This window comes from Chiloscyllium plagiosum, unplaced genomic scaffold, assembly GCF_037043375.1.
Source record: "Chiloscyllium plagiosum isolate Xiang-an unplaced genomic scaffold, Cpla_swu_hap1 HiC_scaffold_4, whole genome shotgun sequence".
NCBI classification, from domain to species: domain Eukaryota; kingdom Metazoa; phylum Chordata; class Chondrichthyes; order Orectolobiformes; family Hemiscylliidae; genus Chiloscyllium; species Chiloscyllium plagiosum.
The window spans coordinates 50,322,700-50,394,788 of NW_028270142.1; the positions used below are offsets into that span (position 1 = coordinate 50,322,700).

The window sequence follows — 72,089 nt, forward strand, 5'->3', positions numbered from 1 at the left end:
AATGTCCTTCAATTGCTCTCTCGTTAAATCTTGTTGCCCAACATTTTTGACATTATTTGTCCTTCTTTGTGAAGACAGAACCAAAATATGAATATTAGTATGCCATGTGTTTGTTTCCTATTGTTGCCTCTCCCATTTCTGATGTACATTTGTCTTCACTAATCTTTTTCTCTACATATACCGGTATAAACTTTTACAATCAACTTGTATATTCCCTACAAACTCACCCTCATATTTTCCCCTTCATAATCAATTCTTTTGTCCTCCTTTGCTGAATCAAAATTGTTCTCAATTCTTTGGTTAGTTACTTTTGCTTTCAACTTGTTTGCCCCTTCTTTGAATCCAATATCTCCTAATATCTCATGTTAGCCATTGTCAGACCACTTCTCCCATTTTACTTTTGTGACAGACAAGACTGAACAATTGTTGCAGTTCCTCCATGGACTCAGTTTGTCATTACTTAAAGAGAAGATGGTGGAGAAGCAATGTTTCCCAATTTATCATAGCCAGCTCACGCCTCATATCATTGAAGTTTCTTTTGTTTGCATTCAGGACCCTAGTCTCCAAATCAATGATGCCAACTTCCATTTTAATGGGGAATTCTATCATACTATGGCTCTCTTCCCAAGTTGCCTCATACAGCTAGATTGCCAATTTTTTTTCATATTACACAATACCCAGTCTTGGATGGCCTATCTCCATTTGGATCCTCAACATATTGATCCAAAAACCATCTTGCACACACTCCAGGAATTCCTTCTCTCAGGCATTGTTTATTGATTTGATTTGTCCAATCTTTATGTAGACTAAAGTCACCCATAATTACAGCTGTACCTCTTTACATACTTAATTTGAACAGAAGGAAATTGTTATTCCAGCCCATAATTTAAGTAGCAAAGACATAAATTTTTTAAAAATTACAAAGAGTCTACTGTGCACAGTTCCAAATGTTTATTCTTCTTTAGGTTTCAGTTTAATATACAGATGTACATGACAGACCAGTGTATGTCTTTACATATTTAACACATGTAATCTTGTGCCGACTTCTTTTGACTCTCTCATTTTGCCTCCAACCATGATGTTGAATGGCAGCGCATACTTAAAACTCTGAGTGAAGGCTGGATATAGGATTGTAGAACATTCCTTTTGCTGGTTAAGTGCGCTCACCTGCCTTCATTTGGCAATTGAGTCTTTTAGTTTTTTTGGTAGAGTTGACAGAAGAATACAAATTAACAGTAATCTTCAATACTTTTAAATAAGCGTTCACAAATGTAAATCTGAATAAAAAAAATTGTAAACAAACATTTCCTACATTTCCAAGTAATCCTTGAAATAAAGCACTGCCAACAAGTTGCAAGACAAGCTGTGAAGTATGAAATTCCAACGTAACCAATATATTCCCATAGCATATGCTTCTGAAGCCAATTTACTGAACACCAAATGGACAAAACAAAATTATACAAACATTATAAAACCAAACATTACACACCCATGGATTGATAAGTCAGCACAATGGGATTCTCTAATTTTTGCTTGCTAATTAAGCACAGCAGGTAACATAACTTATCGCTGCCTTCTAATGCCATAGTATAAATGGCCCACAGCCTGTGCAAAACACACTTGAATAGGCTCAATTCAGTTTTAAAATGAAGATGTGTTGCAGGGTTTGGATTAGTAAGGTACACAAGGTTTGACCAAATCACCAAATGACAGACTTACTCACCAGAGTGGAAGCGATAGCTAGTTTATTCCTAGAGCTTTATACTTCAGTCAACTACTGTGTAATAATTCATAATTCTTGACTTTGAATAGTATATTCTTAGAAACTATTTAAGAAAATTGAGCTTTCTTGATAATCAAAGTAAAAAGATCAGCATTCAGCAACTCCCTATACAGATATTTTGCTGAATATAAAAACATCAGATAATGGCTCACATTTAAATACCATAGACTTAACTTTAAGGTCACTTCGGCCCAAAGCAAAATATAGCAATCAGCTGTGGATCAGAAAGATCAAATTTGCAGTCAAACAGTTATCATTCAATGACAAAAATATTTCACAGCGATCAACTAATAACTCCTGAGCGAATAGGGAGAATTATAGTTGTAAACTAGGTAGATCTATTTACCTCACTAGGTATACTTCTTTGGAGCCAAAGTCTCATCATCAACCTAATGGTTGGCTTAATATTCCACTGTAGCTATATTAAACTTATTACTTATAGGTTTCAATTAAATTTCTCTCAGCCACTGTAAGTTAGTTATGATGCTGCTTCATTGACTTCAGTGTGATAAATATAGTTTCAGATTGCTGGCTGTCTACAAATGTGAAATGAACAGCCAACTTAACAATATACATGTAAACAAAAAAGGTTCAGATAAATACAATTGTACAATGATCAGAAGTCACATCACATCACATCAACAATTTATATGTAAAAACCAGTAAACTAAAGGAGCTTGGTTATAGTCCAAAACATAGGGCAAGGACTTGTCACTTACTTGGGTTTGACAACGTAAGCAGGTTTAGAGATGGATTTACTGGACACAGATAAAAAACACTGCTTTTAAAGGCAAAAGGAAAGCAATTCAATGTGATCTGGATTAACAGCACTGAATTTTATTCTAGTTAATAGATCAGACTATTAAAATAAATTCAGGTTGGTAACAACCCTTCTACTTCATCTTAATACACAATATGCAGCTCCAATGAGCATCATCCCATACAGACCAACCGTAATCAAATTAAACAGGCTTTCCCTGCCTCCCAGTCCTCTCTGCGTAGTTGCTGTGGGTATCAAAGCAATTTTTGAGCGTTTGTTTTAAATGCATGCCCATTTTATTACTGACTCAATTGACTTGAAGGAAGTAGGAACTCATCACTCAGTGATCCACAGATGAGCAAGAATTAAATCAGATTTGTGTCTTTTAATTTGTTACCTAATGTATAAATTTTTTCTTGAAACAATGCTAATTATATAAGCATGACAACTGTAAATTAAACGTGGGCAATTTCAATCAGACTAATTCAAATGGTTGGGAGTGGGACGGGAATGCTGTACGAGCAAAATGTGAACTCTTTAACCTGTGATTTAAAATGGTGCAGACATCATTTTACTAAATTATTGAGTAATAAAATAAAAACCATGAAGGAACAAGTAAAAAAGTGTCAGCATCATTGTGTATTTTCAGCATGCACTTTTGCACTAAAAGTCAGATCTCACTTTACTTTGCAATGGACCATAATTTATTTTCTGGCTAAGGATAATCTTATGTCATTTAAAAATAAAACCTTCTCTTCGTAACATTCAAAACTGAACAGATATAACCTGCTCTGAAACTCGTATTGATATTACTCTGAAGTTGCTTGTTCTGAAGAGATTGTGGCAATTCCTCCTGCCTCTGATGCTTTCTTCTTGTGGAGAAGCATCTGGTTTCAGCACAGTTGTCAACAGGAGCCTCGCAAGTTTAGATCTCACCACTCTTCTCCATCTGAATACAATACACAACACCGAGGTCCAGTGTGTATAATCACTAGAGCAACGAGAAGTCAAATTAAATTTACGTTCCCCAATTCCCAAACCTTCTCCACTCAGTTGTTGCAGGTTCACATATAACTTTTGTGAATTTGTTTTAAATGAATGGTGATGACATTAACTCAAGTTATGTGAGCACTCAAGTCTGAGTGTTACATCATCTCCTTCTTTGTGTGGAATAAAGCTTTTTCAAAGTTAAGTAAATTCCATTAGAAATTTTGGCAATTTTTGAAATGGTTCTTGAAGACATTATTCTCCTTGGATATACTGCAACAATTTAACTTCAAACTCTTAATACTGCCATGAAACAAAACTACATCAGAGTGATACAGCAGGTGGCATTGAAAAAAAGGAATAAACATTAGGAAGAGAAACAAACAGTCTAGAAACAGTAACATGTAAGGCATTTATGTAAACGTGTCCAAAAACATTGGTCTGAGTTATGCAAATAGAAAAATATATAAATTACCATAAACATTCCACCAAAAGTTCAAATGTTTCAAACCCCTTTACCAGAAAGCGACTTTGAAATCTTTCCAGCTTGCAGTGAACCAAGATTAAAGTTATTGGCTATAGTTCAAGAACATGGCTTCATCTTCTTTCCAGGAATTCATCATTTGGTGCACTTGTTGAATATAGCCATAGTTAAAGTGCCTTGGTGCTCGTGGAAGGAACAGTGTGGGAAGACGGTTTTTGAGGGTAACGATCATAATAGTAAGCTTGAAAGAGAATTGTGATATCAACACACACTTGCAGCAATCCACATATCCAAAACTGGAAAGGAGCTTGGTTCAGGATGAAGTAAGCAGTCTTGAAAGTGTCACCACTTGCCCACATCAGCACCATAGTAATACTTTATTGAGGAGGAAAGATTCCAAAATTAGTAAAAAAAACTAATTTAAATCAACTAATAAATGTCTAACATAGCACCATATGTAACATTACTGTAATAGACAGTACTCACCGCAAGAAACCTTCACACTGCTGGATTAAGATCTGTAACATTATCATTTCTCTCTCCCTACCATTTGCATTGTTACTAGAACTTTACAAGTGTGGATTTAATTGCACGTGGGTAACATCCTCTTCGTCTGATCAGCAATGATCAGTTGACGATAATTCATAAGGCAATTGGCTACACTTCAACTGCAGGAAACTGAAAGCCAGCCTGTTACACCACCAAAGGTGTATCCCCTTTCATTAGATTATAAGGTGGGTCTTGTGTCTTCTGACAGTAGGACCTTCATTCAGTGGACCCAAAATCATGCAAGGTCTTGCTCAAAGAATACAAGGTTGGTAACTCAGCTCATGGACAAATACAGCAAGGATTTACACTGTACATAGAAACAAGAGATAGGTTGTTCACTCCATATGGTCGAATGGTTGCCCAAGAAACCACTACTTGGCTTATGCCCGAAATGTCGATTCTCCTGTTCCCTGGATGCTGCCTGACCTGCTGCGCTTTTCCAGCAACACATTTTCAGCTCTGATCTCCAGCATCTGCAGACCTCACTTGCTCCTCCAAGAAACCACTACAGAAAGGAACAATGGCTAGGATTCTATACTGCTAATAAATTGCAAACTATCACAAAGGTAATGGTTAAGACATGAACAGTGGTCTATATCCTTCCTCAAATTGCACTGAAGACCAATGAATCTTCAAGTCTTGTTCAATTCAAAGTAACTTAGCTGGTAATGGCATGGTAAGTTAATTACTACTGCAGAATCTTTCTGGACCCAAAAATGAACTTTACAAGTGCAGAACAAAACAAAAATGAATGTTGCACATTTTTAATTCATTATATTTGAAGTTTTTTAAAAAATGTATCCATTTAAATTTTTCCCCTCAATCAGTAAGTCACAATCTCATTTTTTACAAAATGACTTAACTGTAATTTATATTTTATGTCTATAACTTTCTGCTTTGCTGTCTGTGAGGACTCTTCACCATGACTGGTTTATCAGCCTTCTTACAACTTGTCCCATTCACACTAACCACATTTCCTCTGCCATAGAAACTTAAATCATTGAGTCAAACACAATGCTGGAAAAACTCAGCATATTTGGTAGCAACTGTGAAGAAAGAAACAATATTTCAAGTCCAATATGAATCTCCTTCAGAAATGAAAGATGACGACAAATGAGTTCTTCTACATTCACACTTTTTTTAACCTGACTCAAAGCAGGTACTCTGTTTCTCTCTCCATGGATGCTGCTTGACCTGCTGACATTTTTCCAGCACTCTCTGCATTTGTTTCAGATTTAAGAGCAACCACAATATTTTGCTTTTATTAGTGAAATCACTGAAACTGTCAAAGAAATCTGAGATCTACAGGTCTCCTCAATCTTTTTTCTCCCCTCCCTCAAGAACAATGACGCCCATAATCAATCAAGCTTGCAATCAATAAAGATGGGCATCAAGAGCTTTAAATGTAAGAAAGAGAGAAGTCAAAGTGAGCATAGACACCTTAGAGAATGAAGCTGGGGAAATAATAATGACGAACCAGGAAATGGCAGAGGAGCTAAATAAATACTTTGCCTCAGTCTTCACAGTAGGTGACACTATAACATTCCAAAATTATTAAGTGCCCAGAGGGCAAAAGGAAGAGAGAAAATAAACACAATAATCTTGATCAGATGGGCTGAGGAGTGGTAGATAGATTTGGATAAATGTGAGGTGTTGCATTTTGGATAGGCAATTCAGGGCAGGACTTATACACTTAATGGTAAGGTGGAAGTCTGTATCGCAGACGCTGCAGATTAGAGTCAAGATTAGAGTGGTGCTGGAAAAGCACAGCAGGTCAAGTAACATCTGAGAAGCAGGATAATCGACATTTTGGGCAAAGACACTCCATCAGGCTTTTGCCCGAAATGTTGATTTTCCTACTCCTCGGACGCTGCCTGAGTGTTTCCAACACTCTAATCTTGACTTAATGGTAAGGTCCTGGGGAGTGTTACTGAACAAAGAAACCTTGGAGTGCAGGTTCACAGTTCCTTGAAAGTGGAGTCACAGGTAGATAGGATAATGAAGAAAACGTTTGGTATATTTGCCTTCATTGTATATAGGATTTGCGAGGTCACGTTGCAGCTATACAGGACATTGGTTAGGCTACTATTGGAAAACTGTGTGTAATTCTCGTCGCCACGTTATCAGAAGGATGTTGTGAAACCTGAAAGGGGTCAGAAAAGATTTACAAGAATGTTGCCAGGGTTGGAGGGTTTGAGCAAAAGAGAGAAGCAGAATAGACTGGGGCTATTCTCCCTGGAACATTGGAGGCTGAGGGGTGAGCTCATAGAGATATATAAAATCATGAGGGGCATGGATGGAGTTAATAGACAAGATCCTTTCCCTGGGGTGGGGGAATCCAAAACTAGACGGCATAGGTTTAGATTGAGAGGGGAAAGATTTAAAAGGGACCCAAGGGGCAACCTTTTTACAAAAAGGGTGGTGTGTGCATGGAATGAGCTGCCCGAGAAGGTGGAGGAGACTGGTATAATTACAACATTTAAAAAGCATCTGGATGAATATATGAATAGGAAGGGTTTGGAGGGATGTGGGCCAAATGCTTGCAAATGGGACTAGATTTATTTCAGATATCTGGTCAGCATGGATAAGTTGGATCAAGGGGTCTGTTTCTGTGCTGTATATCTCTATGACTCTATAACTATTATTGGAGCAAAGTGCTAGGGCAATTAATGGGGCTAAAAACCAATAAGTATTCTGGTCTTAATGAGATGTATCATAGGATATTAAAGAAAGTTGCTACAGAGATAGTGGATACAATGGTACAATCTTTCAGGAATCCTTAGATTCTAGAAGTCACAGAAAATAGGAAAAGTGGCAACGCAACATCCATATTATTTTAAAAAAGGGGAGGAGACAAAAAAGGTACTTAGGCCAGTTAGCTTGACATCTATTATTTGGAAAACATTAGAGTATTATAAAGGATGTAGCAGCAGAACATTTAGCAATATATATGATCCAAGAAAGTAAGCATGGTTTCATGAAGGGAAATCATGCCAGACAAATTTCCTAGAATTCTTTGAAGAGGTAACAAGCAGAATAAAGGGAAACAGTGGGTGTATAATATTTGTACTTCAGAAGGTATTTGATAATGTACTACACATTAGGCTACTTAATAACAGTCCATGGTATTGGAGACAGCATATAGCATGGATAGAGGATTGTTAACTAACAGAAGACAGAGGTTAGGATAACAGTAACATTTTCAGGATGGCAACTTGTAACTAGCGGTGTGCCTTGAGGCTCAGAGATGGGACCATAATTATTTACTATCCATATTTTAATGATTCGGATGAGAAAAGTAACTGTACTATTGCCACACTCTTGGATGATACAAAAATACATGGGAAGGCAAGTGGTGAGGATGACACAAACAGTCAGCAGAGGGATGTCAGCATGTTAAATGAGCAGACAAAAAAACTTGGTAGATGGAATAGAATGGGGCAAAATGTGAAGTTATGGATTTTGGCAGAAAAAAATCAAAAAGCTGAATATTATTTAAATAGAGAAAGACTGCATAGCGCTACCGGATGGACACCTCACCCATGAATCACAAAACATTAGCAGGTAATAAGGGAGGCAAATGGAATGTTGGCCTTTATTTCAAAGGACATGGAGTATAAAAGTGGGAGATTTTGCTAAAACTATAGAAGGCATTAGTCAGTTCACATCTGGAAGACTGTGAATAGTTTGGGCCACTTACTGGCATTGGAGGCACACCAAGAAAGGTTCACTAGGCTGATACCGGCTATGGAGGGATGTCTTATAAGGAAAGATCAAATAGATTGCTTTTGTACTTATTGGAATAAGGGAGATTGCTCCTAAACTAAAGTTTAGGAGCAGAGAGGAGAAAATAGTTGACAGAAATGAGGAGGAACTTTTTCTCTTAGAGGGTTGCGAATCTGTGGAATCCTTCAATGCAGAGAACTGTCAAGGCTGTGCCATTAAGCATATTCGATGCTGAGAAAGAGTTTTCTTTTAAAATCAGTAAGAATCAAGCATTATGAGGAAATGACAGAAAAGTTGAGTTCAGAACTATCAGATAAGCCATGAATGGCAGAGCTGATTCATTCAGCTGAATAGTCTACTTGTGCTCCATCTTATGTTCTTATTCAGTTATTGTTGACCACAAAACCTGACCAGTGTTAGACTCGAGGATTACATTTTTCCAGTTAACTTCTGTTTAAATAGAAAGTGCCACTAACATGAGGCAGAAAATCAATAGTCTTCATTTCAACTGACTGGAACCCAAAGTACAACAGTAAATGACTCATGACAGTCAACTATTGAACAAATGTACAACTTCCATGGCAAAAGTGCACAGCTTGAAATACTGAGGCAGAATGTCCACGAGTGCTTTTGACCTACTGTGATCCCTTCCAAAATATAGCAGATAGAATTACTTTACATATTGGGGTCCCACTGTGGAGCAGAAGAATCCTGCCCCTCTTCCCACTACAATGTCAGAGGCTTTGCCGACGCAAAGAAAGCACAAGTATAGAAAAAGCATGCTGTTTAAAATTTTCTAATCTTAAAAATCAGTTGGTAAAGTTATATCATTTGGAGTTGAAATTCTTTTAAAGAAACTTATGCACATCATAATGAGTTATTTTCCTTCGAGTTCTCCATTAATAGTGTGGGCTTGTACAGCTGTTGTCTCATTGGAACCAGCCAAGCATCTTTTATTTGATCCAATGGCTATCTTTGTGCATGTGCAGTAACTGTCAAATGGCTATCAGATCAAACACAGCCTTATCCACCAACATTTTCCCACTACCAGCAAAGCTTCTTCTTTCTTAAACGTTTAACCAATTCTCGTTTGAAAGTTAGCATCGACATTGGTTCCATTTAATTACAGTAATTACATACTTGATTACTGTTGCAGGGTTGATGGGCCGAAAGGCCTTTGTCCATGCTGTAATATGCTCCAACTATGACAACTAATCAGTCTGCCCCTTCAGGTTATAACTCAGTGAGGTAACACAAACCTCAAACTCCCTTGGGTTCTTTTTCTGATGTTTGTAAATTTACCCTATAAAATCCCTCAATTCTGAAAACCTCCCAATCATCTATTAACCATGTCTGTGCTGATAAGAACAATTCCAGCTACTTAAGATCTCTCCAGATAACCAAGGTCCTTCATTGTTGGCATCATCGTGGTTGATAACGTCTCTTTTCCTTATGTCCTTCATGATCTTTTTTTTACACTTCTCTACGCTAAATCTGCCTTCTTTCTACCCATATCACTAGTCTCAGTCCTCCTGAAGGAACTATCTACAATACTTAACAAAAAAACTAAAAATACCTTTAAATAAAAAAAAGTCACTGAATCTGAAACTCTAACTCTGCTTCCTTTCCTCAAATGCTGCCAGACTTGCTGAATTTCTCCAATTTCATTTTTTTTATCTTCACTATGTTGCAAGCTTTCTCATATCTACAAAGTCTGAAATTATGTTCCCTATACCCAAGTCCAGGGCAATAATATATATCCTGTCCCCATGCTTTGATGTACCTTGTCTTAGAGATTCCTATAGCCTCAACTGATTTGATTTTTTTCCCCCCAAAGTAAATGCTATAAGAGTCCATGGTATTGGAGATAACATATTAGCATGGATAGAGGATTGTTAACTAACACAGGACAGAGGTTGGGTTAAAAGTAACATTTTCAGGATGGCAACTCATAACTAGCAGTGTGCCACGGGACTCAGAGACAGGTTCTCTGATTCTCCTCTGAATCCATGTTTACTAGGTTATTAATCCTCAAATTATATTTTAAATATGTTTTATATTAAATGTATACTTAAAATTTAGTGTTGACAAAGTTTGGGTTTCATTCTTGAATCTTCAAGGATTTGGAGTGGTCTTAAAATAGCTGCTGTTGTGGTGTTCGTTTCCAAGTTGTGTAACTTGCTGGTAAAGAATTCTTTTAGTGAACTGGTAAGAAAACACCTCTTGCTTGCATTCTCCTGACCAAGCATAGTTGTCAGCTCAGCAATATTTGAAACTTTTCAGTTGAGGCTCCAAAATCAACGGCTGTTTACATGTGGAACCATGTGATGCTGGATTTGTCTGCAAGAACCTAAGGTTAAGATGTAATAATGTAAACTCAAAATCAGGTGATGGTTGTGAGTTTAAAGGAGAAAAATAAGGGGATATATTGCTAAATATTCAAATGAACAAGTTTGTGGCTTTTTTTTTAAATGCAATGCCAGTTCTTTTAGTAAGAAACAATAACTATGGTTGGAAGAACCAATTCACTTGACAACTGAGAGTACTGTGATGGTCTCTTCAGTCAGACCTTTCAATAAATCATTTGGATTTAAAAACATATTTCAATGCCTTTCAGCATTAGAAAAAGGCAGCTACATTCTGTCTCATTGTTTTTGACTGTAAATTTCTTTCTTACCTTACGTTAACAGCTCTGGACATGATAGTTGGTGAACCTGAAGGGGATCCAGTGTTGGTCCTGATCAATTAATGAAAATGTCAGAACTAGAATCTGCTCAAGTTATTTTTACTCATGACGTCTCTCATTACTCACTCAACTTAGTTCAGTCATGAATTCCAAAGACTTTATGTATAAACTAAACACAACAAAAGTAAGTAAGTTCTAGCACTTCACTTACTTCCCTTTTGGCATTCTTCCTCATTCACTAGGCATAATACTGAAAAGCAAAGAGAATATTTTCTCAATGATGTGATACTAGGGGGCTATGAAGGAACAAAGGAATTTAGGTGCTAGTGTACAGAAATAACTGGAAACTAATGCAAGGGTACAAAGGCGATGAAAAAACCTAAAAGAATATTAGGTTTAATTTCCTGCAAGATTGCAATAAAAGTAAAGTGATACTTCAATTACACAGACCTTTGATCAGTCCCCATCCAGAGAACTGTGTTCAGTTTTGGATACAGAGCCTTAAGAAGTATATTGCCCTTGAAATTTATTCATCAGAATATCAGGGCTTAAAAGAATTAAACTATGAGGACAACTTACTAAATGTGATTTGTATTCCATTAAGTGTAGAAAGTTGACAGCGGCATTTAATTGAGGTGTTGAACATGTTAAAGCAGCTTGATTGGGTAGATACAGAGAAACTATTCCCTCTGGTGGGAGAATCCTGCATTAAGACATTAAAGACTATACTATCTGTGACGATCATCTACAGTCTTCCATTTCTAAGTGGTACTTTGCACCAGCTCAACAAGAAATTCAAACTTTAGTGTTAAATTTCTCACCGTGGCAGTTCAATAACACACCAGAAGTGAGGGCTGGGCAGACAAGCAGAGCCGAGAGAAACAGTATGAGCATGCTAGCAAAACCAAGCACAAGAGTGAAACTTTAAGACAAATAGAGAAAGATAGGGAGAAAGACTCACACAAGGTCTTGGCTTGGTACACAAGTATTTTTTGCATTCCAATAAAGCAGCTATAAATACAGTTTTTTTCAAAAAGGCTGCTTCTGTATATTGTCAACGGATTCACAATGAGGCACAAATGTCTTACTCAATTCCAGTTAGCATTCAATCCAAGCACCACTTTTATTGTGTCTTAATGTGACATTTCAAGGATGGCAAAAGGGATAAATATGCAGCATACATGAAGCACTGTTGTTAGTAACTTAATATTAAATAAATCGGTCTGGTAGATGCAAGAATTACCAGGGCCGGGGATGGTGCTGGGAGATTGTGGTAAGGTTGCTTATCAGGTTTATAAACTGACAAATACACTCAGATTATGGTGTGGCAACATATATTCCAATAAACCAGTATACAGTGAAAACAAAAATCATAGTTTGCTTTATCAAACTTGCTAATTTACTGTTGGACAGATAAAAGCATACTCTGATTCACAGAGATGAAATCTGTTCATGAAGTTGTCATTGACAACCCCTGAACCCAAAGTAGTAGGAATGTAAAATCCCAAAATAGAACCACAGCCTTGATTCACGTCGGAGTCAATTCACCCAATTACAACCCAATGATACTCCAATGCCTCCTACCATAGACAATTTAAACATTTGCTAAATTTGTTCATGAATGCGTTGTGAGAACAGTGTTCTACGCATATGCGAACACATCAGAAAAGAGCACACAGAATGTAATATGCAGAAAATATATCATAAAAAATTGAGATATTCCAGCTTTATAATATAGAAGAAATAACTTAAAAGGTTACATTATTGAAGCATATCAATTATGAAATAGTATAAACAACACAAATAGAACTTTAAGATAAATCAGTGGAGTAAAAAAAATGAAAACTCATCAAAAATAAATCAAAGAGCGATACCTATTTGGAATAATTTGCAAAGCATAACAGTAGAAAGAAACACATGAAGTAATTTATAAAATATAAAGAATGGCAAGGAAATAGCATTCTGATAAAGGGGGTAGGGGGTGGATTCTGGTGGGTTGAATCTCCTTTTACCATCCTTAATTTTTTTCTTGTGTACTTAAAATTGGTTTCAGAATGCAGATGTTAGGGAGATAATCCTCATAATAAAGGAAAGATTATGACGAGCATTGGGATCTGATAGGTCAATTGATGCATTAGCAATTGACCCATTAACTGTAAGGTTGTACTTACTGTTTTGAATTCTTTTATGAGCTAAAATTTTAATTTTGCTTTGTTCTGTTGGCTTGTGAATACCATGCCTTCAAATCTACTTTAGGATTTGAACTATATAATCTAGGTTGATACTTCCAACAGTGTTCTACTCTTAGAGCTGCCAATTTCCATACATGATGATAAATTAAGATCTCCTCTGTTGGTGAGCTTGATGTACAAGAGGATCAGAGAATCCTTTGGTGTCCTGTCCCCAACATGGATAGAACTAATAAAAAAAATTGTCAGTATTGTTTACTGAGATTCATTACTTGTAAATTGGCTGCTGCTTTAGCCTATAGTGGCTGCACTTGAAATAGTAAAATGCCTGAGCACTTGATGGATACAAGTTATTTTTTTTCTCTATCAAGATCCTATAACAGTGTGATATGGGCCCTCTTACCTCATTCCTTCTGTTGATTTGTTCTCGTAGTTGCGGTACAGTTGTGGTGTGCCAAGCATTGCCTCGGTAAAGACAGCGAAGAAGCCAAGTGTTTCCACGAAGAGTAAAGAATCAATAAGGAGGTAGGTTATGTATGCAGCAACAACAGTGAAAGCCAAGACACACTGTATGTAATCAATAAATCTGCTCCACAGCCAGAAGTACTGCAAGTCAAAGTCTAAAAACAGAAACAAATTATTAAAGTATCTAAGCAAATTATTTGAATTTTACCAGTTACACTCATTTATTTTAAATTTATGACCAAAAAACAAATTTGCCACAAGCCAATTTTTAAAAGACAAATACAAGCATCAAAATTTCAAATGTGCACCTCCCTTTATTTTTCCAGTTTACTTGAATGATGCCATCTCTGTTTCTGTGGCAAATGTTTCCTACTCATAGTTCTTCTTCCGGTCCTCTTCCTGACTATATGAAGATCACCAAACATGCTAACAATTTTGTTAGCTTTTCTAAAGGGAGTCCAGACACAAATCTATCTTCTAACCGAACTTCTACATATGAACTATTCTCTCAGCACTGAATTTGCACCCTTGGCAACAACTTGCAGTTTAATGGCATTTTTAACATTGAACCAAAATCATTCACAGAAGCACAATCTAGCAATAATTGATGCTCAGCCAAAGGAAGTGGTATTAAAACAGCTGCCGTAAATCTTGAATCATGGGACAGGCTCTCCTAAAAAGATAGAACGATGAAAAGGCAGAGAAAAATTTAGAATAAACACCTGAAGTCAACGCTACGAATAATGGTGCAAAGCTGAAGGATCCATGAGATGCCAGTTTTGGAAAATTTAAGGAAGGTTTTACAGCTGGAGGAGGTTAGAGCAAAGGGAAAATGTAGTGGGATTTGAACAAAGCCATTAATATTTTAAAATTTGACACCTTTTAGAGACTGAGGACTAATGTAGTTCAGAAAACACTGGTTAATTTGGCAGTTCAGCTTGGTGTACAATTGAACACAAATGGTGCATTTTTAGGATATGCTTATCCAACCAAACAAAAAACTGACAGCTTTGGAAGTGGAGAGCTTGTTTAACTGGGCAGGAGAGTGTAGCAAGGCGACACTGCCATTTCACCTGGATGAAATCTGTGTGAGAAAGCTCAACAATGTCCTTCTTGCCCAATCGATAATTGAGGCCCTCAAGAGCAATTAATGTGATTAGTATTTAAGGGCTTCAACTGTCGCTACTGGTTATTCAATGCGCAGGAGGCAGGATTAACCATGTGAGGACACTGACAAGCAAACTCTGGTGGGCAGGTAGGGAGGCTTCCATATTCAATGACTGATCAAGGCACCCACAAGGAGTCTGCTGAGGTCATGCTACACCTTTCTCCAAAAATCCCCTTCCAGTGTCCACCAATTACCTGTGTCCAGGAATTCACTGATAATTCCGAGTGAACCCTGAAGCATATTACTAGAACATAGCCAATAGTCCCAGTGCAGTTCTTTGTACATGAGACATGAATCCTCTGAGGGGCTGACAGACCTGAAGGGGCAGGAGTTACTCTCTATTGATGAAAGTCCTGAAGTAAATTCTTCCCCACTGTGCAGCATTTAGGGCCTTCATGCCTCAAGTTCTAGAGATCAAGTTGACAGGATGCCAGTGTCCAGCCTTCTGCCATGCTCAATAAATTCTGCGCTGAAAATGTGTTGCTGGAAAAGCGCAGCAGGTCAGGCAGCATCCAGGGAACAGGAGAATCCACGTTTCGGGCATAAGCCCTTCTTCAGGAATGAGGAAAGTTTGTCCATAAGGCTAAGATAAAAGGTAGGGAGGAGGGACTTGGGGGAGGGGCGTCGGAAATGTGATAGGTGGAAAGAGGTCAAGGTGAGGGTGATAGGTCAGACTGGGGTGGGGGTGGAGAGGTCGGGAAGATGATTGCAGGTTAGGAAGGCGGTGCTGAATTCGATGGATTAGACTGAGACAAGGTGGGGGGAGGGGAAATGAGGAAACTGGTGAAATCCGAGTTCATCCCTTGTGGTTGGAGGGTTCCTAGGCGGAAGATGAGGCGCTTTTCCTCCAACCGTCGTTTTGTTGTGGTCTGGCGATGGAGGAGTCCAAAGACCTGCATATACTTGGTGGAGTGGGAGGGGGAATTGAAATGTTGAGCCACAGGGTGGTTGGGTTGGTTGGTCCGGGTGTCCCAGGGGTGTTCTCTGAAACGCTCCGCAAGTAGCCGGCCTGTCTCCCCAATATAGAGGAGACCACATCGGGTGCAGAGGATGCAATAGATGATGTGCGTGGAGGTGCAGGTGAATCTGTGGTGGATATAGAAGTTTCCTTTGGGGCCTTGGAGGGAGGTGAGGGGGGAGGTGTGGGCGCAAGTCTTGCACCTCCTGCGGTTGCAGGGGAAGGTGCCGGGAGTGGAGGTTGGGTTGGTGGGGGGTGTGGACCTGACGAGGGAGTCACGGAGGGAGTGGTCTTTACGGAATGCTGATAGGGGAGGGGAGGGAAATATATCTTTGGTGATGGGGTCCGTTTGGAGGTGGCGGAAATGATGGCGGATGATGCACTGAACATGGAAATTGGCGGGGTGGTAGGTGAGGACCAGTGGGGTTCTGTCCTGGTGGTGGTTGGAGGGGCGGAGCTCAAGGGCGGAGGAGCGGGAAGTGGAAGAGATGCAGTGGACGGCATCGTCGACCACGTTGGGGGGGAAATTGCGGTCCTTGAAGAAGGAGGCCATCTGGGTTGTGCGTTTTTGGAACTGGTCCTCCTGGGAGCAGATGCGGCGGAGTCGAAGGAATTGGGAGAATGGGATGGCGTTTTTACAGGGGGCAGGATGGGAGGAGGTGTAGTCCAGGTAGCTGTGGGAGTCGGTCGGTTTGTAGTAGATGTCCGTGTTGATTCGGTCGCCTGAGATAGAAATAGAAAGGTCGAGGAAGGGGAGGGAGGAATCTGAGACTGTCCAGATGAATTTGAGGTCGGGGTGGAAGGTGTTGGTGAAGTGGATGAACTGTTCAACCTCCTCGTGGGAGCACGAGGCAGCGCCGATACAGTCATCGATGTAGCGGAGGAAAAGGTGGGGGGTGGGGCCAGTGTAGTTGCGGAAGATGGATTGTTCCACATATCCTACGAAGAGGCAGGCATAGCTGGGGCCCATGCGGGTGCCCATGGCTACTCCTTTCGTTTGGAGGAAGTGGGAGGATTGGAAAGAGAAGTTGTTCAGGGTGAGGACCAGTTCAGTCAGTCGAAGGAGGGTGTCAGTGGAAGGGTACTGGTCGGTACGGCGGGAAAGAAAGAAGCGGAGGGCTTTGAGTCCTTCGTGATGGGGGATGGAGGTGTACAGGGACTGGATGTCCATGGTGAAAATAAGGCGCTGGGGACTGGGGAAGCGAAAATCATGGAGCAGGTGGAGGGCATGGGTGGTGTCCCGAACGTAGGTGGGGAGTTCTTGGACTAAGGGGGACAGGACGGTGTCAAGGTATGCGGAGATGAGTTCGGTGGGGCAGGAGCAGGCGGAGACAATGGGTCAGCCGGGGCAGTCAGGTTTGTGGATTTTGGGCAGGAGGTAGAAGCGGGCGGTGCGGGGTTGTGGGACTATGAGGTTGGAGGCGGTGGATGGGAGATCCCCCGTGGTGATGAGGTTATGGACGGTCTGGGAGATGATGGTTTGGTGGTGGGGGGTGGGGTCATGGTCAAGAGGGCAGTAGGAGGAGGTATCTGAGAGCTGGCGTTTGGCCTCAGCGGTGTCGACGATGCCCTCCACTGCATCTCTTCCACTTCCCGCTCCTCCGCCCTTGAGCCCCGCCCCTCCAACCGCCAGCAGGACAGAACCCCACTGGTCCTCACCTACCACCCCACCAATCTCCATGTTCAGCGCATCATCCGCCATCATTTCTGCCACCTCCAAACGGACCCCACCACCAAGGATATATTTCCCTCCCCTCCCCTATCAGCATTCCGAAAAGACCACTCCCTCCGTGACTCCCTCGTCAGGTCCACACCCCCCACCAACCCAACCTCCACTCCCGGCACCTTCCCCTGCAACCGCAGGAGGTGCAAGACTTCCGCCCACACCTCCCCCCAAGGCCCCAAAGGAAACTTCCATATCCGCCACAGATTCACCTGCACCTCCACACACATCATTTATTGCATCCTCTGCACCCGATGTGGCCTCCTCTATATTGGGGAGACAGGCCGGCTACTTGCGGAGCGTTTCAGAGAACACCTCTGGGACACCCGGACCAACCAACCCAACCACCCTGTGGCTCAACATTTCAATTCCCCCTCCCACTCCACCAAGGATATGCAGGTCTTTGGACTCCTCCATCGCCAGACCACAACAAAACGACGGTTGGAGGAAGAGCGCCTCATCTTCCGCCTAGGAACCCTCCAACCACAAGGGATGAACTCGGATTTCACCAGTTTCCTCATTTCCCCTCCCCCCACCTTGTCTCAGTCTAATCCATCGAATTCAGCACCGCCTTCCTAACCTGCAATCTTCTTCCCGACCTCTCCGTCCCCACCCCAGTCTGACCTATCACCCTCACCTTGACCTCTTTCCACCTATCACATTTCCGACGCTCCTCCCCCAAGTCCCTCCTCCCTACCTTTTATCTTAGCCTGCTGGACAAACTTTCCTCATTCCTGAAGAAGGGCTTATGCCCGAAACGTCGATTCTCCTGTTCCCTGGATGCTGCCTGACCTGCTGCGCTTTTCCAGCAACACATTTTCAGCTCTGATCTCCAGCATCTGCAGACCTCACTTTCTCCTCAATAAATTCTGCCCCAAATTTCCCACTTCGGATGCTTTAGATTATTGTAGGATAGTCTCTTCAATTACATTTATTAACCATGAGTGCTTCATCCTTCTCAGAAGGTCCTTTTTTGATCAGAATTTTTTTTTTGCTGATAGTGAAATATCTGCTCAAATGTCTGCAATATCTCATCCACTCACTTCCCTCGTGGTCTATTTTCCCCAACTCACTTGAGGCACCTTTTGGCGACACCCAAATTTTTGTGCTCCTCTATTCTTGGGGAGTTCTGCTTAAGAAAATATTTTGATTTATCTTTCTCAGACCTCGCTCACTGTACTATGACTACAACTGATTTGTCCACTCAATTTGTGTTGTTTTCCAACCTCCTGTTTAAACCAAATTACAAACTTCAGTGTCATCTTCACACTCAGATATACACGTCTCTCATCCTTTGATCCGGACATGAATATGGTGAAAAGCTGAAGTCCCAGGAGAGGCCTTGAACACTTTTTTAGTGCACTCCAATTGGGTGCACTTTCATTAATGTTAAAAGTCTCATTTGAAATCTTATTAAATATTTAGAAACATCCATAGGCACTTTTCCATTTGCCATTTCTCAAACAAAATCAACTGGGTTAGCCAGGCTGGACCTATTACTCACCCCGACCCCACTCCTGTCCAAGTGCTCAGTCATTCATTTGTAAACATTAGTTGTGGGTAGCACTAGAAGCAATGTTATACTGACAGCTTATAGTTACTTGGTTTCTTCTTCATTCAATAATAATGTTATCTGTAATTTTCTAATCCACAGGCACAAATTCCTGAATCTAGAGGGGAAAACATTATGACTAACACATTTGCTATTTCCTGCAGTTTGTGGAGTTTTGTCAAATTAAAGCACAATTACTTTTTCAACCAGTATATTTTACTTAAATTAAATCAAAGTTCTTCTATTTCATATGTAGATTACCTTCTATGAGTATTTTATCCTCCTTCGCTACTGTGAAAATGGATCCAAAGCACTTATTTCACAAGCTTATGATTTCCTCAATTATACTCTCACCCACATCTAACTTAATGGGCCCACATTTCCATTTACCACTTTGTTAACTTCTATGTATGGGTATGGATAAGGTGATTAGCAAAGGTCTTTTCCATAGGCCAGGGGAGTTCAAAATTAGGGGGCATATTTTTAAGGAGAGAGGAGAAAGATTTAAAAGGAACCAGAGAGGCAACTTGTTCAGAGGGTGGTTCATATGTGGAATGAACCAGATGAAGTAGTAGATGCAGGTACAGTTACAACATTTAAAAGATATTTGGATAGGCACATGAATAGAAAGGTGTAGAGGGATATGGGCCAAATGCAGGCAAGTGGGACTAGTTTTGATTGGCAAATTTGGTTGGCATGGACGAGTTCGACCAAAGGGTCTGTTTCCATGATGTATGACTCTATTAACAGCATGAGTTGTGGAAGGAACCAAAGTCGATGCCTTTTGACTTTTCAAATGCTTAACTAAGAATTTGCAATTTATCAAGAACCGGATGTCAGATAAGAAGGGCAGAATTTGAACTGTGGTATGCCATTTCTGATGGCAGAACAAATATTTGGTCCCAGTTCCACTCTCTTGCTGTTTGACATTTCCTATGTGACTACAATCAAAGTTACATGTGTTGGCTACATATACAGGTGGCATATAATCACAAGGTGAGATTGCTGTTCAGGGGTGAAATCTGCTGACAATACGGCAAGTACGGGTGGACTATGAAAAAGCCTCCTGGATAAATCGGGGAGACTGTCCATGACTGCCACAATTTTCCTGCCCAATTCCATCACCATTAACAAAATATCTATGAAGAGCACAAAAATGGCATAGGTGTTCTTCAAATGTAAATTTTACTTGTAAATATTTCACGACATTGGTTTCACCTTATTCATCCATACATCATTATTTATTGATATTAGCATAGTTAGAGGTAAAAGCACTTGTATGACTAATGGTTGCCAAACACTCATGGTTACAGGGAGTTAGGGACACTCCTTTATTGTTTTCTCCGAAATATTTTGTGCTTGCTTCATTCTTTTTATTGAATGTTCATTTAAATTTCCAGTGCTATACGCGCCGTTTAATAGAACGTGGCTAAACCGCCAGGCTAAGCTGGCTCTCTATTCCATGTATTGAAAAAAACATTATCTCAGATTATATTCTGTAAATGTAAGTGAAACATGTAGGGCCCTGTAAGGATTCTGCCAGCCAACAGCTTGAAATCAATCTATATGTGGACTGTACAGATGTGGGAGCATAACCCTGACCGGGGATGAAAACTCAGGAGGTAGGCAGGCAAGTGGAAGACATTATTTCAAGCAGAAACTGATTAGTGCAGGGAGAGGGCCAAAGGATCTTTCCTGAATCTGGCTTTGATGTGAAAACACAATTATTTTCTTAATCTCCAGCTCAAACTAGAAGAGAGATCGATGGCCCATTCCACCTTGTACAGGAAAAGCGGTATTTTATACACTTCTGTATTACAATGATCACATACAACATGGTTACAATCCTTTCCTCCTAATCCATACACCCTATCAATGATGGGCATCCCTATGGACAGTCCCAGGTTCCCATGTTCTCGTGGTTTTTAACAGACACTATAATCTCTAGTCCTTCGGATCTTTTTATGCATCCTATTCATTCACATTGCAAAGTTAATGGACACAGGCCCTCAGACTTACCTCAGGCCAGTTTATCTCTAAGGATGGCTTGAATCCTGCATTATTCACTGTATTCCATTCAATTACTCCCCTTATATTTCCCACTGTCCTAATTATATATGTGAAAATACAAATGAGAGTTAATTTTTTTAACTAATTGTTATAAGATTTGTAATATTTATTTTTGTTATGAAGCTTGTTATAACATTTAAAGTTAGATACAGCCATTTCTACTCTTAGTACTTTGTGATTAATGGGCTGTGAACAATCTATTTTGTTCAGGGCAGAGTGAAGACATTTTCTAAAGCTTATTAACTTTCACAAATAGGCATAAATGTTTCGGTTAGATGTAACTATATTGCAGAGTAATTAATTTCAAAGAAACAATTATTCACTAAAAAGTAACTTTAACTGTTGTTCTGGTAGACTATTAGGGAGTTAATAGGCTGCATCTTGCACTTGGGTGTTCTTTCATTTACTGGGACAATTATTCTTTCATTTAATGTGGCTGGAGTTAAGCATTTATCGGACCTTAGGTCTCCTTATCAGAACTGTTTCAAATGGGAACATGTTGGGTCGTTTTTACTGTGGCTTACTCAATGGTATCATTACATTTTACTGTGTATGAGCAGGCAATTTTGCTTAGTTTCTGTCTGCTATTTTGTTTTAAGTCCTGCTTTTAATTCTACTTTCCACTTATCGATCATTTTGTGTTAACAGACATGTGCCACTCTACTCTGGCCAGGTACAAACCACCCCTACATTGCACTTTAGGACTATAATGCTATAATTTTTCCTAAATCTTGACTCGTTGTTCCCACTGGCCCCAGCATAGCAGACACTTCCCATTTTACTCCTCCATGCTTCCAACCCTATCTGCTGTTAATTTGAGGATTCATTGTAATATTTAACCAGTATTTAAAATAGTGCTTTACTTCTACAAATTTTCCTGGGAGACTGTTACACTTTTTATCTGAATTAGAACCTTTGAAAATACCCCTTCCAGTTGGAAAATTCAGAGTGTTCCTGATTCAAAGGAATTGCTCAACAGAAGTTTCAATTCCCTGGCTGACTCCTATGGAGTCTGCTGTAGCATGGATGCAGTGTGGTCCCATTCATTTTGACTACTGACATTCAACAGACAGGAGGGTTCCCTCCCAGTTGGGGAACACTTCAGTGGTCCAGGACATTCAGCCTCGGACCTTCGGGTGACCATCCTCCAAGGTGGACTTCGGGACAGGCAGCAGAGGAAAGTGGCTGAGCAGAGGCTGATAGCTAAGATCGGTACCCATAGGGAGGGCCTCAACCGGGACCTTGGGTTCACGTCACATTACAGCACTTTGAGTGCGAGCAGCAGCTAAGGTAAGACAGTTTGTTTTAAAATTACTTACCGGTAGCGGGCAGCGGTGGTTTTTTTCTCTCTTCACAGAAAGAGCGGGAGCAGCAGGGGGAAGTGACGAAGACCAGAGGGGCAGCCGGGTAGGTTTTTGTTTCCCTTTAAAAGCGCGCAGGAGAAGAACCTGAGGCACTACAGAGGTAGTGCCTCCCACCCGCCCTCCTCCTCTAACCTAAATAATAAGACCCATTGTGGTAAGTAGGTAAGTGCTGCATTTTGCTTGTTGTATTCTTTAGACCCTTTTTTTTTTATAAAAGGTTACTTTCAGAGGGATGGCAGTGAAGGGAGTGCAATGTTCCTCTTGCAACATGTTTGAGGTGAGGGATGCCATGGACATCCCTGCTGATTACACTTGCAGGAAGTGCACCAATCTCCAGCTCCTCCAAGACCGTGTTAGGGAACTGGAGCTGGAGTTGGATGAACTTAGGATCATTCGGGAGGCGGAGGGGGTCATAGATCGGAGCTTTAGGGAAGTAGTAACTCCAAAGATGGCAGATAGATGGGTGACAGTGAGGGGGACTGGGAGGAAGCAGCCAGTGCAGGGACCCCCTGCGGCCGTTCCCCTCAAGAACAAGTATACCGTTTTGGATACTTGTGGGGGGGGAAACGACTTACCAGGGTAAGTAACGGGGCTCAGGCCTCTGGCACGGAGCCTGTCCCCGTTACTCAGAAGGGAAGGGTGGAGAAGAGCAGAGCAATATTAATTGGGGACTCGATAGTTCGGGGCACAGATAGGCGGTTTTGTGGGAACGAGAGAGACACGTTTGATATGTTGCCTCCCAGGTGCAAGGGTACGTGATGTCTCTGATCGTGTTTTCCGGGTCCTTAAGGGGGAGGGAGAGCGCCTGAAGTCGTGGTCCACATTGGCACCAATGACATAGGTAGGAGGAGCGCTGAGGATGTTAGGCAGGCTTTTAGGGAGCTAGGTTGGAAGCTCAAAGTTAGAACGAACAGAGTTGTTGTCTCTGGTTTGTTACCCGTGCCATGTGATAGAGAGTCGAGGAATAGGGAGAGAGAACAGTTAAATGCGTGGCTACAGGGATGGTGCAGGAGGGAGGGATTCCGGTATTTGGATAACTGGGGTTCTTTCTGGGGAAGGTGGGACCTCAAAAACAGGATGGTCTGCACCTGAACCTGAGGGGCACCAGTATCCTTGGTGGGAGGTTTGCTAGTGCTCTTGGGGGTGGTTTAAACTAACTCTGCAGGGGCATGGGAACCCAGACTGTAGCTTTAGGGTGCAGGACCTGGAGTGTAGGGAGGTTAGGAACATGGCATCAATTTCAAAGGAGGGTGCCTGTAAACAGGAAAGTGGCTTAAGTGTGTATACTTCAATGCAAGAAGTATACGAAATAAGGTAGGTGAACTTGCAGCGTGGGTTGGTACCTGGGACTTCGATGTTGTGGCTATTACGGAGACATGGGTAGAACAGGGACAGGATTGGCTGTTGCAGGTTCCAGGGTTTAAATGTTTTAGTAGGGTCAGAGGTGGGGGTAAAAGAGGGGGAGGTGTGGCATTGCTTGTCAAAGATAGTATTACAGCTGTGGAAAGGACGATGGATGAAGACTCGCCATCTGAGGTAGTTTGGGCTGAGGTTAGGAATAGGAAAGGTGAGCTCACCCTGTTAGGAGTTTTTTACAGGCCTCCTAATAGTCCTAGAAACGTAGAAGAAAGGATTGCGAGGATGATTCAAGAGAAGAGTGAAAGTAATAGGGTGGTTGTTATGGGGGACTTTAACTTTCCTGATATTGATTGGGAAAGCTATAGCTCAAGTTCGTTAGATGGGTCAGTGTTTGTCCAATGTGTGCAGGAGGGTTTCCTGACACAATATGTAGATAGGCCAACAAGAGGTGAGGCCATACTGGATTTGGTTCTGGGTAATGAACCAGGCCAGGTGTTAGAATTAGAGGTAGGTGAGCACTTTGGGGACAGTGACCACAATTCGGTGACTTTTACTCTAGTGATGGAGAGGGATAAGTGTGCACTACAGGGCAAGAGTTATAGCTGGGGGCAGGGAAATTATGATGCGGTGAGGCATGACTTAGGATGTGTGGCTTGGAAAAGTAAGTTTCAAGGCAAGAGCGTAATTGATATGTGGAGCTTGTTCAAGGAGCAACTATTGAGTGTCCTTGATAAGTATGTACCCGTCAGGCAGGGAGGAAAGGGTCGTGTGAGGGAGCCGTGGTTTAATAAGGAATTGGAATCCCTTGTTAAAGGGAAGAGGGCGGCCTATGTAAAGATGAGGCGTGAAGGTTCAATTGGGGCGATTGAGAGTTATAAGGTAGCCAGGAAGGACCTGAAGAGAGAGCTAAGAGCAGCAAGGAGGGGACATGAAAGGTCCTTAGTTGGTAGGATTAGGGAAAACCCTAAGGCTTTCTATAGGTATGTCAGGAATAAAAGAATGACTAGGGTAGGAATAGGTCCAGTCAAGGATAGTAATGGGAAGTTGCGTGTGGAGGCTGAAGAGATTGGGGAGACACTGAATGAATACTTTTCGTCAGTATTCAATTAGGAACAGGACATTGTTGTCAATGTGAATACTGAGTCACAATTAAGTAGAATGGATGGCTTTGAGGTATGTAGAGAAGAGGTGTTGGAAATTCTGGAAAGGGTGAAAATAGATAAGTCCCCTGGGCCTGATGGCATTTATCCTAGGATTCTCTGGGAAGCAAGGGAGGAGATTGCAGAGCCATTGGCCTTGATTTTTATGTCCTTGTTGTCTACAGGAGTAGTGCCAGAAGATTGGAGGCTAGCAAATGTGGTTCCCTTGTTCAAGAAGGGGAGTAGGGATAACCCTAGTAACTATAGGCTGGTGAGTCTCACTTCTGTTGTGGGCAAAATCTTAGAGAGAATTGTAAGGGATAGGATTTATGAACATCTGGATAGGAATAATGTGATCAAGGATAGTCAGCATGGTTTTGTGAAGGGCAGGTCGTGCCTCACAAACCTTATTGAATTCTTTGAGAAGGTGACTAAGGACGTGGACGAGGGGAAAGCGGTAGATGTGGTGTATATGGATTTTAGTAAGGCGTTTGATAAGGTTCCCCATGGTAGACTACTGCAAAAAATACGGAGGTATGGCATTGAGGGTGAGTTGGAGGTTTGGATTAGGAGTTGGCTGGCTGGAAGAAGACAGAGGGTAGTAGTTGATGGCAAAGGTTCATCTTGGAGTGCCGTCACTAGCGGTGTTCCGCAAGGATCTGTTTTGGGACCATTGCTGTTTGTCATTTTTATAAATGACCTGGAGGAGGGGTTAGAAGGTTGGGTGAGCATGTTTGCGGATGATACGAAAGTCGGAGGAGTTGTAGACAGTGAGGAAGGATGTGGCAGGTTACAGCGGGATATAGATAAGCTGCAGAACTGGGCAGAAAGGTGGCAAATGGAGTTCAATGTAGCTAAGTGTGAGGTGATTCACTTTGGTAAGAGTAATAAAAAGATGGGGTACTGGGCTAATGGTCGGATACTTGGTAGTGTGGATGAGCAGAGGGATCTTGGTGTCCATGTACACAGATCTTTGAAAGTTGCCACCCAGGTAAATAGTGCGGTGAAGAAGGCATATGGCGTACTGGCTTTTATTGGTAGAGGAATTGAGTTCCGGAGTACTGAGGTCATGTTGCAGTTGTATAAGACTCTGGTGCGGCCGCATCTGGAGTATTGAGTGCAGTTTTGGTTGCCATACTATAGGAAGGATGTGGAGGCACTGGAACGGGTGCAGAGGAGGTTTACCAGGATGGTGCCTGGCATGGTAGAAAGATCATATGAGGAAAGGCTGAGGCACTTGGGGTTGTTTTCATTGGAGAAAAGAAGGTTTAGGGGTGACTTGATAGAGGTGTACAAGATGATTAGGGGTTTAGATAGGGTCGACAGTGAGAATCTTTTTCCACGTATGGAGTCAGCTATTACAAGGGGGCATAGCTTTAAATTAAGGGGGGTAGGTATAGGACAGATGTTAGGGGTAGGTTCTTTACTCAGCGAGTCGTGAGTTCATGGAATGCCCTGCCAGTAGCAGTGGTGGACTCTCCCTCATTATGGGCATTTAAGCGGGCATTGGATAGGCATATGGAGGATAGTGGGCTAGTGTAGGTTAGGTGGGCTTGGATCGGCGCAACATCGAGGGCCGAAGGGCCTGTACTGTGCTGTATTCTTCTATGTTCTATACAGGTGACCATTGCACTACACACACACACACTTCTATACACACAGACACGCACACAGACACACACACACACACACACAGGCACTCCTATACTCACGGACACACACACTCCCACACGCACCCCCTCACAGACTTAAGACACTCTGCACTCACTACATGCACACATACACTTTCTCACACTCACAACCCCCAACACAGACAGACAGACAGAGACACACACACACACACACAGACAGACAAAGACCCACATGCACACATATTTTGAGAGGTGAATTTGTACTTGCAGGGTTACATTGTACTATGCTCAAAAACTGCATGCATTCATGTAGGACTCTGAGCTCAAAAACTGCATGAATTTATGTAAAACTCCATTATCTCACTTTTTAGATTAGATCTAAACATCATGGCATAGACAGAGAACACAGGGGGCCAACAGCTTCAACATATTGTCTAGCTATCACCATCGTTAACAGCTAACCCGAGAATGCAACGTTTTAAAAAAAAAGGTTTTGTGATTTACACATGAAAGAAGTGAAACTATCACTGTATTCTAACAGATGAAAAGTTTAACAGACAATCAATTTTTCAATGTATAATTTCAGTTACATCACACTGTAAATTTTTGCTATAAATTGTGTGTTAGGATTGAGCCCTCCACTATCACCTGATGAAGGAGCGTCGCTCTGAAAGCTAGTGTGCTTCCAACTAAACCTGTTGGACTATAACCTGGTGTTGTGTGATTTTTAATTTTGACTACTAGTTAACAAATCCTCTATTCATGCTAAATTACCCTCAACAGCATGAGCTCATCTTGAGCACTAATCCTTCACATGACACTTACTGAATACCTCTGGATCTACCACACCTGTTATATCCGCAAAAGAATTTTAATATAAAGTTGTCAAACATAATTCCCTTTTACAGAACCATGCAGACTCTCCCTGAATGTACTGCAATTTCCTAAAGGTTCTACTAGGACCACCTTAACAACAGATTCTAGAAGTCTTCCAGTGATAGTGTTAACTGACATATATAGTCAATACGCTGGGATAATTCTAGAATCTAGGGAATTTTGAAGAATACAATAAATACATCCATTACGCTACAATGCTAGGCAAGGAAGCATGCAAAGTTGATGTGGGTTCTAAAATGGCAAGCTCTTAACTTACTTGAACGATACCAGCCTGTATCATAATTAAGAGCAAAGAGGTTGGTAAAGTTACACATTTCCAGGATAGGACCATAGATTCGTACTCTCATGCACAAAACCAGCCCATGCAAATAGCACCTTTTTTAGAAAGATGCTGTTCTTGAAAACAGAAACCAAATATTAATCATTTTTCTATAAACAAGGGTATGGGTAACTGTAGGCATGCTTTCTGATGTAAGCCAGAGCAGGAAGGACACTCTGCATCCCTTTCATTAATATTGCAAGCACCCACATAGATATATTTCTACTTGTAGATGTAGACAATGAATTAACTGAACATTCTATGCTTAGTGATGCATCACTGAGAACAGGCATTTGGCAAATTCTACCAGAGATTCATTTTTACTAGCTTCGAAAACTGAAGCAGCACAAAAGTTCAAATGTACAAGTCAACTTTTGTATCCATAATAATACTAATTCAATGGCACAGATTGAAAGCAGCTACCTTTGCAGCAAATAGCACAACTGTGCATCGGTCACCTTGCTGACCTACAGTCACTTCTGCTAATCAACAGGTAGCTGGTTCCAGGTCATGAAGATTTGACTGACTTTGTTATAGCCACTTGATCTTCTTGTCATGTCTTTTGTCATCTTAAATCATTGAAAGAGTGCAATAGCATAGTAATTTGTCTGAAGAATCATCCCGTACTGCAGAACCTTTGGAAAATGTTTCTGTACACAGCTTTTGTCAAATTTGTTAGTAGTGATTTTGCTGCTTATCTTAATATTTTAAAAATTATGTAGAGATTCAAATCATGAAACACAACAATTCAGGATACTCATACCCTCAACAGCTGCAAACGAAAGATGTATAAATTTGCAAAACAAGAATTTAAACATTTGTAAAATAAATAATTAAAATACATCTAACATTTGTGATATATAAAACTACATACTAAACGAAGTGTTGCTTGTCTATTGCATCTGCGAGATTTTAAACAGTTCTCATTTAATGCCTGGCATTTATCAGCTGGAACACCATTTGGAGGAATTTGGAGTGACTACGAGCTCCCTGCTATACCATGTTTAATTAGACTGACAATAAAATCAAGTGGGAGTGAATTAGGGGAATGGCACTGCTGAGAAGAATTTTTTTTTCCTCCCCTGAATAAATTGTTATTTTTTGCATTTTCAGTGGTGATCAGGTGGAACCATCAGCCATCCAGTTTCACATAGAACCTAACAGTTTTAAGAAAATACTTAAATCCATGGGACCTTCTCTATATGCACGTGCATTCATCTTCTACATATTTCACTATTTTGCAGCTCAAACTTAATTTTGAGTAGACAAGCAAGAGCCTGGAAGAACACAGCAAGCCAGGCAGCATCAGAAGGCAGAAAAGTCAACATTTTGGGTGTGACCTGAAACTTTAACTTCTCCACCTCCTGATGTTGCTTGGCTTGCTGTGTTCTTCCAATCTCCTGCTGGTCTACCTTGAATTCCAACATCTGCAGTTTTTTTGTCTCAAACTTAATTTTGACCTCCAATAGTTCTAGATAATTCAATGTTGTAGTAAGAAACACTTCTCGTCTGTGCCGAGTTAGATAATATAAGTGAAAGTTGTCCTTAATATTCCTCAGCTGGGGAATAAACTAGGTTTCAGGCTCTGTATTATTATTTAGTATTGTGCAAATCTATGTGCTGACAGGACAGAACTGAGCGTGATACCTTGGTCAAAAAGGCAGTTGGTTGTGATGTTGATAAAAATAATAAATTTAGGCAAGAAAATCATCTCAGTTCTGCAGTTAACATGTTATTATGTTTTACATTGTTGCTTTAAGGCTTTATTTTAGAGTTGAAAGTGGGAAAGATACAGCTGCTCCTGACCAATAAAATTTTATTATGTATGTTTAATGTGTATGCTCAGACACGTTGTACTAATTCAATCTGTAAACTGCATTTTACAGCTCAGTTTCAGATCCATTTATAAGATGAAACAGTTTGTCAGAAGTGCTAAAAAGAACTGAAGGTTAGATTAATAGAGACAAAGGGATATTCCAACAATATGAAGTATTTAATAATTCTTTACTTGTGCAATGTTGAGGGTTGGTATTCCTCAGTACTAGTTACCTCGGGGCAAATCAATATTGCAGTTGGTCCTCTGACATCCTTTGGCCCCTTATTTGTTTACGCAAAGGAGCCAACTCCGGCTTCAACTGTGGATAATGAACATTTCACGGATGCCCTTAGCCAAGATGGTGAGTTGTTTTATTTCCTTCCTTTCATTTGAGACCTTGGGAGGCCACACAATGCTTGAAAAATAGATGCTGCACAGGTCAATTTAAATCTCACTGTCTTTACTGTATAATTGATTTTTTTAAAATTAGCACAAGTTGTTTATCTTTAAACCACCTTACAGTTTTGCTAGTACTTGGAAGGGCAGATTTCAATTAAAGGTTTTCCAGGCTGGTGATTCAAAAATCAGGGCATATAATCTGAGGATATGTGGCAGGCTATTCAAGACTGAGAATAAGGAGGAATTAGTGGAATTCTCTACCCCACATGGCTGTCAAAGCTCAATCATTGAGCTTTCTGGACAGTAATGTCATCAAGGAACAGAAATACAGTATGTACAAGCGGCATCGAGGGCAGATGATTAGCCATGGTCTAACTGAATAGTGGAGCAGGCTTAACAGGCTAAATGACCTAGTCATGTTCCTAGAGTAGTTGGACTTGCTGTCAAGTCCACTTAGCCATTTGCCACTGATTTGGTGGTTTGGGGAATTAAATGGTAAAAGTTAAGTAGCTGGCAATGACTGAAATTTCCTATTTAAAAAAACTAATAGTATGAACAAAATATTTGAAACTTCTAAAATTGTTCAACTTACTACTAGTACTAGTTCAACTTCTCCACACTCAACATCAAGTCAAAGGATGGTATTCACATCAAAGCATGGTTTAGGTGCAAGCTGAGTTATTACCATGTACAGAATTATAAAAATCATTTTAAAGTTAAAACTTGAAATAGAATTAAAATGGTTAGCAATTCCTTTAAGCAATACTGGATCCATATTTTGATAAAATAGGCCAAGTCATGAAAAATCAAACTTTTAGATACAACATCTACAATGAAAATGCATTCACGTCCATATCATCTGCTTGCATAAAGATAAAACAAGTGTCCTACAATTATACCAATCATTATCAAATACTGACTCCTACAGGATCAAGACTGCATTACATATTTTTTTGTTTGTATTAAATAATGGACTCCAAACAAAAGTTAGAACATAGAACATAGAAAAGTACATGACAGAACAGGCCCTCCCGTCCAAGATGTTGTGCTAAGGATTAATCCTAAATTAAAATAAAATAACCTAACTAACGCACCCCTCAATTCATTGCTGTCCATGTGCATGTCCAGCAATCGCTTGAATGTCCCTATTGACTCTGCTTCCACCACCACTGCTGGCAACGCATGCCATGCATTCACAACTCTCTGTGTAAAGAACCTACCTCTGACGTCTCCTCTATACCTTCCTCCTAACACCTTAAAACTATGACCCCTCGTGCCAGTCAAACGTGTCCTGGGGAAAAGTCTCTGGATATTGACTCTATCCATGCCTCTCATTATCTTGTACACCTCAATCAGGTTACCTCTCTTTCTCCTTCTCTCCAGAGAGAAAAGTCTGAGCTGAGTCAACCTCTCTTTGTAAGACAAGCCCTCCAGTCCAGGCAGCATCTTGGTAAACCTTCTTTGCACCCTATCCAAAGCCTCCATACTTTCCTATAATAGGGCCACCAGAACTGGACACAATATTCCAAGTGTGGTCTCACCAAGGTTTTATATAGCTGCAAAAAAACTTTGCGGCTCTTAAACTCGATCCACCTGTTAATGAAAGCCAAAACACCATATGCTTTCTTAACAACCCTATCCACTTGGGTGGCAACTTTGAGGGATCTATGTACTTGAACACCAAGATCCTGCTGTTCCAACACATTGTCAAGAATCCTATCTTTAATCCCATATTCAGCATTCAAGTTTGACCTTCCAAAATGCATCACTTCGCATTTATCCAGGTTGAACTCCATTTGCCCAGCTCTGCATCCTGTCAATGTTGCGCTGCAGCCTGCAACAGACACCGATACTCGATACATTTTTGCAATTCTCATTCAGTAATTTTTTGATAATCAAAATTTCAGTTAAATGACTTTTTGTGCCATAAAACATAAAATCTGCATTTATGATGGACAAGTTGACTGTACAGCTTAATATTAACTCTTCCTACAAGTCCCTACTACCGGACAATTGTTTTTACACACTTAATACCTTGCAATTTGAGAAAAATAATTGCGTGCTTTTTGATAGTTTGAATCTCACAGCATGAAATAATCATGCAACTCTCAGCTTGCCAACAGTATATTCCAATTAAGTTAAAAACTTGCTTTATCCACTTCAATTGTCTTCAAAGTTCAAGTTTATAAATTTTACAGAAGATGCCTTGTTAAATGAAAGATTACCTAAAACCTCATTTAATTCCATTTCACATATTTGATCACAAAATCTATATTAATACTCCATTGCAGTATTGAGGGAATGCAGCAATGTCAAAGGTGCCCATTTTGGATGATTTATTTAACGGAAGCCCTTCTACCCTCTTGGGTGGACCTAAAAGATCACATGACAATATTTCAAAGAACAGCAAAACCAATATTTATCCATCAACCAAAATATCTCAGTTGTTTATGAGAGTTTCTGGTGCATAAACTGGCTGTCATATTTCCTACCTTTAAAAGTTACCACTACTTAATTGCTTTTGGGACATTGGAGATCACAGAAGATATTATATAAATGTAAGCATTTCTTTCTTATTAAAAAAAAACAAACTTCACCTCTCTCCCCAAAATGCAATAAATGTAAAGCATGGTGTCAGAGCTGCTGGAAACATAGAAATTCGAAGCAGGGTAAACAACTAGTCAAACTCGAATGGTTTAACATCCGATAGGTATCTTACGAGTTGCATCCAATTTGCAATTCAAGCAAAATATTTCAACCTTTTCTCAGAAAATTAAACAGGTTGAAAAGAGAATCAAAATCTCCTCTGACACCATGTACTCCATACTGCACAATCTAAAGCAAACAAGTTTTTACGAGGGACCCAATGTTTACTATAGAGCACAGGGGCATACAGTAATGCAGCACGGAAACAGACCCTTCAGTCCAAGCAGTCCATGCCGAACATAATTCCAAACTGAACTGTCCCACCTGCCTGCTCTTAGCCCATTCCTATCCAAACATTTCTTATTTATGTTCTTATCCAAATGTCTTTTAAACCCACATCCACCACATCCTCAAAGTTCATCCCACACGCAAACCACTGTGTGAAAAAAAATTGCCCCATGCCTTTTATAAATTTCTCCCCTCTCACCCTAAAAATGTGCTCCTTAGTCTTGAAATCCCCTATCCTAGGGAAGAAAAACCACCTACCATTCACCTTATCTATACTCCACATGATTTTATTAATCTCTATAAGGTCACCTCTCAACCTCCTATGCTCCAGTGAAAAAGAGTCTCAGTCTATCCAACTTTTCTTTAAAACTCATGAACCATTCCATACTTGGCAACATCCTGGTAAATCTGTTCTGTTATGAAGAAGTGGGTGTACTGTACCTTTAAGAAAGCTAGCAGAACTACCTGACAGCACTAAATGTTCTGAACAAGATATAATGTAACCTTTTGGTCCAGCAGCTAGTGTAGCTGGTTGCCTGGGGACAAAAACGAATTTGAATTAGGCCAATCAGTTTAAATTATACCCCAAAACAAACCAAACTCCAATCAAGTTTGAATTTAGTATATTGACAATACTTAAAGCCAATGACATAATCAGATGCTTTGCGGGTAGAAGATCAGTAAAAATTGAACAGTTAGAACATAGAACATAGAACAATACAGCGCAGTACAGGCCCTTTGGCCCTCGATGTTGCGCCGATCCAAGCCCACCTAACCTACACTAGCCCACTATCCTCCATATGCCTATCCAATGCCTGTTTAAATGCCCATAAAGAGGGAGAGTCCACCACTGCTACTGGCAGGGCATTCCATGAACTCATGACTCGCTGAGTTGAGGGAGAACTGTCAGAAGACCAACAAATGTAGGCTGCTGGTCAGAACTCTGAGAGGTACCTATCTAGAGAAGGAGCTTGCACAGAGAAAAACATTAACACCGACCTTAAGAGCAAATCTACAAAGGAAGATAGATTGTGATAGTGACCACAATTTGGTTATGTTTACTTTAGCGATGGAAAGTAATAGGTATATACTGTAGGGCAAGAGTTTTAGATGGGGGAAGGCAAATATTAATCAATTAGGCAAGAGTTAGGATGCATTGGATAGGGAAAGAAACTGTAGAGGATGGGCACAATTGAAATGTGGAGTTTATTCAAGAAACAACTACTGTGTGTCCTTGATAAATATGTAACTGTCAGATAGGGAGGAAGTGGTCGATCGAGGGAGCCGTGGTTTACTAAAGACATTGAATTGCTTGTCAAGAGGAAGAAGGCAGCTTATGTTAGAATGAGACTTTCTAACATAAGGATCAGTTAGAGCACTTGAGAGTTACAAGTTAGCCAGGAAAGACCTAAATGAGAGAGCTAAGAGCCAGGAGGGGACACTGAAGTCTTTGGCAGATAGGATCAAGGAAAATTGTAAAGCTTTCTATAGGTATATCAGAAATAAAAGAATGACAGACTAGAGTAAGATTAGAGCCGAAGGATACTGCAGATTACAGAGGGACATAGATAAGTTGCAGAGCTGGGCTGAGGGGTGGCAAATGGAGTTTAATGCGGAAAAGTGTGAGGTGATTCACTTTGGAAGGAGCAACAGGAATAAAGAGTACTGGGCTAATAGTGTAGATGTGCAGGGAGAGCTGGGTGTCCAGGTACATAGATCCCTGAAAGTTGCCACCCAGGTTGATAGGGCTGTTAAGGCAGCATATGGTGTGTTCGTTTTTATTGGTAGAGATTGAGTTTCGGAGCCACAAGGTCATGTTGCAGCTGTACAAAACTCTGGTGTGGCTGCACTTCGAGTATTGCGTCCAGTTCTGATCACCGCATTATAGGAAGGGGTTCAGAGGAGATTTACTGGGATATTGCCTGGTGTGGAAGGAAGGTCTGAGAAAAGGCTGAGGGACTTGAGGCTGCTTTCATTAGAGAGACGGTTGAGAGGTGACTTAATTGAGACATATGATAAGAGGGTTAGATAGGATGGACAGTGAGGGCCTTTTTCCTTTGAAGGCGAGCACACAGGGACATAGCTTTAAATTGAGGGGTGACAGATATAGGACAGATATCAGAGGTAGTTTCTTTACTCAGAGTAGTAGAGGTGTGGAACGACTTGCCTGCAATAGCAGTAGGCTCATCAACTTTAAGAGCATTTAAATGGTCATTGGATAAACATATAGATGAAAATGGAATTGTGTGGGTTAGATGGGCTTCAGATTGGTTTCACAGGTCAGTGCTACATCGAGGGCCGAAGGGTCTGTACTGCACTGTAATGTTCTATGTTCTAAGATCTCCAGAATTTCCTCTTCTGCAATATGAACTGTTTTTAAAACATAATTTTGTTTTTATTTCCCAGAGTTCTCTAACTCTATTTCTTTCTCCACAGTAAAAACTGACATGAAACATTAATATCTCTCCCATCTTCTGGGGTTCGACACAAAAATGATCTCTTTGATCTTTAAGGGGCCGTACCCTCTCTCTAGTTACCCGCTCACTCTTAATGTAGTTGCAGAATCACTTTAGATTATTTTTAACCTTATCTGCCAATGCTACCTCACGTTGCCTCTTTGCTTTCCTGATTTCCTTCTTAAGGATGGTCCTAAACTACAAGATGCAAATCTTGTCCTGGGAAGTATTGAGTCAACCTGCCTGCTAACTGTTTACTTAACATTAACTGGTACATTCTCTATAACAATTCTACCAGAGTTCACTGGCAAAACAATCAAGACGTCCCTCTCATACAACATAAATGTGTCTTTCCCTGAAATCGGTTTTCTTGCAAATTGTTCTGAGGAGCGCAAAACATAAAGCTTTGGCAATGTGAGTTTTTCCAGCAATATTCAAGTTCGAACTAGCTTAAAATAATGCTTAATGAAATGAATGCTAAATTAGCATATAAATCTAGAGATGCTGGGCCTCTCATTTCTACATTTTAGCAGCAAACAGAAGGTTAAAACAAACAAAAACTTCACAACGACCATAGAACAGAGCAATTAAGTAAAAACAAAGGTGAATAGAAGAATAGAAATAAACTTTCACTCTATCCATATTAGTACTAACAGTGGTAAATTTCTCTGTGGGCTTACAAAAACAAAGGAGCTCTCTACATAAACTGTAAAAGGATTAGGTATCTTCTACTTCATACCAGCTTGTTTAAAGTACAAATTTTCAAATTGGGGGAATTTTATTGCAGTCATTAGAGAATCCAATTGGTTGACAATGTCATTACATTTCTGTATTTGTTGACTTACTAGCATGTTGTTTCTGTCACTGTACACAAATGAAAAGTAGTGTAACAGCAGCAATGTTTTCTTTTGAGTAGTCAAAAGGGATAACAAAGCTGCATTCATATTTGCAAGGTTTGCGTATGGTGGTTTGAAAGCTGGTTACATCTGAGAAAACGGGTTTGATGTTAAAGGCTCAGAGTTAATCCATTCGAAAACAACAAAAAAATCACTATTGCAGTGCCCTGCCTAGGATTTCTACACTCAGTGTATGTTTTAAATAAGCAGTATTTCATAATATATCGCACAACTGTATTCAACCTGCAAATCTTCAATAAGTCAATGTAAAATTTGCAAAAATTCACTTCATTAAAATTAGATCACTAGAACAATTAGGTTTTCCCACTGCAATATTCCTGAAGCTTACAAGGAAAACATAAAACTGATTCAGTGTCACCAACGCAACAAGGTCAGCAAATTCTGTTCTCCACTGCAACCCTATTTTGTCAAAAAGCTTGCAAGGTTATAGAGGGGTTGTCACAAAATAAGTCATGCTACTGGCTTGCTGCCAATTTGTCACATTCTCACTAACAAATGAGCTCCTGAAGGAGACAAGTGAGGACACAGATTTTAGTTGAACTACATACTTAAAATATCCCAAGATACAACACAAAAAGCGCCAAGATTAATTGTATTAACAATGCTAAATTATTGAATAGTAATAATATCAGAGCTGAAACTGTGTTGCTGGAAAAGTGCAGCAGGTCAGGCAGCATCCAAGGAGCAGGAGAATCGACGTTTCGGGCATGAGCCGCATGCCCGAAACGTCGATTCTCCTGCTCCTTGGATGCTGCCTGACCTGCGCTTTTCCAGCAACACATTTTCAGCTCCGATCTCCAGCATCTGCAGTCCTCACTTTCTCCTAGTAATAATATCATCCAAGACAAATAAATGTCATGTCTTTTAAAATATCATATTCAAATATTATCCTTTCCAGAACAATCTGAGAACCCTTGAATACATCAAAAGTGCACACTATTTTGCATCTCAACTGAATTTTGTTAATTCTTCTTAAATGTCTGTGGTCTATTAGAATGATAAGGTATTGGACAAATACATACTCCTTAAAATTACATTTTTTTTTAAAAGTATATATTACACTGTTTTTATCAATATTTAAAATATATAATTCAATTACTTGGCTGGCTCAATCAACATGTTCCAAACTGGTTAACAACTTTATACCATTTTCAAACTTTAAAAATAGCACGAGTGCAAATCTGTGTCAAGTCTGCAAATTTTAAAAAGTTACTCTTTATCAATTTGCAGACTTGACATAGAAGTCATCTGATAGAATAGAAAGTAATTTGCAATCATTTCATGAAATCACATGGTAAGCTATGCTATTGTGGGTCGACAAAGGCCATTTGATACCTACATCTTCAAATTCAACTTAAATTGAAAACTGTCACTTGTTTACAATAGACAGCTTTGTGAATAATATTTTAAGTTGCTTTCCTTGTAGCCAGGACAGCAAATGTGAATAAAATCTCTCAAAATAAATAACCACAACTGCCAGAATATCATGTATCCTTGGCCTAAAACACATTCAAAACAGAGACTAAATTGAATGTGATATAATACAAAATTTAATGGCATCTTCAACACTTACCTGTCTTGGCTGAGTTTGCATAGGCACGTAAAACTCAATTTTTAAAAAAAATCACTATAATTAAGACTTTGGAATGCGCAAACCCATCACATTGAGCAGAGGAAGAAAGAATCAAATTATGTATTGACATGTTCAGTATTCCATTACCAGCATGTTCAAAGCCTTGAATGTTCATAATGGTCTAACCACCCTCATTTTATTTCAATTTGTACAGATACTCCTGTCTAATGCAAAGAGGCTGCGCGCACCAAGTCTTCGCTACTCAAAAACATTCATGCAAAATGAAAATTGGAAAAAAAATGCAGACTCAAATGGGATAAATCTTGAGACATGTACATGCTACATGGGTGTATACATACCCAGAAAGAACTTCCTAGGAGTTTTGACTTCTTCATCTTTATTGTCTGTTAACACAGACCAAAAGCCAGAAAGAAAAGACAAGAGGCAAAATTGATTTTGATTTAGCCCAGTATTTTTAAGGAATCACCGTATACCGATACTTTTGCTGAAACAGCAGAGATGTTAGTAAAGCATATATATCTAAGACTAGAAATACATATTACCCCTCTCCACATCTAGAAGAAATTTTAGCAGTACAACCTTTCGATGATATGGTTGTGACTGTCGTCGATTTTCAGACGAGACAAGAGTACAACAGTTTAAAATAAGCACACAACACGTTGTAGTAATAAAAAACGGGACATTTTGTTGTGAAAATTACACTTCAATCTCTTAACTTTAAATGCTTTAGTAACAGCATGAACCAGCACTGGACCAGGAACATTAAACTGAAAATATAGTTGAGGAACTGCAACAGTCTGAATTCAGACAGTTGCCAAGTTGAGATGTGTTTTATATTTGCTTCATTTTCTCATCTTTCAGAAAATATCCATGGTTTGCCCACATCCTTCCAATCTTTAGCTGCTAGTTACAGCACAATGTACTCTGAGTCAAAATTATCCGACCTCTACCTGCCCTCCAAGCCTTCCTGACTATAATGTGGTAGAGTCATCCAAAGACAACCTACATCAAGCTAACTGGCAGCAGAGCACCAAGAAGTCATGTAGAGGATTAGTACCATGAAGCTAGACAGGTGCAAAGAACAGAAGTCAGTAATGGCCCTTGATCCTGACTACTATCTGGCCATCAGGCTTGAAAGTGATATTCCCAAAGGTGAGAAAACATAAGTAAATTCATTATCTAGGCACAAATGATATATTCTTGATTGTGAACTACCAAAGGACACATTATTAAGAGAAGCATATTGCAGATTAAGTAGATCAATGAATTATTATAAGGGGTAAAATGTCATTCCCAAATTCAGACATCTTTACCCTCCCTTATTGGATTGCATCGTTTTTTCTTTAATTGCTGACATTTGTGTGAAGATAAATCTCACTTGATACACATCCTTTCAAAAAGGAAGCTTATCTAATAGGAGTCAAATCAATTTAAAACAAGATTATTTTAGAAGTCTCTGAACTGAGACTAGTAAATAACTACACTGTTCAACATCCAGCTCCTCTGTTCCAATGTTTCTTTAATTTCTGCCCTCTTATAAGTATTATATTTTCCACATAAATGAATGCAATTTGAGGAACTAAATTTAAATCTGCAGAACCTCACATTTGCAATCTTTAATATTCTGAACAAAAATATACTTGGTCTTGGATCAAAGCATGCTCTGGGAATATTATTCAGTTAGATACAATGCAAGCAATACTGACTTAGAGGGCAGAATGATTTATCTTTAATCTAGAATCATTGTTACAAGTCAAATTTTATCAATACCCAATATTTAATGTTGCACTCTTCAAATAGAAAAGGACAAGGTTGCAGGGGACACACCAGAGTCTAATGATGATTTACATTAATCTATGATATAAATCTTTTTTTTAAATTACAGGATGCAGTTTTGTACATTTCTCTATGAACACTACCCTGGAGTTAATTTACTGGTTGAAACTACATGTTTTGTTCTTAATTTAAAGCTTTGCAGAAGCTAATGCCCTCAAGTCAGTGTTGCCAGATTTGCAGCATTTAAAGCAACACACAAACATGACTTTTGTTTGGCATAAATAGTCAGCATCTGCTACCTTCTCCCCATCACAACTGCTAATATCTGAACGGAATATTTAGCTTTAGGAATGCTGAAAAGTTGGGATGATATTTGGCACATACCAAGGTAGGGCTGAATTTCCTCCTACAATCCCTTCCAAAACAAGAATAAATTGCTAATGCTCAATAATACTTTTTCGAAGGCGAAGAAAAGGCAACTCAAGAATTGGTGGTGGTGGGGGGTGTGTGTGTGCGCGCATGCGCATACATGCGTCCAGTGGAGAAAAGAGAGAGAGAAAAAGGAAGAATGAGAAGTGCTGAGAGACAAGAAGAACAATTGAGCCTCTTACTTTCACATTCTGGCAATTTAGCACACATAATTTTGCTACATTGAAAACCAGCACAATTGCAGTAAGTTTGTTCAATTTCAGTAGATACAACTATAGGATCTGGCTCACCAACCATGTAAGACCACAGAATTCATGACCAGTGACATGGAATTTCCTAGGTAGACAATTATACTCAGTAGTGAGTGATGGCTGATGATGACGAAGGTTTAAAAGTGTGTTTTGAACGAGGTTAGGTTGGTGCAGTCCTTTTGTATGGACTTTGCTTCTCAAATGTATTTCGTCCCTGATACCCCACCCCGCCAAAGTAAATTATAAAGTGTTTCAATTGAGGTTAAGTACAAATAGGTGGAGGGCATCATTTGGGTTATCAAGCACCCTAGAAAGATAGTTGGTTCAAGTTCCACATGCCCTGGCAACATGTATATGTCTGAAATGGTTGAATTTTTTTAAATTTTACTTCATGATTAACTCTGATTTCTTCCTTCACAAATGGCTATTAAGAGTGTAATGCTCAGCACCCTTACCTTGTCTTGAACATGAAAGTAGCATAGTGTGACTGAATCAGAACTGGCAGCTCAGGAAAATAATTCTAAAATTGCTATATTGTCTAAATTTTTTTAATATTTTCAAAATGGAACCTGGTTTATCTGATTTTTTTATCACAAAAAAAAGATTTTGTCTCGTTTAAACATTTTCAAATTGCTGGTGTTCAGGCTGCCTATATTTGATTGTCACTAACCTGTAAAGGCACGGCGTCGTGTTGTGAGTTCACTGGCTACACGAACAGCAGTACATAACTTCAACATCACCAGCATGGTAATGATCATGATTATACTTTGTAATAAAAGGGGTGGTTCAAAGTACCTTCCAAACCTTAAAAGAGAGAATACATTAGATTCACAATTCAAACTACACAATTTATTTTAAACAAACTATCCTTATAACATTATTAAAAATGTATGAATACTTATAACTTAATCAGATATACATAGAATTAAATGGAATCTAGGTATTAAAACAGTCATTTGGACCATTTATCATTCTCCCATTCGAAATCTTCCCAAATCTCTCCATTCCCTTATTCAATGTCCAGCTTTTCATTAAATGTCATACAACAAGTCTGCCTGCTTAAACCAGTCCAACATTCATCACAAATGTATGAAAAAAAACTTTCAAATTATTTGTTTAGTTTGTGAACATCCTTATATTTAATAATTTTATTTTTTCACCTCAACACTAGCAAATTATTTTATAATTACATTCATTAAAAAAAAAACAATGTCACTAAATAACTCTGGGCATAAGGTATTGTGTGAAGCAACCTAGCACTGTTAGCTCACAACATCAGGGCCCCAGGTTTGATTCCAACTTTGGGAAACTCTCTGTACGGAGTTAGCCCATTCTCCCCATTTCTGTATCAGCCAGGTGCTCCAGTTTCCTCCCACAGTCCAAAGGTGTGCAGATTAGGTGGATGGACCATGCTAAATTGCCCCAGAGTGATCAAGGATGTGCAGATTAGGTGGGTTAGCTATGGTGAAAACCCTATTCAGAGTTACAGTGATGAGGCAGAGTCTGGGTGAGATGCTCTTAGGAGGGTCAGTGCAGGCTTGATAAGCTGAATGGTTTCTTTTCGTACTGCACAGATGCTATGATTGTTGATCCAACTGATTTTGGGCAAGAAAATTTTAACAACAGGGTTGCAGATTGTTGGCACTGCAAATAAATAATATGTTGAATGATTTTAAAGACAGGCATAGTTTGATTTTTTTTTGCTGACTTTACCAAATGATTTGTTGAGCTTATATGCGAAGTGTGTACTGCAGACAAGAATTAAACATGCCTATGGAAGTGTAAGCTAACCAGGAGATAAATATGCTCTAGGATGCCCTAATGTCTATTTGTAAAATTTCACTGTCACCTCATTCAAATTAAGCGCAACCTGAATATTATGCCTATACATAACCACTCCTACACTATCTGACTGCAGCAATTACTCCAAAACACAATCTTTATTAAATTCTGCTCTGGGCCAGGCCTTGGCAATGTGTTGCACCCAACACATGTCCATCCGGATCTTGCACTGCACACTCTGTAGCACACTGTAATTTGCACTGTCCCAAAGTTTACTGCCAAAATAATGGGGAGTGAAGCCAAATACTTGATCTGTGGAAAAAAACCCAGCAATTTACAGTGAGGAAGACATGAAAAACTGTTGGATGACATCCTGCAAAAAATAATTTGTCATCACGCTCCCTGTAAATATTCTTAATCAATCTGTACAGAAATGTTTTGAAATGTCTTGGACAGCTGGCACTATAATCTGGACAATCTTAATAAGGACACTACCCTTGCGTCAGAAGGCCCTAACTTTGCGTAACCAAGAGAAATTACTGCATTGGTTTTGTAAAAACTAATTAAACTCATCGCAGTACATTAAGGCTAGTATTTAATGGCGTAAAGACTATTAATGGGGCCTTAATGTTTCCAATGGTCTTCCACTAACTAGCAATTATATAAAAAACACAGCAAGTGCTACATGAGCACACTAGTAGTATTGATGGGTTAGTGTCATAGAGATATGCAGCACAGAAACAGACCCTTCGGTCCACCTTGTCCATGCCGACCAGACATCCTAAGCTAATCTAGTCCCATTTGCCAGTATTTGGCCCATATCGCTCTAAACCCTTTCTAATCATATACCCATCCAGATGCCTTTTGGATGTTGTAACTGTACCAGCCTTCACAACTGGCAGCTCATTCCAGGGAAAAGACCTTGTCTATTTACCCCATCCATCTCCTCGTGATTTTATAAACCTCTATAAGGTCACTCCTCAGCCTCCAACACTCTGGGGAAATTAGCCCGAGTATATGCAGCCTTTCCCTATAGCTCAAACCCTCTAAACCCTGGCAACATCCGTGTAAATCTTTTCTGAACCCTTTCACGTTTCATAACATCCTTCCTATAACAGGGAGACCAGAATTGCATGCAGTATTCCAATAATGATCTAACAGCCACAACATGACCTCCCAACTCCTATACTCAATGCTCTGACCAATAAAGGCAAGTATACCAAACACCTTCTTCACTATCCTATCTATCTAGGAGAATATTTTAGAGGAGAAGAATGAGATACAAGATATTAAACTAGAAAGGATCGAGGTTTGTAAGTATTATCAATTCCAGAAGGAGTGAAAGTAGATAAGTCCCCTGGGCCGGATGGAATTTATCAGAGGGTTCTCTGGGAAGCTAGGGAGGTAGTGTTAGAGCCTTTAGCTTCGATCTTTGAGTCGTCATTGTCTACAGGTTTAGTACCAGAGGACTGGAGGATTACAACTGTTGTGCCCTTGTTCAAGAAGGGCAGTAGAGATAACCCAGGTAATTATAGATCAGTGAGCCTTACGTCTGTTGTAGGAAAAGTTTTGGAAAGGATTATAAGAGATAGGATTTATAATCATCTAGCAAGCAACAATTTGATTGCAGATTTCGTCAGGGCAGGTCATGTCTCACAAACCTGAGTTTTTTGAGAAGGTGATCAAGCGTGCGGATGAGAGTGGGGCAGTTGACGTGGTGTACATGGATTTCAGTAAAGCCTTTGATAAGGTTCCACATGGCAGGCTGTTGGAGAAAGTGCAGAGGCATGGGATTGAGGGTGATTTAGCAGTTTGGATTAGACATTGGCTTTCTGTAAGAAGGCAGCGAGTGGGGGATGATGGAAGATATGGAGTCCAGTTACTAGTGGTGTGCCACAACGATCTGTTTTGGGACCACTGCTGTTTGTAAATGCCATTTTTATAAATGACTTAGACGCAGTCATAGGTGGATGGGTTAGTAAGTTTGCAGATGACACTAAAGTCGGTGGAGTAGTGGACAGTGTGGAAGTGTATTGCAGGTTGCAGAGGGACTTGGATAAACTGCAATATTGGGCTGAGAGGTGGCGAATGGAGTTCAATGAAGAAAAATGTGAGGTGATTCACTTTGGAAGAATAACAGGAAGGCAGAATACTGGATCAATAGAAATATTCTTGATAGTGTGGATGTGCAAAGGGATCTTGGAGTCCATGTACATAGATCCCTGAAAGTTGCCACCAAAGTTGATAGTGCTGTTAAGGTATACGGTGTGTTAGGTTTTATTGGTAGAGGGATTGAGTTCCAGAGCTGTAATGTCATGCTGCAACTATACAAAACGCTAGTGTGGCTGCACTTGGAATACTGTGTGCAGTTCTGGTCGCCCCATTACAGGAAGGATGTGAAATCATTGGAAAAGGTGCAGAGGAGATTGACCAGGATGTTGCCTGGTCTGGAGGGAAGGTCTTATGAGGAAAGGCTGAGAGACTTGGGTCTGTTCTCACTGGAAAGAAGGCAGCGAAGAGGGGATTTGACAGAGACATATACGATGATCAAAGGATTAGATAGGGTAGACAGGGAAAGTCTTTTTCCTACGATGAGGACCTCAGCTTGTATGAGGGAGCATAACTACAAATTGAGAGGTAATAGATTTCAGACAGACATCAGAGGCAGGTTCTTTACTCAGAGAGTAGTAAGGGCATGGATTGCCCTGCCTGCCAATGTAGTTAACTCAGCCACATTAGAGAGATTTAAACAATCCTTGGATAAGCACATGGATGATGATGGGATAGTGTAGGGAATGGGCTTAGATTAGTTCACAGGTCGGCACAACATCGAGGGCCGAAGGGCCTGTTCTGCGCCATATTGTTCTCTGTTCTATCTACCTGCGACTTCGTTTTCAAGAAACTATGAACCTGCACTTCAAGGTCTCTTTGTTCAGCACCACTCCCTAGGACCTTACCATTAAGTGTATACGTCCTGCCCCGATTTGTCTTTTCAAACTGCAGCACTTCACATTTATCTAAATTAAACACCATATGTCACTCTTCAACTCATTGGCCCATCTGATCAAGATCCCTTTGTACTCTGAGGTAACCTTCCTCACTGTCCACTACACCTGCAATTTTGCTGACATCTGCAAACTTACTAACCATACCTCTTATGTTCACATCCAAATCATTTATATCCAGCATCGACTGTAGATTTTAGGTCAGAGTGAAATTAATACTCAACTCCTTTCAGTATGTCAGAGTTATTACGTTTCCACCCTGCCAAAGTATACAGGTTCACTCATTGGCAAGTATATTAATTCCAGAAGCCACACATACTTTATGGTAATTTAAACTATGTTGCTTTAGCATGTAGACAGCAAATCACATCTACTTCCTGAATTTAAAGAACTACAAAGCAACCTGAACTCTGGGCAGGAAGCAGTCTGATTCACATGGCTGTTATTCTCTATGAAAGCATGCGTTCAGTGATCTTCGTTTAAATAGTTTAATATCTCATCCCTGTTTTCTAATGCACCATGGCTTCACTCCTTCTGATATCTGGAGTTTTCTCCAACCACACAACCCCTGTTATTATAACTCTGGCCTGGTGCAACTCCAATTTGAATCATTCCACCACTAGCAGGCCAGCCTTCAGTTGTCTAGGCCCCAAGCTCTGGAACATCTTCATTCACTTCAAACTACTCTGACTTTCTCCTTCAGGACTCTCCTTAAAACCCATCTCTTTGATCAAGCTTTGTCGTCTGAACTAACCCCTTTTGTTGTCCAAATCATATGTTGTTTTAGAACTCCCTGCAAAGTGCATTGGGATTTTTATTACAGTAAAAGATGCTATGTAAATTATTGTTGTTTTTGTTGACATCAAAGCTATTATTTTAGGGTTTTGCTAGCTATTCAAATTTTTATATCTTATTACAGGTAGATGAGGAAATGAACTACTAACTCTGTCACTGACTAGGTTCACCATTGCCTTTGTCACACTGTTATCAATTAATTATTTCAGCAGTTTGAGACAATTAATTACAGCTTAAAAGGGGAATAAATCCAGCTCACTGATATGCCCAGATCCAACAATTTCTGGGCAATCACAGGAATTCATCACTTGAAGATTCACAACAGTCGAGCTTATGTTTAATAACATCAATGTAGCAAATTTCGGGTCAGTTTACCATGCTTCAACTTTATATTCTGATGATAAAACATTTTACAGTCAGTGGTACAAATTGAACATTGCCTAGTAACTCCTAGTCTCAAAGATGATTAAATGAGAGTTAAGATTCCCCAACCCCCAAAATCCTATTAAAAAACACTTTCCACTGCACATATAAAGTAGCGTCTTCATATACAGAAGTGTAATTAAACTCTGTAACTAAACTTCTCAAAGATTGCCAATCTTTCTTTTAAAGATTAAAAACTCAATTCAGTTGAGTAGGATTAGCCACAATGCCATCCCACAACTTCATGTTTTCCTGGTACTGTAAGAAATACTGTTACATTTGTCAAATTGACAGTTCGAAAGTATTTGGTTAAACCAGTTCGCCCAGCATGATCGGAAATTAGCGAAGGGTTCGTTACAAACGGAAAGCGGACTTACCAAAATAATATCCTCAATATATTAGCCACAAGCAACACCAAGCAAACGTAGATGGAGAACCCCTCTGCATTCTGTGTGCGCTTGATATCCCTGTATTGAGGAATGTAGGGCACTACTCCACCAAACATCATTGCCACCGCTGCAATCCAAGAAGCCAGTTTACCGACAGGGAGGGCGAACTGCTTAAGGGAGCTCAGACCCTCTTCCATGTTCGTGGAAAAATAAATCCCGGCCAGGCGGCCAAGAGGAACGTTTGGCCTCCTCAGTCACCAAAGCCGCCAGCTTCAGCCGCCTGCTGCATTGCTGTGCAAGAGGTCCTGGAAACGGCTTGAAACGGCGCTGTAGTTGGTGGAATGAAATGTGAGCAGTGGAGTGCCCGTCCCAGCTCTGCTGATGTCACCCAAACATCCGGATTTCCTCAATGCCACGCCGACAACTGAAATGTAAAAATAAATTGAAATGCGCTCGTCTCTCTTCCTGATTCTTTTTTTAAAATTAAATGCATAATTTAATCCCACCTACGACGGAAAGAGAGTGAAGAAATGTTTTAATTGATTGCAAGGGGTCCACGTGATGTCTCCTCACTAATAGATATACGAAGCTGCAAAATAAGGCATTTCACACAAGTTCGAGGGACACACGTACAGCAGAGAAATGATCCGACAAGAAGTTAACTTATCATTCCTGCTTCACCCTCTCTCCACACCCCAACACAATAAAAGTATATAGACTGCGAGATAAGAATGTTATAGGAAGCCATAAGTCCTGATATTGTGGAGTACGTTTCTCATTCCGTGCTGTGCTACCTATTCTTATCTTGCACTAATACACAGTGAAAACATTCTAACTTTCCAGAGAACACTGACTCAAGAATGATGGGCGGAAGGAAACCATAATATGTAAATAAGGTGGTACACAAATGTATAACTATTATCCCCCAACACCTGGTCAGACGGTGACTTTATTCAAGCTTTAAATTAACTTTCGTCTTCAGCAACGCCAATAGCAGAAGTCAAAACATAATTGCTACCCCTGCTTATGGTCATGTCATACCATTCCCACCGCTGCTTCCAAGCTACACATCAATTCCACAATCTTTCCTACGTGAGTCCACCTTAACTGGGAAGAGTCAATATTCCATACTGTAACAGCAAATAGAAAATCGTGCTGAGTTTCAGATTCCTAGTCAACATGGAACCTTGGATTAGGTTGAACAGCCACATCCTTCACACCTGGACAGTCGAATGGGGTGATATTCATAGAGTCATAGACATATACAGTGTGGAAACAGACCCTTCGGTCCAACCTGTTGATGTCGACCAGATATCCCAACCCAACCTAGTCCCACCTGCCAGCACCAGGCCCATATCCCTCCAAACCCTTCCTATTCATATACCCATCCAAATGCCTCTTAAATGTTGCAATTGTACCAGCCTCCACAACTTCCTCTGGCAGTTCATTCTATACATGTACCACCCTCTGCGTGAAAATATTACCCTGTAGGTCTCTTTTATATCTTTCCCCTCTCACTCTAAACCTATGTCCTTTAGTTCTGGACTCCCCGACCCCAGGGAAAATACTTTGCCTATTTACCCTATCCATGCCCCTCATAATTTTGTAAACCTCTATAAGGTCACCCCTCAGCCCCGATGCTCCAGGGAAAACAGCCCCAGTCTGTTCAGCCTCTCCCTATAGCTCAAATCCTCCAATCTTGGCAATATCCTTGTAAACCTTTTCTGAACCCATTCAAGTTTCACAACATCTTTCCGATAGGAAGGAGATCAGGATTGCACGTAATATTCCAACAGTGGCCTAACCAATGTCCTGTACAGCCGCAACATGACCTCTCAACTCCTGTACTCAATACTCTGACCAATAAAGGAAAGCATACCAAACACCTTCTTCACTATCCTATCTACCTGCAACTCCACTTTCAAGGAGCTATGAACCTGCACTCCAAGGTCCCTTTGTTCAGCAACATTCCCGAGGACCTTATCATGAAGTTTATAAGTCCTGCTAAGATTTGCTTTCCCAAAATGCAGTACCTCGCATTTATCTAAATTAAATTCCATCTGCCACTTCTCAGCCCATTGACCCATCTGGTCTAGTTCCTGTTGTAATCTGAGGTAACCTTCTTCGCTGTCCACTACACCTCCAATTTTGGTGTCATCTGCAAACTTACTAACTGTACCTCTTATGCTCGCATCCAAATCATTTATGTAAATGACAAAAAGTAGAGGACCCAGCACCGATCCTTGTGGTACTCCACTGGTCACAGGCCTCCAGTCTGAAAAACAACCCTCCACCACCACCCTCTGTCTTCTACCTTTGAGCCAGCTCTGTATCCAAACGGCTAGTTCTCCCTGTATTCCGTGAGATCTAACCTTGCTAATCAGTCTCCCATGGGGAACCTTGTCGAACATCTTACTGAAGTCCATATAGATCACATCTACCGCTCTGCCCTCATCAATCCTCTTTGTTACTTCCTCAAAAAACTCAAATCAAGTTTGTGAGACATGATTTCCCACCCACAAAACCATGTTGACTATCCCTAATCAGTCCTTGCCTTTCCAAATACATGTACATCCTGTCACTCAGGATTCCCTCCAACAACTTGCCCACCACTGACATCAGGCTCACTGGTCTATAGTTCCCTGGCTTGTCCTTACCACTCTTCTTAAACAGTGACATCACGTTAGCCAACCTCCAGTCTTCCGGCACCTCACCTGTGACTATCAATGATACAAATATCTCAGCAAGAAGCATAGCAATCACTTCTCTAGCTTCCACAGAGTTCTAGGGTACACCTGATCAGGTCCTGGGGATTTATTCACTTTTATGCGTTTCAAGACATACAGCACTTCCTCCTCTGTAATATGGACATTTTGCAAGATGTCACCATCTATTTCCCTACAGTCTATATCTTCCATATCCTTTTCCACAGTAAACACTGATGCAAAATACACATTTAGTATCTCCCTCATTTTCTGCGGCTCCACACAAAGGCTGACTTGCTGATCTTTGAGGGCCAGTGAAGGAAGTAATGCTAAGTGGAGGGCATGATATGAAGACATGCTGGATATGACAGAAACAAGCCTTTACATTTTGAGGAAAATAGTTCATAGGACAATACATGTCATTGGTTTGGACTGAATTTTTTGGTTGCATAGTTTTACATTAATGATTTTGTCACTTCAATACTCCTTGTACATATTTTCTCATTTATCCAATCCACTTTAAGGCAAACAGAGAATTTGCAAAGTCATTGACTTTGGCTACACACATGCAGAATGGATCAATTGTACCAGTGTACTCCAGGGCACTATAGTCTTTAATGGCTGATTCTGATTATAATCAAAACCACGGCCATCATCAGTTTCAATAAATTGACATATGCAAAACTCCTGCACCACATTTTCATATCCAAGAGTATTCTGTAAAAGGGATAGAGTGCCAGACAAACACTAATGATGACCGCACCAAGGTATTTTTAAAAAGGTGCCAAGACAAACTAGTTAAAATATCCACAGAGTTCAACATTGTCAATCCATTTTGAAACAAGTTGTGAAACTTGAACGGGTTCAGAAAATATTTACAAGGATGTTACCAGGGTGGGAGAGTTTGAGCCATAAGGAGAGGCTGAATAGGCCGGGGCTGTTTTCCCTGGAGCGTTGAAGGCTGAGGGGCAACCTTATAGAGGTTTATAAAATCATGAGGGGCATGAATAGGTTAAATAGACAAGGTCTTGTCCCTGGGTTAGGGGAGTCCAGAACTAGAGAACATAGGTTTAGGGTGAGAGGGGAAAGATATAAAAGCGACCTAATGGGCAACTTTTTCATGCAAAGGGTGGTGAAATGAGCTGCCCAAGGAAGTGGTGGAGGCTGGTACAATTACAATAGCATCTGGATGGGTTCATGAATAGGAAGGGTTTGGAGGAATATGGTCCAAGTACTGGCAAATGGGACTAAATTAATTTAGGATCTCTGGTCAGCATGGATGAGATGGATCAAATGGTCTATTTACATGCAATACATCTCTATGACGCTAAGTACTTATTTCATTTGTCTCCTTGAAGGTGGACAAGCCAAGCACCCAAGTTCATATTGTTAAATTCAGCCCTTATATCAGTGGCAGAATTATGGTCTCATTTTTTATAATATCTAACAAAAAGCCAAGATCTAAATGTTGGTTGAATCATTAAAGTTCGATCACAAGCTGCAAACTTCATGTAATCAATATCACTCACATCTCAAAAGTTACACATTTAGCTGAGGGCTTTATGCTCCTTGTTCTTATGCACCACACTTTACCACTGAAACCACTTTCCCATATAACTCATGCTTTACATGTTCTTATAACAGATATGGCACCTGGAACCGAAGACAGATATCCAAGGATAGATACCAAAGGAAGTGAGAATGGAAACTGTAGAAATACTGGCCATAATGTTTGGTCTTCCCTGGACTTGGGGTGGTGCTACTATAAAAACCCTTGTCGAGAAAAGGTCATAATGAAAAACCCAGCAACTACAGACCAGTTAGTTTAACTTCACTGATGGGGAAACCTTTAGAATAGTAAATCAAGATAGAATTAAATGACTACATGAATAAATATGGGTGAATTAGAAAGAATCAGCCAGGATTTCTTAAGGTAAATCATGCTTAACTAACTTCTGGTGTGTAACAGTAAGGGTTGATTAGGATAATGCGATGTGGTGCACATGGTCTTCCAAAAGTAATTTAATATAATGCCATACAACAGACTTGTGATAATAATTATAGCTCTTGGAATAAAAACAGTAACAACACTGATTCAAATTTGGCTGAGTGGCAGGAATATTTCTCCTGCTGATGGTCAGGTCATACCCATTCCCACTACTGCTTCTGAGCTACAGATTCATTCCACAGTCTTTCCTGAGTGAATCCAACTTAACTGGGAAGAGACAATACCTTATTCTACAATAGCAAATAGAAAACCCTATTGGGTTTCAGGTTCTCATCATAATATTTTCCTGTCTGGAGGAATGTAGCATTATCAACTTAGGGTTGAAACTGGGATCCTTGCTTTTCCAGAGATATATTATTGATCTAGATCTTGGTATGGAGGTGACATGTTTGCAGATGATACAAAACTTGAAAACATTGTACACAGAGAAGAACAGTGTAGAACTTCAAAAGAACACTGACAAGTTGATGGACTGGATGGTTAGTTGATAGGTAATGTTCAACGTGGAAATGAAGGGCAATACCTTTTGGTAGAACGATCATGGACATTTTAAGAAAACTATTTTAGACAGATATCATGCAGACATGATGGGTCAATTACATTTTGCTGTAATGCAATGGTTCTATGATACTGTCAGATATCCCATACACATCAAATGGTCACTAAGAGCCACATACAAAGGTACCTCATTTCATCCAAACTCTGCTGCTCATATCCTAACTTACATCAGATCCCATTTGTTCATCATGCATGATTGCTGGATATAATGAAGACTGCAGATGCTGGAGAGCCAGAGTGGATGAAGAATGGAGCTGGAAAAAGCACAGCAGGTCAAGCAGCAGAGAAGGGGGAGTCAACGTTCCTACCTGAAATGTTAACTCCTCTGATGCTGCTTGACCTGCTGTGCTTTTACCAGCCCCAGTCTTTATCTATCATGCCTGCGGAGCTACAATGGCTCCCTTTCTGACAAGGTTAAAATTTTCAAATTCAAATCTGGTACGTGTATGGAATGAGCTGCCAGAGGATGTGGTGGAGGCTGGTACAATTGCAACATTTAAAAGTCATTTGGATGTGTATATGAATAGGAAGGGTTTGGAGAGATATGGGCCAGGTGCTGGCAGGTGGGACTAGTTTGGGTTGGGAAATCTGGTCGGCATGGATGAGTTGGACCGAAGGGTCTGTTTCCATGCTGTACATCTCTATGATTCTATAAAAAAAATCACTCCATTCATTGCTCTTCACAGTCTAATCCCCTCCAGCCTTGTAACTTGTCCAAGATCTCTCAACTCCCCTCACTTCTGGGCTCTTGAGGATCACTGACTTTCATCATTCCTTCAGTGGTAGTCATTTCTTCAGCTACTTGGATCTTAAACACTGTATTTCCCTCCTGAATCTCTCTAACTTCTTTACATTTCATTTCCTCCTTACTTTAAAAAAAATCTTTGACCAAGGTCACTTGTTTGACTATCTTACAAGGCTTGCTGTCACATTTTATTTGATAACCCTTAACAAATGGCACTATTGGGGGAGTCATTGCCACAGTGGCCCTGAACTAATAGTCCAGAGGCCTTAACTAATGCTCCGAGGGTTTGGGTTCATGGCAGTGGGATTTTTTTAAAATAAAAAGAAAGTCTCAGCATTGGCGACAATTAAATCATTGATTCCCTTAGCAAATAAGAATATCAACAAAGGTTATCGTGGATAGATGGGAATGAGGAACTTTTGGCACAAACTGATCATCTGTGATCTTACTGAATAGCAGAGCAGCCTCAATGAGTCAAATGATCTGCTCCTAATTTGTACATTCATACCATCATTAAAAACCCACGTGGTTCACAAAGGCTTACCTGGTCTGGCTTGCATGTGACTCCAGACCTACAGTAATTGTTTAATTGTTTAACTGTGCTCTGGATTTGGTCGAGGAGTCACTCAGCTCAAGGGCAACTAGGGATTGGCAATAAATGCTGGCCTTGCTGGCAATGACAATGTTCCCATGAAAGAATAAAGAATAAAATTGTTGTTGTTGCCAGTAAGCTTACTGACTGACAGTTTAGTGGACTGACAGTTTAGTGATAAAGTATTTAACAAAGAGTAAACTATTCGCTTTGACAGAATCCAGAATAAATAGAGTCACAAGATGTACAGCACAGAAACAGACTGTTCGGTCCGACTCATACATGCCAATCTGATATCCTAACCTAATCTAGTCCCATTTGCCATTACTTGGCCCATATCCCTCTAAACCCTTCCTATTCATATGTCCATCCAGATGCCTTTTAAATACTGCAATTGTACCAGCCTTCACCACTCCCTCTGACAGCTCATTCTATATACACACTACCCTGTGCATGAAAAGGTTATCCCTTAGGTCTCTTTTGTACTTTTCTCCCCCTCTCACCCTAAACCTATGCCTTCTACTTCTGGACTCCCCCAACCCAGGGAAAAGACTTTGTCTATTTATCCTATCAATGCTCCTTCATGCTTTTATAAACCTCTGTAAGGCCACCCTTCAGCTTCCAAGGCTCCAAAGAAAACAGCCCCAGCCTATTCAGCATCTCCCCATAGCTCAAATCCTCCAACCCTGGCAACATCCTTACAAATCTTTTCTGAACCCTTTCAAGTTTCACTACATCCTTCCAAAAGGAAGGAGACCAGAATTGCACGCAATATTCCAAAAGTGCCCTACCCAACGTCCTGTTACAGCTGCAACATGACCTCCCAATTCCTCTATTCAATACTCTCAATACCAATAAAGGAAAGCATACCAAATGCCTTCTTCACTATCATATCTACCTGCAATTCTACTAATTTAAACAAAAATGCTAAAAGCAATTCACTATCAGAACAATGAAAACTCAGTATCAAGTTTGTTAGATGATCACCGCGTGAAGCAATTCTGATGTTTTATTAAGTTAACAAGACAATACCAATTCAAGTGATTGTATTGTTCTGCTGTGGTATTTCATGACTTCAAGGTCAGGTGGTACAATTGTTCTACTTCCTGGACCAGATCGGAGATTCCTTCTCTAAATTTCAGGCGTTTACACAATTGACGATAGTTTAATGGTCATCATCATTGAGGCTAGCTTTTAATTCCAGATTGATGAACTTAATTTAAATTGCACACCAACTGCCATGGTGAGATTCAAACCAAGGCCCCAACAGCATTAGCTTGGGCCTGTGGATGATTATTCCAGTGTCATTACCACAATGGCACCGTTTCCCCATAAATCATCCAGCCTCCACAGCCCTCCTGTATCTCTCAGGACCTCCTCACCCAGTGTGTTGCCTACCCAGAAGCCACTTTCTCCCCCTCCTACTCTGCATCCATCTCTCTATTCTTCTTTCCCCTTCCTCCCCTATTCCCTTGTTCACCCTCTCTGTGCTCCACTTACACCCCTCCCAACTTTTCTTTACTTATTCTTCCTCACTCTTTGCTATTCAAACCCATTCTCCTTCAGCTTGCTTTTCCTGCCCCACCTTCCTCTAACTTCCCTTCTACCCAGCTCTTCACGCCTTCCACTCCTGCCATTTCTGCCCCATTCCCTCACTCATCTGCCCTCTCCTTTCCTCACTCCATCCACCCGACCCATCACCCCCTCACTGCTTCCTCTTCACCCTTATCTCGAACTTTGCCTTTTCTACCCCTCACATCCCCCAACCTTTCCCCCTCACCCCTCTCACGCCCAACCTTTCCCCCACAATCCCTCACTGTCCCCAGCCTTTCCTTTCCTCACCCCTCTCACGCCCTCCCAACCTTTCCCCCCGCAACACCTCATGCTCCCCAACTTTTCCCCCTCACGCCACTCCAACCTTTCCCCCTCACGCCCTTCCAACCTTTTTCCCTCACCCCCTCATGCTCCCCAACCTTTCCCCCCACACCTCCCCATCTTTACCCCATTGCCCAACTTCCCTCCCCCCATCTTTACCCCCACTCCCAACTTTACCCCCTCACACCCCAACTTTACCCACACCCCAACCTTTCCTCCTCACCCACCCCCACCACCGCCCCTCACCCACCTCCAACCTTTCCCCCTCACCCACCTCCAACCTTTTCCCGTTCACCTCCACACCCCCAACCTTTTCCCCTCACACACCCCAACCTTTTCCCCTCACCCCCCTCAACCTTCTCCCCTCAACCCTACCAACCTTCCCCATCACCCCAACATTCCCCCAACAACCTTCACGCCCAACCTTTCCCCCTCACGCTCCCCGACCTTTCCCCCTCACCCCCCTCAAACTCCCCAACCTTTCTCCCTCACTCCCCCCAACCTTTTCCCCTCACCACCTTCACGGCCACCAACATTTCCCCGTCAACCCCCCCAAACTTTACCCCCCCACCCTTACCCTCTCACACCCCCACACCTTTCCCCCTCGCCCCCCAATCTTTCCCCCTCGACCCCCTCATGCACCCCAATCTTTCCCCCGCTCGCCCCCCTCATGTCCCCCAATCTTTCCCCCGCTCGCCCCCCTCATGCCCCCCCAATTTTTCCCCTGCCCCCCCATCTTTCCCCCGCTCGCCCCCCTCATGCCCCCCCAATCTTTCCCCTGCCCCCCCCATGCCCCCCAATCTTTCCCCCTCGCCCCCTCATTCCCCCAATCTTTCCCCCTCGCCCGTCTCATGCCCCCCAATCTTTCCCCCTCGCCCGCCCTCATGCCCCCCAATCTTTCCCCCTCGCCTCCCTCATGCCCCCCAATCTTTCCCCCTCTCCCCCCCTCATGCCCCCCAATCTTTCCCCCTCGCCCGCCCTCATGCCCCCCAATCTTTCCCCCTCGCCCCCCCTCATGCCCCACAATCTTTCCCCCTCGCCCCCCCAATCTTTCCCCCTCGCCCCCACCTCATGCCCCCCAATCTTTCCCCCTCGCCCCCACCTCATGCCCCCCAATCTTTCCCCCTCGCCCCCCCAATCTTTCCCCCTCATGCCCCCCAATCTTTCCCCCTCGCCCCCCCTCATGCCTCCCAATCTTTCCCCCTCGCCCCCCTCAAGCCCCCCAATCTTTCCCCCTCGCCCCCCTCATGCCCCCCAATCTTTCCCCCTCGCCCCCCTCATGCCCCCCAATCTTTCCCCCTCGCCCCCCTCATGCCCCCAATCTTTCCCCCTCGCCCCCCTCATGCCGCCAATCTTTCCCCCTCATGCCCCCCAATCTTTCCCCCTCATGCCCCCCAATCTTCCCCCTCGCCCCCCTCATGCCCCCCAATGTTTCCCCCTCGCCCCCCTCATGCCCCCCAATCTTTCCCCCTTGCCCCCCCTCATGCCCCCCCAATCTTCCCCCTCGCCCCCCCTCATGCCCCCCCAATCTTCCCCCTCGCCCCCCCTCATGCCCCCCCAATCTTCCCCCTCGCCCCCCTCATGCCCCCCCAATCTTCCCCCTCGCCCCCCTCATGCCCCCCCAATCTTCCCCCTCGCCCCCCTCATGCCCCCCCAATCTTCCCCCTCGCCCCCCTCATGCCCCCCCAATCTTCCCCCTCGCCCCCCCTCATGCCCCCCCAATCTTCCCCCTCGCCCCCCTCATGCCCCCCCAATCTTCCCCCTCGCCCCCCTCATGCCCCCCCAATCTTCCCCCTCGCCCCCCTCATGCCCCCCCAATCTTCCCCCTCGCCCCCCTCATGCCCCCCCAATCTTCCCCCTCGCCCCCCTCATGCCCCCCAATCTTCCCCCTCGCCCCCCTCATGCCCCCCCAATCTTCCCCCTCGCCCCCCTCATGCCCCCCCAATCTTCCCCCTCGCCCCCCTCATGCCCCCCAATCTTCCCCCTCGCCCCCCTCATGCCCCCCAATCTTCCCCCTCGCCCCCCTCATGCCCCCCAATCTTCCCCCTCGCCCCCCTCATGCCCCCCAATCTTCCCCCTCGCCCCCCTCATGCCCCCCAATCTTCCCCCTCGCCCCCCTCATGCCCCCCAATGTTTCCCCCTCGCTCCCTCATGCCCCCCAATCTTTACCCCTCGCCCCCCCTCATTCCCCCCAATCTTTCCCCCTCATGCCCCCCAATCTTTCCCCCTCGCCTCCCTCATGCCCCCCAATCTTTCCCCTCATGCCCCCAATTATTCCCCCTCATGCCCCACTCATGCCCCCCAATCTTCCCCCCTCGCCCCCCCATGCCCTCCAATCTTTCCCCCTCGCCCCCCTCATGCCCCCCAATCTTTCCCCCTCATGCCCCCCAATCTTTCCCCCTCATGCCCCCCAATCTTTCCCCCTCATGCCCCCCAATCTTTCCCCCTTGTCCCCCTCATGCCTCCCAATCTTTCCCCCTCGCCCCCCAATCTTTCCCCCTCGCCCCCCCCCATGCCCCCCAATCTTTCCCCCTCGCCCCCCCTCATGCCCCCCAATCTTTCCCCCTCGCCCACGCTCATGCCCCCAATCTTTCCCCCTCGCCCACCCTCATGCCCCCAATCTTTCCCCCTCGCCCCCCCTCATGCCCCCAATCTTTCCCCCTCGCCCCCCCTCATGCCCCCAATCTTTCCCCCTCGCCCCCCCCTCATGCCCCCAATCTTTCCCCCTCGCCCCCCCCTCATGCCCCCAATCTTTCCCCCTCGCCCCCACCTCATGCCCCCAATCTTTCCCCCTCGCCCCCACCTCATGCCCCCAATCTTTCCCCCTCGCCCCCCCTCATGCCCCCAATCTTTCCCCCTCGCCCGCCCTCATGCCCCCAATCTTTCCCCCTCGCCCCCCCTCATGCCCCCAATCTTTCCCCCTCGCCCCCCCCTATGCCCCCAATCTTTCCCCCTCGCCCCCCCCTCATGCCCCCAATCTTTCCCCCTCGCCCCCCCCTCATGCCCCCAATCTTTCCCCCTCGCCCCCCCCTCATGCCCCCAATCTTTCCCCCTCGCCCCCCCCTCATGCCCCCAATCTTTCCCCCTCGCCCCCCCCCTCATGCCCCCAATCTTTCCCCCTCGCCCCCCCCTCATGCCCCCAATCTTTCCCCCTCGCCCCCCCTCATGCCCCCAATCTTTCCACCTCGCCCCCCCTCATGCCCCCAATCTTTCCCCCTTGCCCCCCTCATGCCCCTCGCCCCCTCATGCCCCCCAATGTTTCCCCCTCGCCCTCTCATGCCCCCCAATCTTTCCCCCTCGCCCCCCCCCTCATGCCCCCCAATCTTTCCCCCTCGCCCCCCCCCTCATGCCCCCCAATCTTTCCCCCTCATGCCCCCCAATCTTTCCCCCTCGCCCCCCTCATGCCCCCCAATCTTCCCCCTCGCCCCCCTCATGCCCCCCAATCTTCCCCCTCGCCCCCCTCATGCCCCCCAATCTTCCCCCTCGCCCCCCTCATGCCCCCCAATCTTCCCCCTCGCCCCCCTCATGCCCCCCAATCTTCCCCCTCGCCCCCCTCATGCCCCCCAATCTTCCCCCTCGCCCCCCTCATGCCCCCCAATCTTCCCCCTCGCCCCCCTCATGCCCCCCAATGTTTCCCCCTCGCCCCCCTCATGCCCCCCAATCTTTCCCCCTTGCCCCCCCTCATGCCCCTCGCCCCCTCATGCCCCCCAATGTTTCCCCCTCGCCCTCTCATGCCCCCCAATCTTTCCCCCTCGCCTCCCCCTCATGCCCCCCAATCTTTCCCCCTCATGCCCCCCAATCTTTCCCCCTCATGCCCCCCAATCTTTCCCCCTTGTCCCCCTCATGCCTCCCAATCTTTCCCCCTCGCCCCCCAATCTTTCCCCCTCGCCCCCCCCCATGCCCCCCAATCTTTCCCCCTCGCCCCCCCTCATGCCCCCCAATCTTTCCCCCTCGCCCACCCTCATGCCCCCAATCTTTCCCCCTCGCCCCCCCCTCATGCCCCCAATCTTTCCCCCTCGCCCCCCCTCATGCCCCCAATCTTTCCCCCTCGCCCCCACCTCATGCCCCCAATCTTTCCCCCTCGCCCCCACCTCATGCCCCCAATCTTTCCCCCTCGCCCCCCCTCATGCCCCCAATCTTTCCCCCTCGCCCCCCCTCATGCCCCCAATCTTTCCCCCTCGCCCCCCCCCATGCCCCCAATCTTTCCCCCTCGCCCCCCCCTCATGCCCCCAATCTTTCCCCCTCGCCCCCCCCTCATGCCCCCAATCTTTCCCCCTCGCCCCCCCCTCATGCCCCCAATCTTTCCCCCTCGCCCCCCCCCTCATGCCCCCAATCTTTCCCCCTCGCCCCCCCCTCATGCCCCCAATCTTTCCACCTCGCCCCCCATCATGCCCCCAATCTTTCCCCCTCGCCCCCCCTCATGCCCCCAATCTTTCCCCCTCGCCCCCCCTCATGCCTCCAATCTTTCCCCCTCGCCCCCCCCTCATGCCCCCCAATCTTTCCCCCTTGCACGCCCCCATGCCCCCCAATCTTTCCCCCTCGCCCCCCCCCATGCCCCCCAATCTTTCCCCCTCGCCCCCCCTCATGCCCCCCAAACTTTCCCCCTCGCCCGCCCTCATGCCCCCCAATCTTTCCCCCTGGCCCCCCCCCCTCATGCCCCCCAATCTTTCCCCCTCGACCCCCAATCTTTTCCCCTCGCCCCCCCCTCATGCCCCCCAATCTTTCCCCCTCGCCCCCCCAATCTTTCCCCCTCATGCCCCCCAATCTTTCCCCCTCGCCCCCCCTCATGCCTCCCAATCTTTCCCACTCGCCCCCCTCATGCCCCCCAATCTTTCCCCCTCGCCTCCCTCATGCCCCCGAATCTTTCCCCCTCGCCCCCCTCATGCCCCCAATCTTTCCCCCTCGCCCCCCTCATGCCGCCAATCTTTCCCCCTCATGCCCCCCAATCTTTCCCCCTCGCCCCCCTCATGCCCCCCAATCTTTCCCCCTCGCCCCCCTCATGCCCCTCAATCTTTCCCCCTCGCCCCCCTCATGCCCCCCAATCTTTCCCCCTCGCCCCCCTCATGCCCCCCAATCTTTCCCCCTCGCCCCCCTCATGCCCCCCAATCTTTCCCCCTCGCCCCCCTCATGCCCCCCAATCTTTCCCCCTCGCCCCCCTCATGCCCCCCAATCTTTCCCCCTCGCCCCCCTCATGCCCCCCAATCTTTCCCCCTCGCCCCCCTCATGCCCCCCAATCTTTCCCCCTCGCCCCCCTCATGCCCCCCAATCTTTCCCCCTCGCCCCCCTCATGCCCCCCAATCTTTCCCCCTCGCCCCCCTCATGCCCCCCAATCTTTCCCCCTCGCCCCCCTCATGCCCCCCAATCTTTCCCCCTCGCCCCCCTCATGCCCCCCAATCTTCCCCCTCGCCCCCCTCATGCCCCCCAATCTTCCCCCTCGCCCCCCCATGCCCCCCAATGTTTCCCCCTCGCCCCCCTCATGCCCCCCAATCTTTCCCCCTTGCCCCCCCTCATGCCCCTCGCCCCCTCATGCCCCCCAATCTTTCCCCCCTCATGCCCCCCTCATGCCCCCCAATCTTTCCCCCCTCATGCCCCCCAATCTTTCCCCCTCATGCCCCCCAATCTTTCCCCCTCATGCCCCGAAATCTTTCCCCCTCGCCCCCCAATCTTTCCCCCTCGCCCCCCCATGCCCCCCAATCTTTCCCCCTCGCCCCCCCTCATGCCCCCCAATCTTTCCCCCTCATGCCCCCAATCTTTCCCCCTCGCCCCCCCTCATGCCCCCAATCTTTCCCCCTCACCCCTCCTCATGCCCCCAATCTTTCCCCCTCGCCCCCCCTCATGCCCCCAATCTTTCCCCCTCGCCCCCCCTCATGCCCCCAATCTTTCCCCCTCGCCCCCCCTCATGCCCCCAATCTTTCCCCCTCGCCCCCCCTCATGCCCCCAATCTTTCCCCCTCATGCCCCCCAATCTTTCCCCCCCCATGCCCCCCAATCTTTCCCCCTCGCGCCCCCTCATGCCCCCCAATCTTTCCCCCTCGCCCCCCCTCATGCCTCCCAATCTTTCCCACTCGCCCCCCTCATGCCCCCCAATCTTTCCCCCTCGCCTCCCTCATGCCCCCCAATCTTTCCCCCTCGCCCCCCTCATGCCCCCAATCTTTCCCCCTCGCCCCCCTCATGCCGCCAATCTTTCCCCCTCATGCCCCCCAATCTTTCCCCCTCGCCCCCCTCATGCCCCCCAATCTTTCCCCCTCGCCCCCCTCATGCCCCTCAATCTTTCCCCCTCGCCCCCCTCATGCCCCCCAATCTTTCCCCCTCGCCCCCCTCATGCCCCCCAATCTTTCCCCCTCGCCCCCCTCATGCCCCCCAATCTTTCCCCCTCGCCCCCCTCATGCCCCCCAATCTTTCCCCCTCGCCCCCCTCATGCCCCCCAATCTTTCCCCCTCGCCCCCCTCATGCCCCCCAATCTTTCCCCCTCGCCCCCCTCATGCCCCCCAATCTTTCCCCCTCGCCCCCCTCATGCCCCCCAATCTTTCCCCCTCGCCCCCCTCATGCCCCCCAATCTTTCCCCCTCGCCCCCCTCATGCCCCCCAATCTTTCCCCCTCGCCCCCCTCATGCCCCCCAATCTTTCCCCCTCGCCCCCCTCATGCCCCCCAATCTTCCCCCTCGCCCCCCTCATGCCCCCCAATCTTCCCCCTCGCCCCCCTCATGCCCCCCAATCTTCCCCCTCGCCCCCCTCATGCCCCCCAATCTTCCCCCTCGCCCCCCCATGCCCCCCAATGTTTCCCCCTCGCCCCCCTCATGCCCCCCAATCTTTCCCCCTTGCCCCCCCTCATGCCCCTCGCCCCCTCATGCCCCCCAATGTTTCCCCCTCGCCCTCTCATGTCCCCCAATCTTTCCCCCTCGCCCCCCCCTCATGCCCCCCAATCTTTCCCCCTCATGCCCCCCAATCTTTCCCCCTCGCCCCCCTCATGCCCCCCAATCTTCCCCCTCGCCCCCCTCATGCCCCCCAATCTTCCCCCTCGCCCCCCTCATGCCCCCCAATCTTCCCCCTCGCCCCCCTCATGCCCCCCAATCTTCCCCCTCGCCCCCCTCATGCCCCCCAATGTTTCCCCCTCGCCCCCCTCATGCCCCCCAATCTTTCCCCCTTGCCCCCCCTCATGCCCCTCGCCCCCTCATGCCCCCCAATGTTTCCCCCTCGCCCTCTCATGCCCCCCAATCTTTCCCCCTCGCCCCCCCCCCCTCATGCCCCCCAATCTTTCCCCCTCATGCCCCCCAATCTTTCCCCCTCATGCTCCCCTCATGCCCCCCAATCTTTCCCCCTCGACTCCCTCATGCCCCCCAATCGTTCCCCCTCGACTCCCTCATGCCCCCCAATCTTTCCCCTCATGCCCCCAATTATTCTCCCTCATGCCCCCCAATCTTTCCCCTCATGCCCCCAATTATTCCCCCTCATGCCCCACTCATGCCCCCCAATCTTCCCCCTCATGCCCCCCAATCGTTCCCCCTCATGCTCCCCAATCTTTCCCCCTCGCCTCCCTCATGCCCCCCAATTATTCCCCCTCATGCCCCACTCATGCCCCCAATCTTCCCCCTCATGCCCCCCAATCTTTCCCCCTCGCCCCCCTCATGCCCCCCAATCTTTCCCCCTCGCCCCCCTCATGCCCCCCAATCTTTCCCCCTCGCCCCCCTCATGCCCCCCAATCTTTCCCCCTCGCCCCCCTCATGCCCCCCAATCTTTCCCCCTCGCCCCCCTCATGCCCCCCAATCTTTCCCCCTCGCCCCCCTCATGCCCCCCAATCTTTCCCCCTCGCCCCCCTCATGCCCCCCAATCTTTCCCCCTCGCCCCCCTCATGCCCCCCAATCTTTCCCCCTCGCCCCCCTCATGCCCCCCAATCTTTCCCCCTCGCCCCCCTCATGCCCCCCAATCTTTCCCCCTCGCCCCCCTCATGCCCCCCAATCTTTCCCCCCTCATGCCCCCCTCATGCCCCCCAATCTTTCCCCCCTCATGCCCCCCAATCTTTCCCCCTCATGCCCCCCAATCTTTCCCCCTCATGCCCCGAAATCTTTCCCCCTCGCCCCCCAATCTTTCCCCCTCGCCCCCCCATGCCCCCCAATCTTTCCCCCTCGCCCCCCCTCATGCCCCCCAATCTTTCCCCCTCATGCCCCCAATCTTTCCCCCTCGCCCCCCCTCATGCCCCCAATCTTTCCCCCTCACCCCTCCTCATGCCCCCAATCTTTCCCCCTCGCCCCCCCTCATGCCCCCAATCTTTCCCCCTCGCCCCCCCTCATGCCCCCAATCTTTCCCCCTCGCCCCCCCTCATGCCCCCAATCTTTCCCCCTCGCCCCCCCTCATGCCCCCAATCTTTCCCCCTCATGCCCCCCAATCTTTCCCCCTCATGCCCCCCAATCTTTCCCCCCCCATGCCCCCCAATCTTTCCCCCTCGCGCCCCCTCATGCCCCCCAATCTTTCCCCCTCGCCCCCCTTCATGCCCCCCAATCTTTCCCCCTCACCCCCCTCATGCCCCCCAATCTTTCTCCCTCGCCCCCCCTCATGCCCCCCAATCTTTCCCCCTCACCCCCCTCATGCCCCCAATCTTTCCCCCTCACCCCCCTCATGCCCCCCAATCTTTCCCCCTCGCACCCCCCTCATGCCCCCCAATCTTTCCCCCTCGCCTCCCTCATGCCCCCCAATCTTTCCCCCTCATGCCCCCCAATCTTTCCCCCTCGTACCCCCTCATGCCCCCCAATCCTTCCCCCACGCCCCCCCCCGCCCCCCAATCTTTCCCACTCGCCCCCCTCATGTCCCCCAATCTTTCCCCCTCGCCCCCCCTCATGCCCCCAATCTTTCCCCCTCGCCTCCCTCATGCCCCCAATCTTTCCCCGTCATGCCCCCCAATCTTTCCACCTCATGCCCCCCAATCTTTCCCCCTCGCCCCCCTCATGCCCCCCAATCTTTCCCCCTCGCCCCCCTCATGCCCCCCAATCTTTCCCCCTCGCCCCCCTCATGCCCCCAATCTTTCCCCCTCGCCCCCCTCATGCCTCCAATCTTTCCCCATGCCCCCCAATCTTTCCCCCTCATGCCCCCCAATCTTTCCCCCTCATGCCCCCCCTCATGCCCCCCAATCTTCCCCCTCGCCCCCCTCATGCCCCCCAATGTTTCCCCCTCGCCCCCCTCATGCCCCTCGCCCCCCTCATGCCCCCCAATGTTTCCCCCTCGCCCCCCTCATGCCCCCCAATCTTTCCCCCTTGCCCCCCCTCATGCCCCCCCAATCTTCCCCCTCGCCCCCCTCATGCCCCCCCAATCTTCCCCCTCGCCCCCCTCATGCCCCCCCAATCTTCCCCCTCGCCCCCTCATGCCCCCACAATCTTCCCCCTCGCCCCCCTCATGCCCCCCAAATCTTCCCCCTCGCCCCCCTCATGCCCCCCAATCTTCCCCCTCGCCCCCCTCATGCCCCTCGCCCCCCTCATGCCCCCCAATGTTTCCCCCTCGCCCCCCTCATGCCCCCCAATCTTTCCCCCTTGCCCCCCCTCATGCCCCCCCAATCTTCCCCCTCGCCCCCCTCATGCCCCCCCAATCTTCCCCCTCATGCCCCCCCAATCTTCCCCCTTGCCCCCCTCATGCCCCCCCAATCTTCCCCCTCATGCCCCCCAATCTTCCCCCTCGCCCCCCCTCATGCCCCCCAATCTTTCTCCCTCGCCCCCCCTCATGACCCCCAATCTTTCTCCCTCGCCCCCCCTCATGCCCCCCAATCTTTCCCCCTCACCCCCCTCATGCCCCCAATCTTTCCCCCTCATGCCCCCCAATCTTTCTCCCTCGCCCCCCCTCATGCCCCCCAATCTTTCCCCCTCACCCCCCTCATGCCCCCAATCTTTCCCCCTCACCCCCCTCATGCCCCCAATCTTTCCCCCTCATGCCCCCCAATCTTTCCCCCTCGCCCCCCCTCATGCCCCCAATCTTTCCCCCTCGCCCCCCCTCATGCCCCCAATCTATCCCCCTCGCCCCCCCTCATGCCCCCAATCTTTCCCCCTCGCACCCCCTCATGCCCCCAATCTTTCCCCCTCATGCCCCCCAATCTTTCCCCCTCATGCCCCCCAATCTTTCCCCCCCATGCCCCCCAATCTTTCCCCCTCGCGCCCCCTCATGCCCCCCAATCTTTCCCCCTCGCCCCCCTTCATGCCCCCCAATCTTTCCCCCTCGCCCCCCCTCATGCCCCCCAATCTTTCTCCCTCGCCCCCCCTCATGCCCCCCAATCTTTCCCCCTCACCCCCCTCATGCCCCCAATCTTTCCCCCTCACCCCCCTCATGCCCCCAATCTTTCCCCCTCATGCCCCCCAATCTTTCCCCCTCATGCCCCCCTCATGCCCCCCAATCTTTCCCCCTCGCCTCCCTCATGCCCCCCAATCTTTCCCCCTCATGCCCCCCAATCTTTCCCACTCATGCCCCCCAATCTTTCCCCCTCGTACCCCCTCATGCCCCCCAATCCTTCCCCCACGCCCCCCCCGCCCCCCAATCTTTCCCACTCGCCCCCCTCATGTCCCCCAATCTTTCCCCCTCGCCCCCCCTCATGCCCCCAATCTTTCCCCCTCGCCTCCCTCATGCCCCCAATCTTTCCCCGTCATGCCCCCCAATCTTTCCACCTCATGCCCCCCAATCTTTCCCCCTCGCACCCCTCATGCCCCCCAATCTTTCCCCCTCGCCCCCCTCATGCCCCCCAATCTTTCCCCCTCGCCCCCCTCATGCCCCCAATCTTTCCCCCTCGCCCCCCTCATGCCGCCAATCTTTCCCCATGCCCTCCAATCTTTCCCCCTCATGCCCCCCAATCTTTCCCCCTCATGCCCCCCCTCATGCCCCCCAATCTTCCCCCTCGCCCCCCTCATGCCCCCCAATGTTTCCCCCTCGCCCCCCTCATGCCCCTCGCCCCCCTCATGCCCCCCAATGTTTCCCCCTCGCCCCCCTCATGCCCCCCAATCTTTCCCCCTTGCCCCCCCTCATGCCCCCCCAATCTTCCCCCTCGCCCCCCTCATGCCCCCCCAATCTTCCCCCTCGCCCCCCTCATGCCCCCCCAATCTTCCCCCTCGCCCCCCCCAATCTTCCCCCTCGCCCCCCTCATGCCCCCCCAATCTTCCCCCTCGCCCCCCTCATGCCCCCCCAATCTTCCCCCTCGCCCCCCTCATGCCCCCCCAATCTTCCCCCTCGCCCCCTCATGCCCCCCCAATCTTCCCCCTCGCCCCCCTCATGCCCCCCCAATCTTCCCCCTCGCCCCCCTCATGCCCCCCCAATCTTCCCCCTCGCCCCCCTCATGCCCCCCAATCTTCCCCCTCGCCCCCCTCATGCCCCCCAATCTTCCCCCTCGCCCCCCTCATGCCCCCCAATCTTCCCCCTCGCCCCCCTCATGCCCCCCAATCTTCCCCCTCGCCCCCCTCATGCCCCCCAATGTTTCCCCCTCGCTCCCTCATGCCCCCCAATCATTACCCCTCGCCCCCCCTCATGCCCCCCAATCTTTCCCCCTCATGCCCCCCAATCTTTCCCCCTCGCCTCCCTCATGCCCCCCAATCTTTCCCCTCATGCCCCCAATTATTCCCCCTCATGCCCCCCAATCTTCCCCCCTCGCCCCCCCATGCCCTCCAATCTTTCCCCCTCGCCCCCCTCATGCCCCCCAATCTTTCCCCCTCATGCCCCCCAATCTTTCCCCCTCGCGCCCCCCAATCTTTCCCCCTCGCCCCCCTCGCGCCCCCCAATCTTTCCCCCTCGCCCCCCTCGCGCCCCCCAATCTTTCCCCCTCGCCCCCCTCATGCCCCCCAATCTTTCCCCCTCGCCCCCCTCATGCCCCCCAATCTTTCCCCCTCGCCCCCCTCATGCCCCCCAATCTTTCCCCCTCGCCCCCCTCATGCCCCCCAATCTTTCCCCCTCGCCCCCCTCATGCCCCCCAATCTTTCCCCCTCGCCCCCCTCATGCCCCCCAATCTTTCCCCCTCGCACCCCTCATGCCCCCCAATCTTTCCCCCTCGCCCCCCTCATGCCCCCCAATCTTTCCCCCTCGCCCCCCTTATGCCCCCCAATCTTTCCCCCTCATGCCCCCCAATCTTTCCCCCTCATGCCCCCCAATCTTTCCCCCTTGTCCCCCTCATGCCTCCCAATCTTTCCCCCTCGCCCCCCAATCTTTCCCCCTCGCCCCCCCCCATGCCCCCCAATCTTTCCCCCTCGCCCCCCCTCATGCCCCCCAATCTTTCCCCCTCGCCCCCCCTCATGCCCCCCAATCTTTCCCCCTCGCCCACCCTCATGCCCCCAATCTTTCCCCCTCGCCCACCCTCATGCCCCAAATCTTTCCCCCTCGCCCCCCCCCTCATGCCCCCAATCTTTCCCCCTCGCCCCCACCTCATGCCCCCAATCTTTCCCCCTCGCCCCCACCTCATGCCCCCAATCTTTCCCCCTCGCCCCCCCCTCATGCCCCCAATCTTTCCCCCTCGCCCCCACCTCATGCCCCCAATCTTTCCCCCTCGCCCCCACCTCATGCCCCCAATCTTTCCCCCTCGCCCCCCCCCATGCCCCCAATCTTTCCCCCTCGCCCCCCCCATGCCCCCAATCTTTCCCCCTCGCCCCCCCCTCATGCCCCCAATCTTTCCCCCTCGCCCCCCCTTGCCCCCAATCTTTCCCCCTCGCCCCCCCCTCATGCCCCCAATCTTTCCCCCTCGCCCCCCCTCATGCCCCCAATCCTTCCCCCTCGCCCCCCCTCATGCCCCCAATCTTTCCCCCTCGCCCCCCCTCATGCCCCCAATCTTTCCCCCTCGCCCCCCCTCATGCCCCCCAATCTTTCCCCCTTGCACGCCCCCATGCCCCCCAATCTTTCCCCCTCGCCCCCCCCCCATGCCCCCAATCTTTCCCCCTCGCCCCCCCTCATGCCCCCCAATCTTTCCCCCTCGCCCCCCCTCATGCCCCCCAATCTTTCCCCCTCGCCCGCCCTCATGCCCCCCAATCTTTTCCCCTCGCCCCCCCCCTCATGCCCCCCAATCTTTCCCCCTCGCCCCCCCAATCTTTCCCCCTCATGCCCCCCAATCTTTCCCCCTCGCCCCCCCAATCTTTCCCCCTCATGCCCCCCAATCTTTCCCCCTCGCCCCCCCTCATGCCTCCCAATCTTTCCCACTCGCCCCCCTCATGCCCCCCAATCTTTCCCCCTCGCCTCCCTCATGCCCCCCAATCTTTCCCCCTCGCCCCCCTCATGCCCCCAATCTTTCCCCCTCGCCCCCCTCATGCCGCCAATCTTTCCCCCTCGCCCCCCTCATGCCCCACAATCTTTCCCCCTCGCCCCCCCAATCTTTCCCCCTCGCCCCCACCTCATGCCCCCCAATCTTTCCCCCTCGCCCCCACCTCATGCCCCCCAATCTTTCCCCCTCGCCCCCCCAATCTTTCCCCCTCATGCCCCCCAATCTTTCCCCCTCGCCCCCCCTCATGCCTCCCAATCTTTCCCCCTCGCCCCCCTCAAGCCCCCCAATCTTTCCCCCTCGCCCCCCTCATGCCCCCCAATCTTTCCCCCTCGCCCCCCTCAAGCCCCCCAATCTTTCCCCCTCGCCCCCCTCATGCCCCCCAATCTTTCCCCCTCGCCCCCCTCATGCCCCCCAATCTTTCCCCCTCGCCCCCCTCATGCCCCCCAATCTTTCCCCCTCGCCCCCCTCATGCCCCCAATCTTTCCCCCTCGCCCCCCTCATGCCGCCAATCTTTCCCCCTCATGCCCCCCAATCTTTCCCCCTCATGCCCCCCAATCTTTCCCCCTCATGCCCCCCCTCATGCCCCCCAATCTTCCCCCTCGCCCCCCTCATGCCCCCCAATGTTTCCCCCTCGCCCCCCTCATGCCCCTCGCCCCCCTCATGCCCCCCAATGTTTCCCCCTCGCCCCCCTCATGCCCCCCAATCTTTCCCCCTTGCCCCCCCTCATGCCCCCCAATCTTCCCCCTCGCCCCCCTCATGCCCCCCAATCTTCCCCCTCGCCCCCTTCATGCCCCCCAATCTTCCCCCTCGCCCCCCTCATGCCCCCCAATCTTTACCCCTCGCCCCCCTCATGCCCACCAATCTTTCCCCCTCATGCCCCCCAATCTTTCCCCCTCGCCTCCCTCATGCCCCCCAATCTTTCCCCTCATGCCCCCAATTATTCCCCCTCATGCCCCACTCATGCCCCCCAATCTTCCCCCCTCGCCCCCCCATGCCCTCCAATCTTTCCCCCTCGCCCCCCTCATGCCCCCCAATCTTTCCCCCTCGCGCCCCCCAATCTTTCCCCCTCGCCCCCCTCATGCCCCCCAATCTTTCCCCCTCGCCCCCCTCATGCCCCCCAATCTTTCCCCCTCGCCCCCCTCATGCCCCCCAATCTTTCCCCCTCGTCCCCCTCATGCCCCCCAATCTTTCCCCCTCGTCCCCCTCATGCCCCCCAATCTTTCCACCTCGCGCCCCCCAAGCCCCCCAATCTTTCCCCCTCGCGCCCCCCAATCTTTCCCCCTCGCCCCCCTCATGCCCCCCAATCTTTCCCCCTCGTCCCCCTCATGCCCCCCAATCTTTCCCCCTCGTCCCCCTCATGCCCCCCAATCTTTCCCCCTCGTCCCCCTCATGCCCCCCAATCTTTCCCCCTCGCCCCCCTCATGCCCCCCAATCTTTCCCCCTCGCCCCCCTCATGCCCCCCAATCTTTCCCCCTCGCCCCCCTCATGCCCCCCAATCTTTCCCCCTCATGCCCCCCAATCTTTCCCCCTTGTCCCCCTCATGCCTCCCAATCTTTCCCCCTCGCCCCCCAGTCTTTCCCCCATGCCCCCCAATCTTTCCCCCTGGCCCCCCCCCCCCCCCATGCCCCCCAATCTTTCCCCCTCGCCCCCCCTCATGCCCCCCAATCTTTCCCCCTCGCCCACCCTCATGCCCCCAATCTTTCCCCCTCGCCCACCCTCATGCCCCCAATCTTTCCCCCTCGCCCCCCCTCATGCCCCCAATCTTTCCCCCTCGCCCCCCCTCATGCCCCCAATCTTTCCCCCTCGCCCCCACCTCATGCCCCCAATCTTTCCCCCTCGCCCCCACCTCATGCCCCCAATCTTTCCCCCTCGCCCCCACCTCATGCCCCCCAATCTTTCCCCCTCGTCCCCCTCATGCCCCCCAATCTTTCCCCCTCGCCCCCCTCATGCCCCCCAATCTTTCCCCCTCGCCCCCCTCATGCCCCCCAATCTTTCCCCCTCATGCCCCCCAATCTTTCCCCCTTGTCCCCCTCATGCCTCCCAATCTTTCCCCCTCGCCCCCCAATCTTTCCCCCATGCCCCCCAATCTTTCCCCCATGCCCCCCAATCTTTCCCCCTCGCCCCCCCCCATGTCCCCCAATCTTTCCCCCTCGCCCCCCCTCATGCCCCCCAATCTTTCCCCCTCGCCCACCCTCATGCCCCCAATCTTTCCCCCTCGCCCCCCCTCATGCCCCCAATCTTTCCCCCTCGCCCCCCCTCATGCCCCCAATCTTTCCCCCTCGCCCCCCCTCATGCCCCCAATCTTTCCCCCTCGCCCCCCCCTCATGCCCCCAATCTTTCCCCCTCGCCCCCACCTCATGCCCCCAATCTTTCCCCCTCGCCCCCACCTCATGCCCCCAATCTTTCCCCCTCGCCCCCACCTCATGCCCCCAATCTTTCCCCCTCGCCCCCACCTCATGCCCCCAATCTTTCCCCCTCGCCCCCACCTCATGCCCCCAATCTTTCCCCCTCGCCCCCACCTCATGCCCCCAATCTTTCCCCCTCGCCCCCACCTCATGCCCCCAATCTTTCCCCCTCGCCCCCCCCCTCATGCCCCCAATCTTTCCCCCTCGCCCCCCCCTCATGCCCCCAATCTTTCCCCCTCGCCCCCCCCCATGCCCCCAATCTTTCCCCCTCGCACCCCCCCATGCCCCCAATCTTTCCCCCTCGCACCCCCCCATGCCCCCAATCTTTCCCCCTCGCCCCCCCCCATGCCCCCAATCTTTCCCCCTCGCCCCCCCCCTTGCCCCCAATCTTTCCCCCTCGCCCCCCCCCTTGCCCCCAATCTTTCCCCCTCGCCCCCCCCCTTGCCCCCAATCTTTCCCCCTCGCCCCCCCCCTCATGCCCCCAATCTTTCCCCCTCGCCCCCCCCTCATGCCCCCAATCTTTCCCCCTCGCCCCCCCTCATGCCCCCAATCTTTCCCCCTCGCCCCCCCTCATGCCCCCAATCTTTCCCCCTCGCCCCCCCTCATGCCCCCCAATCTTTCCCCCTTGCACGCCCCCATGCCCCCCAATCTTTCCCCCTCGCCCCCCCCCCCATGCCCCCCAATCTTTCCCCCTCGCCCCCCCTCATGCCCCCCAATCTTTCCCCCTCGCCCGCCCTCATGCCCCCCAATCTTTCCCCCTGGCCCCCCCCCCTCATGCCCCCCAATCTTTCCCCCTCGACCCCCAATCTTTTCCCCTCGCCCCCCCCTCATGCCCCCCAATCTTTCCCCCTCGCCCCCCCAATCTTTCCCCCTCATGCCCCCCAATCTTTCCTCCTCGCCCCCCCAATCTTTCCCCCTCATGCCCCCCAATCTTTCCCCCTCGCCCCCCCCTCATGCCTCCCAATCTTTCCCACTCGCCCCCCTCATGCCCCCCAATCTTTCCCCCTCGCCTCCCTCATGCCCCCCAATCTTTCCCCCTCGCCCCCCTCATGCCGCCAATCTTTCCCCCTCATGCCCCCCAATCTTTCCCCCTCGCCCCCCTCATGCCCCCCAATCTTTCCCCCTCGCCCCCCTCATGCCCCCCAATCTTTCCCCCTCGCCCCCCTCATGCCCCCCAATCTTTCCCCCTCGCCCCCCTCATGCCCCCCAATCTTCTCCCTCGCCCCC

The 72,089-nt window shown here is 46.7% G+C and overlaps 1 protein-coding gene across 3 annotated transcripts; it reads right to left on the reverse strand.

Annotated features, from left to right (window-relative positions):
• Window positions 1-936: 936 nt before the first annotated feature.
• On the reverse strand, window positions 937-47,433 carry slc66a2 (solute carrier family 66 member 2). 3 transcript variants are annotated; one of them, XM_043688610.2, is made up of 6 exons: window positions 47,282-47,433; window positions 46,764-47,199; window positions 41,052-41,185; window positions 38,264-38,308; window positions 13,568-13,784; window positions 937-4,389 (listed from the first exon to the last, which is right to left on the reverse strand). In XM_043688610.2, exons 2-6 carry the CDS (start codon window positions 46,970-46,972, stop codon window positions 4,182-4,184), a joined length of 813 nt encoding a protein of 270 aa, XP_043544545.2. In that variant the 5' UTR covers window positions 46,973-47,199; window positions 47,282-47,433; the 3' UTR covers window positions 937-4,181. The 3 variants fall into 3 exon arrangements, with proteins under 3 accessions (XP_043544545.2, XP_043544546.2, XP_087842373.1); XM_043688611.2 differs by lacking the exon at window positions 38,264-38,308 and having other exon boundaries at window positions 47,282-47,428; XM_087986247.1 differs by lacking the exon at window positions 47,282-47,433 and having other exon boundaries at window positions 46,764-47,214.
• Window positions 47,434-72,089: the final 24,656 nt, after the last annotated feature.

Bases quoted from the DNA above. Each gene is read 5' to 3' on its own strand.
- slc66a2 (XM_043688610.2), bottom strand. From the start codon at position 46,972: ATGGAAGAGGGTCTGAGCTCCCTTAAGCAGTTCGCCCTCCCTGTCGGT. The intron at 13,785-38,263 runs GTATGTATACAC...TTCTGTTTTTAG, and splicing joins TCCTAGGAAGTTCTTTCTGG to ACTTTGACTTGCAGTACTTC. The intron at 4,390-13,567 runs GTAAGAGGGCCC...TCCTCAATAAAG, and splicing joins AAATCAACAGAAGGAATGAG to TATTACTATGGTGCTGATGT.